Below are 72,089 nucleotides of genomic sequence, written 5' to 3'. Positions count from 1 at the left end.
CTGGAGAGGAGAAGTTCAAATGAAATGAACTGTCACTATGTTATTTAACAAGCAAAGCATATGACACTTGTAGTCACTTAAAAAATGTGTTGACTGAACATATCTGATTATCATCAGCAAAGGTGAACTAGCTGCTGGAATGGAAATGATAGGAACATTTAGGAGAAGCAAACATACCTTAGAATTCCTAATAGGAAAGTGAAATGTCAATAAAAACCATAAACCCCAAATCTTACAAAGGTGGGGGGATAATCTACATACATATGTCAAAGTCATGGAACGTTGTCAGACATTCAACAACAATATTTTATAACAGATAATTTATATACAATTATATAAATATAATAATATAGCATAATATAACAATATAATTGGTTGAAAAATCTTTCTTCCTAATATTAAACCTCTTTTTATCTCCTTGCTGACCTTTTTGGAGTAGATGCTTACTAATGAAATTCCTGGGTTAAAGAGTATAAACAGTATAGTAAGTTTTCTTCCATAATTCTGAATTGTTTTGCTGAAATTAAATTAGTTCACAGTTTAACCACCAGATTTACTATGCTTCATTTCCCCAAAACATAGTCCCAACAACATAGACTCTCAATCTTTGGTCACCTTTGATAATTTATTTTTTGTGATGTAAAATTATGATTATTTTGATTATTATTTCTCTTGTTATTAGTGATATGAAGAATTTTCATGTAGTTTTGATGTTTCAAGTCTTTTGAAAACATTTTGTTCATATATGCTTTGACCACTTATTTATTAAAGAATTAATTATGTGTATTCTTATATGCTTATGTCAATTCTTTATATATCATATATCAGGATTTTATAAAAATATTGATGCAACTATACTTTTTGACTCTAATATTTTTCATCTTATCTCAACTGCAATGACATTTTTGTTTCTTCTGCACTGAATTATTATTCCATAACAATCCATGTCCATGGGATATCAGCAAAAACTATACTGATCTTAAAAAGTTTAGGAAGAAGTTTGGGATCATTAAAAGCTCTAATTTCCAAATAGCAAACCTTTCCCTATCACTTCCATTGTCCTTTCCCAATGTCTGTGATAGTCCAGTTATCTTTGTGATCTGTTCTATAAGATCTACCTATTTCTCACAAAGAAATTAAGGATAGACAATGAAAAAATAAAATCAAAGGAAGCAAAATTGCCACTGGGAAATTGTATGACTCTTAAGTTATGAAACAATACTTCAGACTAAGAAGAACACAGGTGAAGGTTACCAAAAAGGCAATAGAAAATGCTTGTAAACAAAAATAGTTTGCAACATAATACAAACCAAAAATATTGTTCAGAAAGTCTTATAAAATATATTATTAGAAGAAGTATATTATTAGAAAAGGAGATGTGCCCATCAATAACAAGACAACATAGCAAACAGAGAGATATCCAAGAGATACTCTGAACTTAAGAATGCAGAGTATAAATTTGTTGAGGATTATGATTATTTCATTTTTAAAAGTATTCTAAGAATCCAGCACACATTGGAATTTCATAAATAGTGTTGATAATTAATTGTTTGAATATTCCATGGACTCAATGTCAAGAGATGAAGAGAAAGGTCACCAGCAAGCTAGATGTATCCCTGTAGCAAATACATTGGAGGACAATGGTAAGAATTACACAGAATTACACACACACACACACACACACACACACATATATATATATAGATATAGATATAGATATTTCAGTTAAGTATCTCAGTCCTAAGGGAATGGTCCCACTGTAATTTGGCCTGATCAGAATATACATGGAGCCAATTTGTATTATTGGAACATTTCATGATACCAGAGATTATCTAAATGGGAGGTAGGAAAAATTGTGCTACTAGAATAGTGAAACATTTCAAATTTATTTCATGTGAGGATTCATTAAACAAAAACTGGAAATGTTTTACTTAGAGAGGAAAAGATTCAGTAGAGATATAATAATCTTCATGTATTTAAAGGGATCTCATGTAGGAAAGGAATTAGTTTTGCTATGCTTGATCCCAGAGGACAAAAACAGGAATAATGGATAAAGATGAAGAAGAAAGATTTTGGCTTTATGTACAGATAAAGTTTGCAAAAATTAATACTATTACAAAACAAAGTGATTTGCCTTGACAAATCTTGGGCTCAGTCTCTTTGAAAATATTCAACAAAAACTGGATACACATCTTTTAAATAGAGAGTAATTTTTATTAAAGTATATGTTGGATGAAATGGCTGCTGAAATCACTTGGAATGTTGAGGTTCTGTGAGTATAAACGTAAATCTACTTCTACATAACCTCTATTCACTATTCCTATGTTTGTCCTTTGGTGTCAAGGAGAAAAGATCTAAACCCTCTTTTGTACAAAAACTCTTCAAGTACTTGAACACGCTCATTAGAAAACACTAAATCCTTTGTACTCCTGACTAACTACCCCCCATTCCTTCAACTTTTCCACAAATGCTGTGATTTCCAGGCTTTTTATCATATTGATTGTCCTACTTTGCATATGCTCTAACTTTTCTGAAAAGTAGTACCCAGAATTGAACGTAATATTTGAAATGTAGTTTGAGCAGAGATGAGCATATGTCTCTCACCTACCTTGTTCTATATACAATATATCTCTTAATATAGCCTGATTATCTAAGTTATTTGGCTATGTGAAACTGCTAATTTCTATTGGTCCATAGACTAAAACCTCTTTCTTTTTCATGTTTTGTTGGCTACTAATCTTTCTTTCTAGCTAGTACTAGTAAAATTGATTTTTTTAACTCAAGTGTAGTAGTATTTTACTATTTTCTTTATTATTATAGCTTTTTATTTACAAGTTATATACATAGGTAATTTTACAGCATTGATATTTGCCAAATCTTTTGTTCCAATTTTTCCCTCCTTCCTCCCACCCCCTCCCCCAGATGGCAGGTAGACCAATACATGTTAGATATGTTAAAGTAGAATCTTACTATTATTTCTATTAAATTTCATCATTTAAGTTTAACTTATCATTCTAATGTATTGAAATTTTTAAAAAATTGATCCCTTCAAAAACTGTATCTATTCTGTCTTGCCTTACAGAATTGTTTGTGAAAATGACTCATTATACAGATAGTACTCTCTTTACATAACTGGATCCTTATGCAGACCTGTATGTAAAGTAAATTTTATGTAATGTAACTCACAGAATTGGTGGGAGGAGGAAGGAGGCCTATTTGTTGATGGAGGGAAGAGGTTGAAATAAGAACATGTGGGTTGGGGCCAGTCATTTGGGGGTCTAGGTGGAGCCAAAAGGAAGAAGGAGCAGTAAGCATGTGGGGACACAAACAGGAGAGGACAGGCAACATTCAGAATTGGGGATAGACACTGTGTACCTGAGCACAGACAGACAGAACCTAGACACCAAGATGGGATATTCCAGCCCAGTGGATAACTCAAATAGAGCAAAGGTCTCCTCTGTTAGATCAGACATCTCCTCAGACAAGCCCCCAATCTGTTAGCAGTGAAGATGATAGTCTCTCCTTTCTTTCTATTTTTCTATTTTCACATGAAGAATATTTTAAGTTTTTTTTTTTTTTTTTTTGCTGTGGTTGAAGGTTTGGGAGGTCACAGAGCACTGAGAGGCAATAATGGAGATAGAGTACAGTATTGTAAAGTTAGCAAATTGTTTCTTTTTGTTTTTTTAACTACTGATTTCTTTCCTAATTTGCATAATATGAACTTACCTAAATAAATCATATCATCTCATCATCTCATATTATCATATATCTCATCACCCTTCAAAATAGATCTATTTTCATGATCTTGAATTCTAAAATTCCTCTATCTGATCCAAATTTCTTATCCTCCTAATTCTTCATCTTCCTCAAGATTCATAAACCCATTCCTCATTCTCACCCTTACCTCAAATCTATCCACCCTTTTCTTCTTTTTCTAGTCCTTTACCTCTTTCAGCCTCACTTACTCCCCATAGTTGACCAGTTCATCCATACAATGTCCTCTGTCCTTGATTCATTATTCTTCTTACATGATCATACAATTATAGATTTAGAGATAAAAGGGACCTTAGAAATCAATGAGTCCTATTTCTTCATTTTTGCCAATCAGAAAAGTAAGGAACAAAAAGATTAAGTGACTTGCCTAGTGTCAAATTATTATTAAGTGTCTGAGGAAGGATTAGAACCTAGGTCTTCCATATTCTAATTCCACTACTCTATTACTCTCATTGACCATATTTTTTCTGTATCTACTGTAGATTTCTATCTACATTATAACTATCAACATTCTCCATCGCCATGTTTCTAAATGAAGCTTATATCAATGAGGCCATTACTGCTGCAAATTTTTTGTTTGTTTGTTTGTTTCTCCTCTAATTGATTCTCTTTTGTATTCATTGACATGGCTATTCTAAATTTTCTCTTCTTTCCTCAAGCCCTCTTTACTACCTGTCTTCTCTTTCTCAGGAACACTTTGCTTCCTTCTTTATTGTGAAAATTGAAGACATCCATCATAAAATAATTCTTCTCTACCACTCTATACCTCAAAACTTTTATACCTCATTCTTTTCTTTTCTCTGATCTTGGGTCATGAAATGACCCTTCTTTTTGAAAGATGATTTACTTCCTATTACTTTTTTTTCATCTACCTACATTTCTGTCAAAGTGCCCTACCAGCTATTCCCACATTCAGCATTCCATCTCTTGCCATGCCTTTCTACATCCTGTCCCCCATTTGGGGGAAGCATTTCTGCCTCTTATGAAGTATCTTTAACTGTGTTCAGGGTTCAAGTCAGATGGCAACTCCAATACAAAATCTTTCCTGATCCCTCCTATTGGTAGAGTTCTCTTCATCCTATAATTATCTTCAGTGGACAGCAGAATCTCAATGTGAGATAGGATGTGATATCATAAATTAAATTTTTAAAAAAGCTAACAAACAAAACCTACTAGATTTGGAGTTCAAGTCTAAGAGATGAGTTCAAATTCTGGTTCTTTTAATCCTTGTATGATCTTGGGCAAGTCATTTAACCTTTCTAATCTTCATTTTCTTCATTTATTCCAAAGATATATTTCACTTTTCTTTTTATTTTTTCATTCTTTTTGGATAGGTTTTATTGTACTTTAATTTATCATAAAATAATAATTTTTTTAAAAAAACAAAAATTATTTTCACTAACTCTTTATCTTCCTCAGTACTCATACTATCAGGACAATTTTCCTTGATAATTTCTTGAAAGATGAAGTCTAGGCACTTTTTTTGATCATGACTTTTGGCCTCAGAATAGAATAATAATTTTTAAATTATCTCTCCTGGATCTATTTTCCAAGTCAGTTGTTTTTCCAATGAAGTATTTCACATTGTTTTTTTTTTTCATTCTTTTTATTTTATTTTGTTGTTTCTTGATTACTCGTAAAGTCATTAGCTTCCATTTGTTCGATTCTGATTTTTAAGGAATTATTTTCCTTAATGAACTTTTCAACTTCTTTCCCATGTTGTCAGTTTTGCTTTTTAAGACAGACTTCCCCTTGTTAACTTTTTGTATTTCCTTCTGCAGGAGATAGAGCCAAGATGGTGCTTGTTTTGCTCCATAAATTGAATATGAAACAATGGTTTTTTTAAAAACTGGAAATTAAAAAAAATACATTGTCTTTCTTAGTTCCCATATTATACTACTAACACACTAATATTCCTATATCTTATTCAAATAAACTAAGGCCCAGCCTCACTTTCCAAATTATACTTGTAAAGTTTATTTTTGAGCTTACACTTGGATTTCCATTTATCCCAAATACATTTAATCATATTAAATGTAGTTCAGTTGTCTAAAAGAAAAAGACCTTTGCTTGTAGTGAAGAGCACTCAGTACATTTAAGGTAGAGATGGTTTCCTTTTGTCTTCTTAGAGCTCAATTCTTCCTCATAGTAGGTACTATTTGTGGATTTGATACATTTAACTGAATCTGACATGTTATCTCTCCCAGTTCCATATAATTTTAAAAAGCATATTAGCTATTCCTTCATCCATATCATTTCTTTTTTGTTTGTTTGTTTTGTTATTGTTTTTGGTTTTTGCTGAGGCAATTGGGGTTAAGTGACTTGCCCAGAGTCACACAAGAAAGAAGTATTAAGTGTCTGAGGCCAGATTTGAACTCAGTCTTACTGATGTCATGGCTGGTACTTTATCCATTGTGCCATCTAGTTGACCCCATATCATTTCTAAAAGTATTGAAAAACCCAGGGCTGAAGATGGAGCTCTAAGACCAAATTGTATAGGAGACTTATCAAGTTGCAGTTAGTACACTATTGTAGGTATAATCATTAAAGTGTCCCTTTTTGTTGTTATTCAATAGTTTCAGTTGTGTCCAGCTCTTTGTAATCCTATCCTGCAAAGATACTAGAGTGATTTACCATTTCCTCTTCCAGTTCATTTTACAAATGAATAAACTGAGGCAAGCAAAGTTAAATGATTTGGCCACAGTCACACAGCTAGTAAATGTCTGAGATCAAATTTGAATTCTGGGTGCTGAATCTTCCTTACTCCCTGCCCAGAGGTCTGACCACCTTACCACCCAAAACTGGTCTTGAATTCACCCAATTACTATTGCTTAAATATTTTTGCTCATCATGATAATAAATATAATAACAGCTTTAGAATTAAGGCTTCACAATTGAATCTATAATTCATATGGAAGCAATTGATGAAAATAATATCTATAATTATATTGGTCTCCTACAGCAAGATACAATGAGCACAAAGATATCTGAGAGGAGGCTATGGCTAAATAAGTTGAAATTTATTAGCATCTGGAAACCAAAGCTGAATGAGTAGAACACATTTAAAGCAATTTCTATCTCTAAAATGCCTGCCTTAATCTATACCATTGGAGCTATAAAATATAACAGATGTAACAGTTAGAAGCTATCCTAACAAAGGCTCATGTTATTATAGGGCCTATCATCTTAAGGCAGTTATAGAAAGGTTAATATTTCCACACCAAAGAAAAAGGAAGAAAACTGATAGAAATTCTTAGTGAAAAATCTATAGAAACACTTAGGCATAAGCGATATAATATCACTAAGAAATAGTAAAGTACAATCTATCAGATTTGTTCGATATAACTGAAAACAACTTACCTACATATGTAATCAATGAAATTGCTAAGATCCAACATAAAGTCCTCTGTGACATCAAGGAAGTATCAAACAAAAAGTTGAGTCACATGGATCTGTTTGTAGAAACTAAAAGGAGGTGGGGAAAAGGTTGTGACAATTCAAAATCATGTCATTACCAATAGAAATTACAAAAGGGTTATTCTTAAAGAGCCAGGACTTAGTGATTAATATAGATTAAGTGAGGAAATGGTGAAGGAGATGATCCAATACTTCCCTGCAGGATGTAAGTTTAGCACCTATGAAATACATAGCAAAAAAAAAAATGATAAAAAGGCTAGAATTATATTTTAGCTGCTCATTTTAATGGATTGAAAGGCAATATATCCCCATATTGCAGATGCAAACCTTAAAATATCATGGAGACTTTAATCAATAAATTGTATTAGAACTGGACCATCATCAAATAAACTGATGCTCACAATTGCATGGGCATAACATTTATTCATAAAATTTTAAGAACACCTCTTTAAATCTATGCATTAGACACATTAATCTCGGATGCATATAGGCTTCAAGTTACATGGAATGCAAAAATTTCAAAGTATGCAGACCTCACTAATGATCTCAAAATCATATAGAAATAGGATGAGAAACAAAATCTATGCCATCAAGACTAGAAGGGAAGCAAATTTTTACATTCAGGGGTTCTGATAAAGACTTCACTAATACGTTCTTGGTGTAGTTGTGAACTAATTCAACAATTCTGGAGAGAAATTTGGAACTATACCCAAAGGGCTATCAAACTGTGCAGTGTTTCTATTGGGCTTATATCCCAAGAGATCATGAAGGAGGGAAAAGGACCTATGTATAAAAATGTTTGTGTCACCCTTTTTCTAGTGGCTAGAAACTGAAAAATTGAGTGGCTACCCATCAATTGGAGAATGGCTGAATGAACTGTGGTATATGAATGTTATGGAATATTATTGTTCTGTAAGAAATGACCAGAAGGATGAATATAGAGAGGCTTGGAGAGACTTACATGAACTGATGCTAAGTGAAATGAGCAGAACCAGGAGATCATTGTACATGGCAACAGCAAGATTATACAATGGTCAATTCTGATGGACTTGGCTCTTTTCCACAATGAGATGACTCAGGCCAGTTCCAATAAGCTTGTGATGAAGTCTACACCCAGAGAGAGGACTGTGGAAACTGAGTGTGGACCACAACATAGGATTTTCACTCTTTTGTTGTTGTTTGCTTACATTTTATTTTCTTTGTGATTTTTTTTCCTTTTTGATCTGATTTTTCTTGTGCAGCATGCTAATTGTAGAAATATGTATAGAAGATATATGTATACAAATATGTATTTTTGTACATATTTAACATTTATTGGATTATTTGCCATCTAAGAGGGGGGGGAAGAGAAAAAATGTGGAATATGAGGTTTTGTAAGGGTTAGTGTTACAAAATTATCCATGCATAGGTTTTGAAAATAAAAAAGCTTTAATAAAAAAATTTTTAAAGGAAAATAAAAGGAATAGAACGAGATATGTTGTCCTATCTACTACCAGAGTAGTATCAAGGATATTTGCATAGAGCTGACAGACAATGGGTTTATAGCCTAACACTTTTTTTCAATTACACAAAGCAGCTACTTTATCTACCTGTGGAACAATCTATGAAACCATGGAAAAATAAGACATAATGGCAGGCTAGCAGTAACTCCTCCCAGGATCGTTTCTGTCTGTATTTCATTAAAAACGAGGAAGAGGGAAAAGCAGAGGAAAAGGAGAAAAAGAAGGCAACAAAGAAGAAGGAGATGAAAAAGACAAAGAAGATGATGAAGAACAACAACAATAAGGTGAAGGAGGAAACAGAGAAGAAGGAAAAAGAATAGGAGGAGGAGGGTGGAGGAGAAAGAAGAGGAGGAAGAGGAAGAAGAAAGGGAGAAGGAGAAGGAGAAGGAGGAGAAAGAGAAGGTGAAGGATGGAGGAGGAGGAGGAGGAAGAGGAGGAGGAGGAGGAGGGGGAGGAGAAGGAGAGGGAGAAGAAGGAACAGGACAATGAGGAGGACAAGGAGGGCGAGGATGAGGAGGAGATGACAAAGCAGACATGGAATAATGGATCTTACCTTAAAGCCAGAATGACTTGGATTCATTCAAATCTTGCCTCTAATAGACACTAGCTTTGTGTTTTGTTTAATTTTATTTATTTTATTCTGAACTGTTATATAACATAGTAGAAAGGGGGAAAAAAAGATATTTGTACCTGAGTCTGCAATCTTTTTTGTACAACTTGATATTCCTTTTAAATAAATAATAACATTATCATGTAATTTTCTTTTTTCCCCTTTTTTTCTTCTCTCCCCCCAACTGGCTTTGTGACCCTGTAATCATCATTTAATTTTCCTTCCCCTAAACAACTCTGCAAAGTTAGTAACAGTGAAACAATGATCTTTATTGGTAGAGAAAGTTTTCATAAATAGGATTTCCCTATAGCAATGAAATCATGACTAGATATATGTATGTATATGTAAAATATAATTTAAACTATATCATTCACTCAATCAACAAATTAAAAAAAAAACTGTTCCCTCAAGCAATATAAGATAAATATAGTATAGCTGGAAGATAGTCTCAGAGGTGATGGCATTAGGCCAACATTTCATAAAAGAGCTAATTTTGTTGTTCTTAACAAACATTCCCTGTGTTTCTTTCAATCGAATTTTCTCTAAAAAGTATCTAACAGGTAGGTATCTGATCATTGCTTTAATATTTCAACAAAGAAGAAATCATCTCACAAAGGACTTTAATTATTGAACTAGTCTCATTAATATAAATATCTTTAAAAATCAACTTTATCCCTGAATTATACATAAAAGCTATCTAAAGTCCACAAATTTATTCCAACTACTCTGTCTCCCCAAATAGTGTCCAGTTCTCTCCTATTTCTATATTCTCATTGACCAATCCCCTGTCTTTTCTTTTCTGATGCCCAAATCTTCCTCCTTTTGCTCTACCTAACTTCCTCTTATCTCTGTAGTCTAGCCACCATCAGATTACTTAATCAAAATCACCAAGTGCATAAAATAAAAATGAAAGTCATCCAAATTTACCCTCTTAATTATGAGTACAATCTGTCCTCAGTGATTTTTTTTTAAATTAATGATAAAAGTACCAAATTTAATTGGAACAACTATAATTTTTATGTGACAAGATGGATTTGGGGGATTGGTAGTTTTCAACATTTTGGTCTTTACTTATTGTCATAAATTTAAATTTCAAGGCCCAAGGCTAAATTTCAGAAATAATCCACTTACCCTTTCCAAGCTCCTGGAGCACAAGATTGTTCGTTTATATATTCCTATTACCAAGCATAGTACTTTTGTTCATAATAGGAGCATAAAGCATTGCTTTAATTGCATTTTTAAATTTTGCAGTAAAAGTTTGAAAGTGGATCCTATTACCTCTAGAAACAAATATAAAAATATCTTTTTACCTCCTAAAGCTCTTGACAACCAGACCCCATCCTATTTTTCCATCCTTCTTACACCTAAGCCACTCAGTATGTATTCTAGAATCTAGGGATATTAGCCTCTTTGCAGTTTCCCAAACAAGATATTGAACTTTTTCATATACTCCATACCTATAATTCTTTCCCTTCTAACTTCCATCTCCTACTTTCCCTGACTTCTGCAAAAAGTCTTTACCAGTCCTCCTTAATGTTCTCATCTCCTCTCTAACATTATTACAAATTTATTCTATAGATAAATATCTTGTCCATGCTTAGGTGTCTACATGTTATCTATCCATTACATTTTGAACTCCTTGCAGGAAGGGACTGTTTCATCTTTCTCCAACACTTAAAACAATGCCTGGCAGATAGTAGTTACTTAAAGGCTTGTTGACTTGACTATTCCATTTACTAGATGTGTATCATTGAGCCAATCTCAGCCTTTCTGAGATTTCTCAACCACAAGAAAAGAGCAAGAACAAGAAGAATACTTAAACTCCCTACTTAATAGGATTATAGTAAGTGTTAGGAATAATCACAGGATCTACTAGTTTGCTGTTCATGGGAGCCAACAATGGAACCAGAAATGTACTCTGGCTCCTTACTGAAGGACATGTACCTTCTGAGAGGATACAGAGGATCCTTTACTGGAAGTCCAAGTCAGTAGTTTTACACATTATACTTGGACTTCCAGTAAAGGATCAAAATAATACATTTTTCTCTCCTCCCTGTCCCAATAGGGACAAATACTAAAGTAGAAACATATTTTCAGGAGAAAGAAAATGAATCCAAAAGAAAGAGAATCTGTCTTTTCCACAATCTTATAGACTAAAGAAAAGGTGACTCTTCCCAGCAAGAGTTTACTCTCAGTAACCTTACTCTCAGTAACCAATTTAGCTTCAGCATGGCCCTGGTCATCAGGAACCAAACCAAGATGTCCAATTTCCATGTTTCTTGTCAACAAGATGCAAGACCTCTCAGAAGCCAGAAGGTATGTTCCTCAGACCAGCCCATCAAAGGGTTTCTCTGGTCATCCTATTATATGAGGAAAATACTTTATAAAATGCAAAGTACTGTATAAATGTAAACTTTTAATAGCATAAATTCACAAGCACTTGACTCATTCTGTCTTAAAATGTGTTTCCCAGAATATAATTGTGTCTTTTTAGGATTAGTATATATGACCCTATATTTTGTATGAATCTGCTCCTTTCATTATCTTAGGATTGTATATTTATCTCTGTTTGTATGTGTATGTATGTCAGAAATTTAGAAGCAAATTTATGAAACTATTATCCAGATGTAAGAGGGTCTTTGGAGGATCATTTCATGAAACACATTAAATCCCAGGATGCTTTCCTGTGTTGTGCAGTGTATATCTGAGCATTCTCCCTCCCTACTGTCATGTGGAGCATGCTCAAGGAATGCTAACGAATTTTAATTGTAGACTAAGCAAAACCTAATTAGGAAGATAAATCTGCTGTCAGAAAAATCATATTGCCCATCCCAAGGCCAAACATAATGATTTTCACATTATCCACTATTTTGGATGATCTGTACCATTGCTCCCCTCTAACAATTAGAATAATTACAAGTTGTCTGATGTCACATTGGATTTGTTTTAAATTTCAGTAAGTCTATGTGCAGTATGTTATTGCTATAGTCACTACTATTGCATGTATCTAATTATCGCTGCCTTCTGTTTAAAAAAAAAGTTCACTTTAACAAATAACACAATGGAAAGAGAATTGGATTTAGATAAGGTCTGGATTCAAATCTTAACTTGAGAGCTTTAGCACCTCTGGGGCCAAAGGTAAGTTGCCTCAATTACTTCATCTATAGAATAAGGATGACTTTAGCCAGGCAGCCTCAAAATTCCCTTCTAGCTCTAAATTTATGAGCCTAAAGTATAATCCTATGATTATTTTTTATTAAATATGATTATAATTCCCATGAGCAAGAGACAGTGTTAGTTGTTGAGGGTTTAAAATCAGAATAAAGCACAGATTTATATCCCCCAAAGAGTTGAAAAATAATGTTGAATGTAGAAACACAAACACTAAGCTAAAAATAGTGTTAGAAATTTATCCTAAAGTCCCAAGTATCAGGGAAAGCCCTTTTCAAAATGGTTACATAAAGACCTTCTAGTTCTGTCTGTTGTAATGGTCTGTAGTGTTAGCAGTAACAGCAGTATGAATTTCCCAATTCTGCCCACTTATTACCACCAAGGCATACCTAAGGTGTCTCCCTCCCAGAAAGAGAAGTCATTTCATTTTTATACTCAATAATACCTCTCTCAATGCCAGCATATAATGTTAAATTCTGTTAAATGATACCAGATAGTACCAGTTTATCAAATGGGAAGCTGACATGAAACTTTTTCACTTAACTCAAGTTGAACTGCATCTGGGTTCAGGGATGAAAGGTCAGTTCTTTATCTACTAAGTCACCCAGATATTCTGAAATCCCCAGTACATTACAAATTTGAACAGTTTAAGCTCTCTTAAATAAAGAATCTCTTCTCAGGGTAAAGTATACAGTGTATATAGATACAGTGCAGAAAAAACATGTGAAAGGTCACAGCCATGACCTTTTAACATCAATAGTTTTATTTATAGTCAAACGCTCAGTTTATAAGGCTTAAAGTAAAAGCAAGAAAAAAGACAAGGTATCTGATTAGCTATTTAATATCACCTTGGTTACATAAAATTTGCCTTTTTACTCTTGAGCCCAGAAAAAAGCATATACAATTAAAATGACAGCTATTTTAAAATAAAGAATACCATTTTTCAAAATCAGTATTTCAAATTGGATGTCTAATCCAATTCCCTTTTCATATGGCCTGAAAGAATTCAACTGTGTTTAAAAGTATATGGAGAGATTTATCTCTGAACATGTGCGATACATTTTAAAAGGACAGAGTCTCAATATTTTATTTTTATTACTGCTTGCCTCCATGTCACCTATTTGTTGCCTTGCTGTATTTAAAAATATATCCAGGAGAGCTATAGCCTGTAGTTTCCTAAATGCTATTTTATGAGTATTAAGCATATAGCAGTTGAGATAATCTAACAAATAAATGTGATTATACATCATTTTGTTGTTTTAAAAAATTATAGTAAATTAATCCACAACTCACTTAAACACAACATAGGACAGCTTAAATAATACCTTCAGTTAAATATAAAAGATTTTGAATTACTATAACTAGATCTGTGGAATAGTCAGAGGACCTGAGTTCAAATCCTGTCTTCATCAAATGATGACCATTAATTTGTGACCAAAAGAAATCACCTCAGTTCTCTGGTTCTCTATTTTTTCAGCTATAAAATGAGAGGTTTTGGCAAGATACTTTCTGAGGTCCCTCCTGACTATAGTTCTGTGTTAAAAATGATAATGGTTTAAAATGTTGCCCCTTACAAATAACACACTTTCATTTTGACAGGGATTTTCTAAAACTAATGCCTCAACCTAAAGAAATTATTCTAATAGTATACATTTCATCTTCTACAGAAACTGTTAGGAAGGTTATTTGGGACTGGCAAGCTTTTTGAGTACTTGTTAAATTATACCTATCTGTAAGAATAAATTATATGCAAGTTACCAAAGATGATTCTCCAGGACACATTCTTGAACCGAATATTTGATAATGCACTACTTTTTCTAGCTTCTAGACTTCAATAGTAACTCTGACAGAAAATAATAGATGGGTAGATAGATAGATAGATAAAATATTTATTAAGTATTTGCTTTGTGCCAGACACTGTGTTAAATGCTAGGGATAAAAATTAAAAATATAACACCTTAAAACCATTAGCAGTATTATGGTGCCTCAGGTCCTCCTGGTTCCCTCCTCTGTTGCCTTAAGGAGTTAATATTAAATGAAAAGTTAAGAATACCATGACAATTGGCACAAGCCCCTAATAGTAGAAATTCTTAACATTTAGACAAGAGGCTGGCTCTTTGCTTTTTTATCTCTCACTAATCCCTGGCCTCTTTGTGGTTGAGGCAAAATTTAAATAACCAGAAATATTTGGGTCAAGAAATACCAGAGTATATTACAGTATATTTTAATAGACAAGCACCAGAAAAAGCTGGGGGAGGGTAAAGAGGAACAAAACAGGCCTTTTCTTGTAACTTCCTTCTGTTTTTGATGAGGTGGGTACAACTGCTGGCATTAATCCAAGACTTCTGCTTCAAGCTGCCTGTAGGGCTAATGAGCCTCCATACTCTACTTATGATTCCATAGTTCAGTTATACTTTCTCTTTCTACTGTCATTGCTCATGTACTGCCTATTCTATCTGGCTCACTTCTTGATGTCCCCACGTCTTCCAAACCTTAAAAATCTCTCCTTAGTTCCAAATAAGCTTCTTTTATTTTTATACAAAATTCTCAGAAGGTAACTAAAGCCCTCTCTTAAGCAGAGCAGATTTATTCTCAAATCTAATTAAATTGTTTTTCTAGTCAAGGAGATGCTCAGACCTTGTTCACACCCAAAGAACAATTGAGATGTGTTCTCATCTGATAAAAGTATGAGAGTTTAGCAATTTGACTCTTGCTTTAAGTGGTTAGGACCCAAGTCTTATACTGCAGTTTACATCCTACTGGGGAAACTAAACCCTTGAAGTAGCATGGGAAAAAACATGATATGTAGACAGCCCAAAATTAATATCAGTAGCAGAATTTTATTGTTTTGGTCTCTAAATTGTGAAGATCTGGAGCTGCACAAAGCAGGCCTAGGAACAGGGTTTTAGAGATCAGTTTAATGAATCATGTTCAGAGCAAGGAATACAATTTGCAAATTGGAAGTTCTCCTGGACAGGAGACTTCCACTGGTTTCAGGAAAGGTGGAGACTTTATTTACAAATTCTAAGTGGGAAGGGGGCAGGGAGGTGGATTAAGTACAATGGTTTTCCATGACAATCCATGAGTACAGAACAATAGTACAATAGATGCTTGTCCTCCAGTGCTGTGGGAACAATTCCTAAGTGATTGTTTCAAATCACAGGAGTCATTACTTATTGGGGAAGACAGGACCAGAGTTCAGTGACAGGAACAGGTTCTACAATTTTTGATTCCCTTCACTTAACATACACAGGAGAGTGTTTCCAAGAGTTAATTGATCATTTCAAGCTTCATTTTAAAACTGATTTACAAGCCAAAAAAGGTAGCTCAAGAGATCTAAATTATTAATTTATTTATTATACAAATTATCTTGATAATTATAAAAATCATAGTTATAATTTTTCTGTACTGTAGAAGTGTGGTTCTGAACAAAATATGTAAAAAAAAAATTCAATTATCTGATTCAAATTCTTCAGGTACAGAGTGTAGGGTTCTGGTATGTGGGAGACGGTAACAATGGTCAGAGTAGAAGGAGCACAAGGAGGAGAAACCCAGTGATTAGAACTGTGCTTTGCACATAGTACATAAATATTTATTTTTCCATAAGAAATGCTGAGTTCAATAATCTTAGAAAAAAATGGAGAAACTTATATTAAATAATAAAGAATGAAATGAGAACCTAGAGAATGTTATTTACAGTAATAGCAATTTAGTTTTAAGAACTACTTTGATCAAAGAAGTCATTTTACCTATTATAAATATCCAAGTTCACTATAAAGGAAGATCCATACCCAGAGAAAGAACTTATAAATAGAGTGACTATACATATATATATATACACACACACACACACACACACACATATGTATGCATGTATACAGCAGCCACATTTATGAGTAATGATAACCATCTCTAGCGTGGGGAGGGAATAAAAAAGGGAACAAAATAAATTTACACAATAACTATTATATATTTAAATAAAATGGTTAAGTGTACATAATAGATATGCAGTTTCATATACAACCATCTGTTATATTATGTTATGGAAATTATCATTTTATTCCCTAAAGTTAAAACAAAATAAAAAGATAATTTTTAAAAAATAATTTTTTCATTTAATTTTTATACTTTTGGTAAATTAAATTTCTTTTATTCTTATCTTTTTTTATAATTTTTTATTCATGTATATTTTCTTAATATAAAGTAGAAGTTACTAAATAGGTGGTTACCTAAATATTCCGTCTAGTAATACTGAGAAAAATAATACTTATTTGAGGAATAGTTTAAGATTTGAGCGAAAAAAAAATCCATTCTAATATATCAAAGTTTAACAATGAACCTTATTGGATGTTTTTTTAAGTTTAATTGATTTTGTCCCCATTATATGTATTAACAGATTACTTCCACTTTGTGAGAGATGCTTTTGAAACAAGGTAAAACAAATTAAATAAAGCTAGTAATAGTGATCTCATCTGAAAATGTATGCACTTTTGTGTCCATAGCATATGCATGCACACACTGAAAGGGGGTGAGAGAAATCTACCCATATTTCTAATTCTGTACCCTGAAATTTATCATGTCTCTAATAGACAGTATGTTTGGACTTTTCAAATTAAAATTTAGCAAAGATTTGGCAAATATCTATTGCTAAAGCATTATACTGGGCAATGAGATTTATAGTGAAATTAAGGTTCCTGCTCTCCTGGAGTTTACAATCTATCTAGTTGGGTATCATACAAATGTAGATAACTAAATGAGAAACACTTTTTAAAATAATCTTTGTTTAAATGCATTTACTTTTTTTAAGAAGCACAGGAATTTTTATTTTTTATTTAATTCCAAATTCTTTTCCTCTCTAACTTCTCTCACAGTCATTAAGGCAAGAAAAACAATACTCATTACAAATATGTATCTATACATACAAAAAAAATTCTACATTAGCCATATTCAAAAAAAAAGGGAAACTACAAAAAATATATTTAAAAATACATTTCAATCTTCATAAACTTTGAGTCTATCAGTTTTCTATCTGTAGGTGAATAGCATGTTTCATCATGAGTCTTTTGGAATTATGGCAATTCATTGTGTTGATTAGAGTTACTAAATCTTTCAAAGTTGACTATCTTTATAATAGTGTTGTTACTGTGTAAATTGTTCTGATTATGCTCACTTCCCTTTGTACCAGTTCATGCATGTCTTCTCAGGTTTTTATGAAAGATTTATGCTATCTTTTACAGCACAATAGTATTTGATCACATTCACATACCACAACTTGCTCAGTCATTGCCCAATTGATGGGTATCTTCTGAGTTTCCAATTCTTTGCCATCACAAGATGAGCTATTATATATACTTTTTATACATAGCAGGGCAGAGAGGTGCTACACTGCATAGAGTGATGGGCCTGAAGTTAAGGAAGACCTAAGTTGAAAAATCTTGCTGAAAACTTACTAGGTGTGACCCTTGAAAACTGCCTATTCATATCCTTTGACCATTGATGAATTGAGGAATGATTCTTATTCTTCTAAATTTAACTCCATTCCCTATATATTTTAGAAATAAGGCCTTTAAAGAAAAACTGAAAAGATTTCCCCCCACCTTCGTATATATCTTCTAATTTTAACTGCATTTTGTTTGAACAAAATATTTCATTGTATATACTCAAAATTATCCATTTTTTAATCTATGACCCTGTATAATGTTTGTTAATGTACTCTACCCCATCCATAAATCTGTAATTTTCCCTGTTTCATTACTTTACTTATGTTATTACCCTTTATTTAAATTATGTAAATATTCTGAGCTTATTTTGATATATAGGAGATGTTGTTTTATGCTTAGTTTCTGCAGGACTTGCAGTTTTTAATCACATAATTAGTTTTTGTCTTAAGAACTGAGATCTCTGGGTTTATCAAACACTAAGTTACTAAGATCATTTGTTTCTATATTTTGTGTATGTAATCCATCCCATCGGTTAATTTCTCTAGTTTTTTACTCAATACCAAATTATTTTGCTGATTGCAGCTTTCTGGTATAGTTATTAGGTCTACTTTTGTTATGTTCCTTCCTTTAATATTTTTCATGGATTCATTTGATATTCTGGAGCTTTGGTTCTACCAGATACATTTTGTTATTTTTCTAATTCTATAAAATAATTTCTTGAGAGTTCATTGGTATGGAACTGAATAGGTAAAATAATTTAGGTAGTATTATTATATTCATTAAGTCTACTCATGAGTAATTAATATTTCACTAATTATTTAAAACTGTATTTAAATAAAATATTTTATCATTGTATACAGAAAGCTCTGGTGTGTATCTTGACACATTGAGATCAACTATTTGATATAAACTGTAGTCTTTTTAAATGCAATTTGTCTCTTCTGGATAGATTTTATTTTTAATATAAGAAGGACTGATGATTTGTGTGGATTTATTTTGTAATCTGCAAATTTGCTGAAGTTCTTAATTGTTTCAATTAGCTGACTTTAAGATTTTCTAAGTAAATCAACATATCATTTGCAAAAAGTGATAATATATTTCCTCATTGCCTATGCTTATTCCTTCAACTTAGTTTTCTTACCTTAATGCTATAGCTAGTATTTCCAGTTATTGAATAACAATAATGATAGTGGACATCTTTGTCTAATCCCAATCTTATCGGAAAAGTTTCTAGATTATCTATCTCCATTACTCATAATGCTTGTTCTTAGTTTTAGATAGATGCTATTAGAATTTCAAAGAAAGTTCCATTTACTCCAGTACTTTCTAGTATTTTTTAACAAGAATAAGTGCTGTATTTTTAAAAGCTTTTTATTCATCTATAGAAAAAAATCATATATTTGATTTTCTTGTTTATACGGCAAATTTATTGTCATAAGCTATATAGTTTTCATGATGTTAAATAAGCTCATCAGTTCCAGTTCATTCAGTCTCATTGAACTGTATGATCTTTGTGATAAATTACTAATATTTGTTTCCTAGCATTTTATTTAAAATTTTTGCATCAATATTTATTGGTCTATGGTTTTCTTTCTCTGTTTTGATTCTCTCCCATTTAGATATTAAGACCATGTTTAATCATGGGAAGAATTTGGTAGGACTCCTTTAATTTGTCAAAGTTTATACAGTATTATAATTAATTTTCCTTTAAATGTTTGGTAGAACTCATGTATTAATATATCTGGTCATTTTTTTCCGCTCTTAGGCAGTAAATTCATGGTTGGTTCAATTTCTTTTTTTAAGACAGGGTTAGTTAAGTATTCAATTTCCTATTCCATTAGTCTGAGGAATTCATATTTTCGTAAATATTCATCTACTTCATTTAGACTTTCAAGTTTATTGGCATATTTTTGGCAAAGTAGTTTCTAACAATTGCTTTATTTCCTTTCCTTGTCATTAATTCACCTTTTTCATTTTTAATAATGGAAATTTTCATTTAATAATGGAAAGAAAATTTTTTTCTTTTTTTGATTAAAATCAAATTAGCCAATTGTTTGTCTATTTTATTAGTGTTTTCTTTTTCAAAAAAAAAAAACACTTTCTAGTTTTATATATTGGTCCATTTTTTTATTTTATTTTTTTTTCTCTATCCTTTAATTTTTAGGAATTGTATTTTAGCATTTACTAGGGAATTTTTAATTTCTTGGTTTACTACTTGTTGTTTTGGTGATGGTGGTGGTAGTGGTGATGGTACACGCCTAATTCACATGCTCTTTATTTCTTTTTGATGAAAATTTTTCTCCTGAGTTTTATTTTGGCTATATACTAAAAATTCTGACATGTTGTTTTGTTGTTTTCATTATTTTTAATGAATTAAATAAATGTTTCCATAGTTTGTTCTTTAACCCACCCATTTTTTAGCATTAGGTTATTTTTTAAATTGAATGCAATTGTCTTATGTTTAGAAAAAATGCCTTTAATATTTTTCTGTTTGGTTCTGAGCCTTTTATGCCCTACTAAATGATAAATTTTTGTGGAGATATCATGCACTGATGAGAAATAGGTGTACTTCTATTCCCATTAAGTATCCTTCCAAGCTCTATCATCTTGAATTTTTCTGAATTCATCTCCTTATCATCTTTCTTGTTCATTTTATAGTTAGATTTATCTAGGTCTGAGGTAGATAAATTGAGGTCTTTCACTAAAATAGTTTAACTGTCTATTACCTCCTATAATTCATTAACTCTTCCTTTTAGAATTCCGATGAATGTATAATCATTATTGATATTAACACATTATCTATGGTTATGAGTTAATATAAATAATGATTATACATTTTAGCAAAATATAGTTTCCCTATTAATGACTCTCAATTTTTATTTTTGCTTTTGCTTTGTCTAAGATTATGAGCTCCACCCCTGCTTTAAAAAAAAAAAAAAGTCATTTGAAGCTTAATATAATCTGCTACATCTATTCTGCTCTCTTTCATTTTTAAGTACATTGTTGGATTTTGGTTTCTAATCCATTATGCTATCTTCTTATATTTTATGGGTAAGTTCATCCCATTAATGTTCACAGATATGATGACTGTGTATTTCACACCAGTCTTTTCTTACACTTTTTCATTCTTTTTTTATCCTGCCCCCACCAGCAAAAGTCTTTTGCTTCTATCCTTAATTCCTTAATCTACCCTTCTTATTTTATCCCTTTTTCTTAAAGCCTTTCTCTGTTTTCTGACTAAGATGAATTTCTATGCCCAACTATGTGTATATTCATGCTTCCTTCCTTGAATAAATTCAAATCAGAATGGCCTATCTCCTCCACTGCCCCCAAAACTCTGTTAAAATTTGAATTCCTAGCTTCCTGATTCCCAAGTCCAGGATTCTAACCACTGTACCACCTAGCTACTTATGAAGAAAACTTTAAGGAAGAACAAAATTTGCATTTTCCTAATAAGCATTTTAGTAGTTTTTAAAGCAATTTAAAAGCAATTGTTAATGCCATAAATTCCAATTTCTGTCTACTTCTATTGTTTGTTTGCTTTTGAAGCATAAAAGTTAACTTGTTAGCATAACAACTAAGATCTGACTAAATAGCAGAAAGAAAACACTAGTGTATTTAGATAGCAATACAGTATAAAATGTTAACTGCTAAAGAATACAAATTTCAATGGACTAAATTCTGAACATCAACTGACTATAAAGCCTACTGAAGAAGTAATGGAATAGTATTGCCATTATTCTCCAATATGTCAGGTTTCTGCTAGGTTATATTAAGCTAACCCCCAAGGGTAGATGCAGTCTATGCCTGAGTTGCCAAAGCTTCCCTTTTTCTAGCCTCGCCTATTGTCATTCATGTGTGGAGAATCACTGTTCCTTCTCTGGTCCACCCTAGTCCATAGTGTGTGGGCAGATATTTACTTCAAAGCCACAATGGGATGAAACAGTTGCTTTAAAGAGGAATCATTCTAGTACACCTAATCTCCTCAACTTCATCAATTTACCCTTCCTTGCAATTATGCTACCATCATCACCATGTATGTTAATCTTCCTTTTGCAGAGCAGAGAATTAAAAGTGATCAAGAAATGAAAATTTACATTTTTTCGCATGGAAATGACTGTCATAACAGATAGATCAATATTTTGCTCTTTAAGTTTAAAAATGCATTTCACATTTTAATTTAAAAATACTTTCTGTCTCTGCAGCTCTCTGTGTCTGTCCCTGTGTCTATCTGTCTCTGTCTCTGTCTTTCTGTCTCTCTCTATTTTATTCTGTCTCTGTCTCTTTTTCTGTGTGTGTCTCTCTGTTTCCACACTCACAAATGCACATACACACACACACACACACACACACACATACACCTAATTATACTATGTAAATGATGATAATCACATTAAATAGACAAGTATTTTAGCAAAACCCTTGGAATTTTAATATATACATAAGTATTGACATTCCCACAGTCACTCTAAAGACCTCTAAACATACTGGGCAAACAGCCTATAGGTACCTCTTAAATTTGCAATTAGATATTTATTTTTATTGTAGAAATGTTTAGTTCTGAGAAGCCTCTTTTTCTTACTACTTCGTTGAGAATCCTTTTCCATTCATAGTCCCTATTTCATATTCTAGAATTGTATTTGTAGACAAGCTTCATATAACATATAATTAATACTGTGATTTACTACATATTATGTGAAGCATGTCCATTTATTTTCATCATCATCATAGCATTTATATAGCCTTTTAAGATATGGAAAGCGTTTAACATGCGTTATTTCATTTGAGTCATACAACTCTAAAAGGAAAGTCCTAATATTATCCATATTTTAAAGAATCAGAAACTGAGAGTCAAATGGTTTAAGTGATTTGCCCAGGATCACACAGCTAGTAGATTTTTGAGGCAGCATTAGAACTCAAATATTTCTAACTCAAACTAGGCCTGTATTCATAATTGCACCCAGAGCATTGCTCACTACTTTGTACCTACTAATTAATTCACTACCCCACTCAACAAAGCATCTTCCATACACCATTTTATTCCTCTTCAAGCTTTACAGGTACCCTCATCTCCCTTCTCAGATGAAGACCACACACTTAAAAACTTAAGGCTATTTTCTTAACGAGCTTCTCCTTCATGACCCTACCATCAATCATTGTTTTTTCTCTTGGATCTTCATTCATATCATGTTTACTAACTATGCATATCCTCAAGGACTTTCTTTTCTTCTCCCTCTACACTATCTTGCTTGATCATCTCAACTTTCATGTGTTCACTTGTCATCTTTATAATATGATTTTTATAGTTGTATATCCAGCTCTAATCCCTCTTCTGAAATCTTGTCTCACATCACCAACTGTTCTTTAGAAATCATTAGTAGAAGGTCTGTTAGCATGTCAAACTCAATATATCCAAAATAAAATTCATTATCTTTCCCATCAAAACCCTTTTTTTTCTAATTTTGTCAAAAGTTCCACAGTTGTCTCAATCACCCAGGCTCACAATCTTAATGTCATTTTTGATTCTTCATTCACACTTATTCCACATTTCCAAACGTGTTTCTACCTTCATATTTTTTCTCTATATTTGTATAATCTTGCAATAGGCCCTCAAGAACTGTTGTAATAATCTTCTAGTTGTCACCCTGCCTCAAATTTCTTCTCTCTCCAATACATCCTAAAGTCTAGATATGGCCATTTGATTCCCTGCTTAATCTCCCTGTCCCACCTCACCTGAAAGCGATTTTTGTCATATTTTACCCCTTTCCCCAGAATTCTCTAGGACATTTAAACAGGTTGGAGTATCTATCTCTGCCATTGGTTTCAACCCCCCCAATCAATGGTGTTCCTCCAAGTTGTAGGTGGTTTCCGGGAGCCCCAGGTCTATTTGGCCACTCACACTTGGATTAAGTTTTACAAAGAAATATCTACTTCAGAGGTGTAATAGTAAATATGCAAGTAGTTTAGCCTAGTTCCTCCAAAGCATAAATTTAAGCTCCCAGGCCAAAACCCCTTTAGGGTTCAAATATTAGGTATTTAACTTCTCTGGGCTTCCCTACTAGGCTAGCTAGTTACAATAGCCCTCTTGCAATTCTGAATCCAAGACAGTCATTGCTTGAACTCTCAATCCAGTGAGAACTACTAACTACACCTGAAACTGGGGAATAAACCAAAAAGAATAACACAAATTCCCCAGTCCCAAAACCTTTTAAAAGACAAGGAAGAGGGTAGATAGCTACCTCCTGGTTCAGTTCATGGTGTCTGCACTGTAATTAAATTGTTATCTTCATTCTGGAATTATCAGGAAGAAAATATTTAAAGTTCTTCAAAATCTGACCCCCTCTTACCTTTCCAGCTTTCTCATACTTTAATTCCTTCCTCATAATTCCATGATTCAGCTAAACTGCCTTTCCTGCTGTTCCTTGTTCATAATATTACATTTCTAGACTCCATGCCTTTCATTGTCCATTCCTCCCATCTAGAACCCTTTCCCTCTATGTCCTGACTTCACTGGGTTTCACTACCTTCTGTAAGAAGCTTTTTCCAATCTCTCCCCACATCTAATGCCTTCCCTCTGAGATTACACTCCATTAATACTATATTTATCTTATATGTACAAAGTTGTTTGTGTATATTGTTCCCTCCATTACAATTTAGAGCAGGAATAAATTTTTATACCCTCAAACTTAGCATAGTACATAGAAAACACTAAGTAGATAGTGAGTACTTGGTAAACAATAAATGTATGTTGACTGACTGATGGATTGACCAGTTAAACAACTGAGGAAGACATTCTCTGCTCTTAAATTTCTTACTGGGAGCACCCAGATGTGGTAGTAGATATAGCACCGGTCCTGAAGTCAGGAGGACCTGAGTTCAAATGTAATCTTAGACACAATACTTTCAAACTGTGTGACCCTGAGCTAGTCACTTAATCCCAATTGTCTGACAAATAAATTTTTTTTTAAATTTCTAACTAGGTATTTCAATTTTCCAATCTGACATGCTGAACCAATTGTTTCTCTAAACAACTTCTTTTTTATTTCCTTGAGAATTCTACTTTATTAAAAATATTTTCTTTATTACAAAATTGTAATTGAGAATTTATCTTAAAGATGACCACTTATCCAAACTGTGGTATGTATATAAAACTCTGCAAAATGCACCAAAGATATGAAAATAGTTGTAGAAGAAAAAAGATATAGTGAGACTCATTTCAAAATAATTCTACAGACATTAAATACTGAAAGACACCATTTCAAATTGTTATTATATGCTGCTTTCCTCCCATCCTAATTAAAGAAATGCAAATTCTCAGAGTTGATAAGGACCTTATTGACCGTGTAATCCAATAAATAACCCCAAAAATAAACTTTCATTTTAATATACCCAATAAGTAGGCCTCCTAGGACAGATGAAGTTGTATATAATAATATAAAAAGAACTATTATTTTGAACAAATAGATCATTTTTAAGAGTGCCAGCATCAACAGATCTTCTAATTTCCTTCTTCTGTAAGGAAGAAAGCATGCTCTATGAGCACCAGAAGGCTTAGTACATAAGAATAGATTTTTAATGTCATAATCAAATAAAACAACAGAATTAATCTGACACATATTAATGATATCCATAATAGCTACGATGTGCATGGTAATTAGCCATAAATGGTAAGTAGTTCACTTAAGTGACTGTAATTAGTATTACTTTTATACTGGCAACCTGTTCTTTTCTCTGTTAATTCTCCTCTAGCTGCAAACAGGCATCAGTGTTGACACTGAGTACAATTTAATCTTTATCACACACACAACACACACACACACACACACACACGACAAAAGTTCTGGATATGACTCTCAGTGATAAGGTTTCCCTGTGCCCATCCCCATAGGCCATGACTCCAGATCCCTGTCCTTCTTCCCCTTTCAGCCCTCACTGCTTCATGGTCCCCCTCTCCCAGCCACAAGCTCACACCTGGAAGATCGCTGAGCAGCCAGCCTGTGGAACTGTTTCCTTCTGCATGCCTTTAAGCCCAAAGGACTCCCTTCTCATTTCCAAAAAAGCTGGAGGTAGTAAGAAAATGTTGACAATAAAATGTGAGAGCTGGAAACAATTTAAAGATTACCTAGTCCAACTCCCTAATGTTAGAAAAAAGAAAATGAACCTCAAGATACATAGCTTGCCCCAAATTACACAGCCAGCTAGTGGCCAGGACTTGACCCCATCTCCTTTTACTGGACAAGGAAGAAACTTGTCAATTCTGGTTTCCAGATTACTAAAGTGGGATTATTAGGGGTGAAAAATGTGATGATAACTATGCAAGTTCTTGACAACCTTCCCAGTTCACTTAGGCTATTTACCAGCAATTGTCCATATGGGACACAATGAAATAAACAGAAAAGAGTGATGGATTTGGAATCAGGGTCTGAATTAGACCCTTAGCCGTGTCATTTATTATGAATGTGACCTTGAGTAGGTTACAACCTCTCTAGACCTCAGTTTCCTCATTTAACAAAAGAGGAGGTTGAACAAGAAGCACACTGAGTTCCTTATTTTCCAGATCTCTGCTTTTCCTGAAACATAGGCTGGGATGACCATGGAGCCTTCATCTTCCCCAGAGTACTCTGATCTTTCATAGTTCATGTAGCAAAGAGAGTGAATTCCAAGTTAACCTCTGAGACTCATCTATATTGTGAAAAGGAAAGGAAAATATGAATCATCTAGACCAATTCTTACCATTTTTTCAGTTGAAGAAAATCAGGGCCATGGAAGTAAAGTGCCTTGCTTAACTTTTATAAAAATAGACAATGAAGGATAGAATTTGAGCATAGCTTCTGATTCAAAATTAAGACTCTTTCCACTATCTTACTTTTTCATAACCTTGGTGGGTCCAGAAAGGCTCTAGAAACACATTTACCTCAACCCACCTTCCTCCCCCCCACACACATCCCTCTCCATATATACAAGCAAAATAGACCTGAAAGAGCAGCACAGATGGTAAAATAGAAAGAAATAGAACAGCTCAATTCTCCTCAAATACTCTGACAAAGATCTGAAAAGAGCCTCAGTAATTCACAGTTTGAAAATCCAATGAGAAAACTAAATGAGTTATTCCTCTAGCCAACATCAGCATATGGAGATAAGCGAAAATCTATAGGCATTAGAGATCAAGACTAATTAGGAAGCAAAGCCTTCTCTCTCAAGGTTAAAGTTGTATCTACAGCTATAAACTAGTGTAAGAAGTAGCCCTGGATCCAGTAAAGATGACCATGGAGCCTTCATCTTCCCCAGAGTATTCTGATCTCTAATAGTTTATGTAGCAAAGAGAGTGAATTCCAGGTTAACCTCTAAGACTCATCTAGATTGTGAAAAGAAAGTTGATGATTACATGAGACTAGAAGATATCATATATAAAAATAACTGCTCTGGAAAACAGATCAAAGAGAAGTAATTTAAGAATCATTGTATTTTCTGAAATCTAAGACAATAAAAAAGAGAGCCTAGACATCATTTTTCAAGCAATTATGAAATAAAATTTTCCAAATCTATTAAAACTAGGGAAGAGTTAAAATGGGGGGTGGGGAGGAGAATTACTAATCATCTATTAGAAAAAATTACAAAACAAAAACTTCCAGGATCATAATATCCAAAATTAAGAGCCCTTGGGCAAAAAAACAAAATATTAACACCTACCAGAAAGAAAAAAATATACATACCAAGAAGGCACAATCAAGTTCACACAAGATTTAGCTGCTATCAAAATAAAGATATGTAGAGCTTAGAATATAATACTGCAACGTGTTATAGGCTTACAAATAAAAATAACTTATCCAGCAAAAACAAATATAATCTTATAAGTAAAATAATGAACTTTCATGAAATAGAATTCCAAGAATATCTTATAAAAAGAAAAGAGTCTAATAAAAACTGAAATACAAAAATGGAAATTTAAAACTAGTGGTGAAGGTAAACAAATTGAGCAATAACTTTAAAAAATTAGAAACCAACAAATTTTAAATCACATTAAACACTAAAAAAATCTCAAAATCAAAAAAGAATAAAGAAAATTTAAAGCAAAAAATACTAAATTAATAAAACTGGAACTTGGTTTTAAAACAAAATAAATAATTAACGAAAGAGGAAAAACAAAATTGTCAATTATTTCAAAAATTAGATAGGATAATTCTCAATAAACAAAGAACAAATAAAGGAAATAATTAGAACCTGTCTTACCAATTAAAATGAAAGTTTAAATGACAGGGATGGATATTAAGAAAAATATTAAATACCTAGATTAGTAGAAAAAATATATAGAATTGAATTAACTCAAGCTCAGAAACAAAATAAAAAAAAAAATTGAATGTACAAAATTAGTTCCAAAAATAGTTTGGTTCAAATTGACTTATAAATGAATTTATCCAACATTTACAGAGGAATTAATTCCAATATTTCAAAAAGAATTAAGAATAGTAAAATAAAAATCATTCCAAATTTCTTCTACCATGTAAATGTGGTCTTGATAAGTAAAGAAGGACAGGCAGAACAGAAAAAGAGCAAGTTAGAGCAATATCCTTGAGGAGTATTGATGCAAAACATTTGTAGCTTTATTTTTTAAACAATATTTCTAGCTTATATTCTAAAACATTCAAGATGAATCAAAAGAGACAAAGTACAGAAGAAAAAATAATTCTGGTAAATTATAGTAATGTTTATAGATATTAATGTTTTAGTATTTATATATTGAAGGAAAAGAAAGAAATTCCTAATGCACTTCTATCTCCAGTGCATCTGAGATACTGAGCATAATTTGCAGAACCTAAATAAAACCATATGGCAAAGTTCAATGATAACTCAAGAACAAATAGATCAGAGTTTGAAAGTCATTTTGCCCTGAAGTTCACAGGTCACCTGGAGACTGGCCAGCCAAGTAATATCTAAATAATTGAAAATGTTTGATGGGACTGACCTTGGATGTATCTGCTTATACTCTGCTTTCATCTAGAGGAGTAAGGCTTGATAATCTCCATTTCATCAACAAGATGGTCCTGGGAATTTTTTTCTTCCATTCTACTGAACTTACCATCCCCTTGCCCTGACACATCTGGCCAAAAATTATACACTTCCATCAAGCCATTGGTTGGGGGCCAAAGTCCCAAATAATTGATTATTGTTTTGTATTTGGCCCTTCAATGGTCATTGCAAAATTTCCAATTTCTTCGAATTTCTACTCTGTATGAAGTTCATCTTCAAATTATTAATCATAGTAAGATATACAACCTCTTTCTGTTCCTGTTGTATTGCTCTCATATACCATGAAGTCTTTGATAAACCAATAAAATTTGCTGTCATTGAAGTAATTACATCAAATCTACCTTTCAAAGTTCTTTCAGATCTCTGCAGCAGACATTCCATGCAGTTATAGAATAATAATTTGCATGCTATTTATTATCCAAGATGAAACTGGGAGACTACATAGAATCAGAGGATATTATAGAGCTCATGTAGCATATCATCAGATCTCTATTTCTGGCTAAGATTCATTACATAAAAAGAAAAACTTCAGTAAAGCAAAAAGGCTACATAAAAGTATATCACAAATATTTTATGTCCTTATCAGCTTTGTTTTATGTCCAAAATTCAATGTTGGTTCAATATTAGAAAAAATAATCCATAAAATTTTGGAAGAATATTCTTGATTCCTTTTTGATGCAATTGAAAATATTAAGAAATAATATTTCTCTAGTCTAAAAGCTCTCTCTCAGTCCTATTCCCATTTCCACTCTAGTCTCTTTAGTGAGATGAGTTAAAGGTCCAACACCTTTCTTACAGAAATGATTAAAGATATAAACTGAAATTTCAAAAAGCATATATCAAGTCCTGTTAAGATCTTTATTTTCCCCATACCTTGAAGCAATTGTACAATGACCCAACTTTCTCCAGAGTGGATTTTCTATATTGATCAGAGGGAAGAAACTCTTTTTAATTCTTGAGGGGGACTGCTTAAGGAAAAAATGAAGTACTGATTGTTGTTCTGGAATATTAACTAAAAATATTTTGACATAATATGATAATTTTGTTCAAGACTTCTGGAAATGTCACCTTGACTTAGGGTAAAGAGATGCCTGAAGGCATAGATGAATTGTATTAGTTTGGATATTTCTCTTTGTTAAAAATAACTTGAATTTAGAACAATATTTAATTAGATGAGATTTTGTTTCCTGGTGCACTTACTCCTAAAATACAGTATACAATGTTGATTTTCTTTTCTACATAATATATCATATTGATAATAAGAACAACAAAAGTAATATTACATCAAAACATTTGAAAAAAGGCTTTTGACAAGATACATCACCACTTTAATTAGAAAACAGGAAAAATACAGCATTCCTAATAAGATAAATAGTTTCTAGCTAAAACAAAATTCAGAATTAATTAATGATGAGAAATCAGAAGCCTTTCCAATAAGATTGGTAGTAAAGCAAGGATGTCCATCATCATTATTACTATTTGATATAATTTTAGATATGCTATCTATAACAAAAAAATGAGAAAAAAGAAACTAAGCATAGACAAAAAGGAAAAAAATATATTACTTCTTGTGATGTGACAACTTACTTAGAGAATTCTAGAGAGTCCACTATACCCACTTGAAACAAAAACTTGAACAAAGTTTCAGGACATAAAATGAATACATATAAGTTATTACAATTTTCTGTATATTTTACAACAAAACCTAGCAGATCCTTAGAAGGCCCTTATATTTTTAAAATTTCTTATTAAATAATATATATATTATATGTATATATAATTGGTAATATCCTTACCAAGATATACATAGTATGTGCCCAACATTCTTAATTAAAATAAAGCTAGACCTCAATAATTGGAGAAATATATAGTGTTCATTGGGAGGCAAAGCCAATACCATATTTACTAGTCAAACTAAGAAAGGATTACTTTATATAATCAAAAAATAATAATGAAATTCATCTACAAGAATAAAAGGTAAAAAATCTCAAGAGAAATAATGAGGGGAAAAGGGCTAATGAAGGGGGTCTAGCAGTACCACATAGCAAACTATAATGCAAAGCAATAATAATCAAAAAAATTTTAAGAAATAAAATGATCAATCATTGGAACAGAATCACATTCATATAATTCTAAGACTAGCAAGATGTTTTAAATTTACCATCTCATTTGATCACATAACAACACTGTGAGATGGATGCTATTATCTCCATTTTACAAATGAGGATACAAAGACTGAGAAAGTGCCACTGTTCATTCTTTCTTTGAATGATTCCTTCAAGAGGTGAAAGGACCTTCTTCCTAAGCTCAATATCTTTAACTTCCCTATGCGGTCTGTAGCATTAATCACTACTTATGCTATAAGAGAAGGTACTGGTATTACATAAATATAAATTAAGTATGGTTTTCTACCCTTGACCTTTTTGTCTGTATATTTTCCCAAAAGAACAATTCTGGAAAGGAGTTTTCATCTATTTTTTGGTAATATTTCAAATTGATCTAAGAAAAAGGAGATTTTAAATATTCATCCATACTTCCATGTTCAAAAAAAACCTTGTTTCTCATCATTTTATGGTCATTTTAAAATTTCTGTTGAGATAGAAGATTTACTCAAATATCATATTTGATAATTACTGTGTAACCCTAAATTTCACTAAACTACTGTTAGCCTCAGTTTTCCTGTCCATTTAATGGAGTTAACAATTTTAATAATACCCACCTAACAGGATTGTTGGGAGGATCAAATAAAATAACTCATCTAAATTGGTTTCAAACTTAAAGATACTACATAATTTTTTTCCCTTTTTCCTTGTTTTCCTTTGTTTCATTATTTCATACTTCAACTTTTGTTTTTACTTCAACTTCCAGATATATTTGCAGAAGTCATTGGATAACTAATTTACCAAAAAGAATAATTCCAGGTCCTTTAGATAGGTACCAACTCTTCTTATGTTCAAATAATTTCATAACATCTCATCAAATCACTTAAAATATTCAATATTACTTATAAGATAAAAATTATTTGTATGATAGTAAATGGAGGGGCTTAAACAGCTTTTTTTTTTCATTGAGTTGACTAATTCCTCACTGATTTTTTCCCAGTTACTTTGCTTATATGTTTTGATGTAACTATGTGTCTTTTCGTCCCATACACAGATACTTCTTTTTATAGTTTATTATTGGGACAAAGCTTCAGGACAGGACAGAAAATAAAACTGCATAGGATCTCATAAGATCTGAGGTTGAATATCTTTTTTAGATTATACAGCTTCTTTGTGGACCTGAAAAAATTATGGAGGATATTTATATGCGTGTGTTTGTTTATCTCTGAGTATTTGTGAAAACATTTCATGTTCCAAAATTTATTTTATAAAAGCTTTTTACAAATCTGTATGACTATTCTATTCCCCTATTAGCATATCCCACACATATAACTTCCTGATTCATAAAAGGACATTTGATCTTTTCATTCTGAAAATCTACATTTCTAGTAACCTTGGGTCTATCCCCACCTCCCAAATAATTATAGGATGCATTCAATGTTGTTGTTTTCTAAGTGTATTGTTGTTATAATGGTCCAACTTGGTTGCAAACATTATAAAAGCAAATCATTCAAATTTGATGGCTTCTGTAGTTTTTCTAACATCAGATCATCAGAAAGAATAATTTTGGAGTGGTTGAATCTATTATCAGTTGAGGCCACAAGCCAAGGTCCTTGAGAAAATACTAATCAGATAGTGTCATGTTAGTCCTGTTCCCTCTCCTCTGTTATTTTAATCTATCTTATGCTAATGGTAAAATTGTTTGACTCTTTTGATGATAACAGACCAAGACTACTTGAGTCATTACATCTGGCAGCAGCTTTTCCCCCTCCATTCTAGTTGCCAGGGCCTCTTCTGATTTATAAAACTGGAGAGCTGATTATTGTCTCTTTTTGCTTCTTTTAGTTTTTTGTCCTACAGACATTTTGTCTGCCTGGAAGGAAGGAAGGGAGGGAGGGGGGAGGAAGGAAGGAGGGAAGGAGGGAAGAAGAAAGAAAGGAAGGGAGGATGGAAGGGAAGGAGGAAGGAAGAAAAAAACATTTTCTTTAGGAATCTGCCCTTTCCCTGTTTTTTTCCCCACCTCTTTTATGTAATGAATGTATAGACCATGAGGTCTAATATAGCATTCACTTTCATTAATTCCCTTGAAATTCTTGACCTTTTGTCCTTCCAGATGAATTTTGCTATTATTTTTTTCCAGCTCTATAAAGGAATTTCTTGGCAGTTTGATTGGTACAGCACTGAATAAGAAGATTAATTTAGGTAGAATTGTCATTTTTATTATATTAGCTCAGCTTACCCATGAGCACTTGATATTCTTCCAATTGTTTAGTTCTAACTTTATTTGTATGAAAGTGTTTTGTAATTGTGTCCATATAGTTCCTAGATTTGTCTTGGCAGGTAGATTCATAGCATTCACTTTCAGTCCTTCAAATCCTCTATAGTTTATGCTGTTGGGTTTTTCTTCTTTTTGTTTTGTTTTGTTTTCAAGAATGGCCTTAGTTCTATAAGGCTTTATCTCTCCTTTTGCCTTGTGCAAAGGATTCTGGCACTTGCCCTTGAGAGAGTATATCTCATTACTTAACATACTTCCTTTTTCTATACTTCTTAAAATTCGAGTCTTACATTTAATCCACAATTCTAGAGAAAATGTCATGTTACAAAAATGACCATTGATTATGTTTTCTATTTAGCTTCTCACTGTCTTCATTAATATATCCCATAAAGGAAGTACTTAACTTTCCATATATATAAGAAAGCATGAAACATGTATAATTTAAACATTTCTTTCATTGAAATTCCTACTCTCTGCCCTTACCCTGCTTCCCACATTCACCTCTCCTTCTTTATAACATGCTATAGTAGGAAGAACATGAGACTTGAAACAGGAACACATGAGTTCAAATTCTGATCCAACTATGCATTACATGTATAGATTCTAAGCAAGAATGTTAAACTCTTTTGGCTTTAGCTTTCATATCAGTAAAAATAGTGATTTCAGATTAGATTATTTTCACTTATAATAAAAAGTTCTGTAATGTCCCTTATAACTCCAAATCTCATGATCCCATCAGATCCATAGCTTGAGCTAGCTCTCTTGGATTTTCAGATCCTATGGCTCCAAGTGTGCATTTTTGCAAATCAGTCTGAATAATTAATTTTGTAATTTTATGAGCATGATGATCACCAGTTAGAAAGGAATAAAACAAATTATTCAATACAGTTACTACCTTTTTATTCTAAATTTAGCCTATTCAAAAATATTTCTCCTTGAAAATGATATATCAGAACCAAAGTTATACTTTCTATAAGAAATGTTTCCAAATCCTTCTAAATTCTAATGCTTCTTTTGATTTTTTCTATTTATCCAGAATATAGCTTGTTTATACAAGTTTGTTTTCATGTCATCTCACTTTAGATTGTGAACTCATTGAGGGCAAAGATTTCTTTCATCTTTCTTTGGATCCCCATTGCTTAGGACAGTGTCTGGCACATAGCAGATGCTAATAAATACTTAGTGACTCACAGAGCAATTGTATTCACTTTCTTCACAGCTGTTCATCTAAACTATTAATATTGGTGGACCTTGGAACTCATTATTTCCCCACACTACTAACAAATATCACTGATAAAAGTGCTTGTCATCAGTGCTGCCTAAACAACTCCATTTTCTTGAGTTGTTCTGGTTCACCATTAAATCAGAATTAACCAGTTTCTTTTTGCTTTGTGTGTGTGTGTGTGTGTGTGTGTGTGTGTGTGTGTGTGTGAAGCAATTGGGGTTAAATTGATTATTTGCAAGTAAGTATTAAGGGTCTGAAGCCAGATTTGAACTCCTGACTTCAGGGCAAGTACTCTATCCAGTGTGTCATCTAGCTGCCTCTGTGTTAACCAGTTTCTGTTTTACACAGAAAAAAGGAAAATGTTCAACCAAAAGATACCTCGGGACAGAAACTGACCAAGACATCAAATAAGCAATGATAAATAAAATGAATAATAAAAGTGAATGATCTCCCACAATAATACTGAATAATGAAATATATCTGAAAGAGTATGAAAAATTGAGGCTAAGGGAGATTAAGTGATTTGCTTAATTTCACATATTTAGTTAAAAAAAATCCAGATCAGAATTTATCTTCTTTTCCTCCCACTATTCCACAGTAAGTGTTGTTTAAAAAACAAACAAAAAACCCAGTCTTTAGTTTCATGGAGATAACAAGTTCCCAAGCTGACATTTGTAAACTTATATGCATGCATGCATGTATATGAAAAGAGAGACACAAAGAGACAGTCAGAGAAAAGTAAACAGAGAAAAACACAGATAAAGAGAAGAGAAGAGAGAGAGAGAGAGAGAGAGAGAGAGAGAGAGAGAGAGAGAGAGAGAGAGGGAGAGAGAGAGAGAGGGAGAGAGAGAGAGAGAGAGAGAGAGAGAGAGAGAGAGAGAGAGAGAGATGGAGAGGGAGAGAGAGGGGAACAGACAGAGAGAAACAGAAAGCAAAGAGTAAGAAGAAAGAGAAGACAGAGATAGAAAGAGGGAAAGAGATAGACAGAGAAAAAGAAGTGAGAAAGAAGAGAGAGAAGACAGAAACAAACAGAAAGAGGGAGAGAGACAGAGACAGAGAAGACAGAGAGATGTAATGGAGCTAATAATATGTCTTGGTCACCTAACATCATGGAAGCCTCTCTAAGAAGGTTTATCTGTGATTGCTCAGGCCTCCCAAAATGGAAGGTCTCTTTGTCCTCTCCCACGGGTGGGGTAAGTGAAGCCTTTTTTCATTGTCTGCATAAAAGGAAAAAAGCTGAATCTTTAAAACTGGTGATAATGAGACTATAATACCCATTCTTTTCTTATGTTCAATTGCTAGCTCATGCTTTTCCTGGTGTATCCAGTTCTTCCAAAGTGCAAGCAATTTAAATTGAATTGGTAGAAAGGAAAGACTTTCTACCCCTGTTCTGTCTGTTTTACTCAAGCTTCAAGAAACAGCCTGGGATGGGGGTGGGGGAGTGTCGGGGGTGTTTTTTAGGTTCTGTGTTGTTTATCCTCAGTTTCTAAGTACACTTGCCAGCCCCCATTGAATGAGGAGTTCAAGCCATGGCAACATCGGAACCAGGAAGCCAGTCAGCCCAGCTGTTAAACCTTGTCTGAAGAAACCAGACTGCACCAGACTCAAATCCAAAGAGGATTTTGGACTTGGAACTGGGAATGGGCTCTATAGGAATTGAACTGAATTATGAACCTAATCCTCTTCCCTTCCTCAGAGACTGAGATAGTATAATGATGGGAGGAGGGGTGAGGAGAAGAATGTTTCCCACATATTCACGCAGTAAATTCATATATTGTAATTAAAATTTTGAGTAAATAACTACTTATAAAACCTAATCTGAATGTTAGTGAATTAACTGAAGTAAAGCCAGGGGACTCCCCTAAATCTGAGGTAAAATTATTGATAGGTGATAAAGCTATTTGCAGAATCTAGACACCCTAAGGTCTTTAAGAGTACTAAAGAATCCAGGGATTGGAGTAAAATCTAATTTATCTAACCTTCTATATGGTGAAGACCAGGGTAAGCTGTATTATACAGATATAGCAAGAGGGGAGGGGGGAGGAAAGGAGGGAGAGGGATGAGAGGGAAGAAAAGGAAGAGGGAGAGAAAGGAAAAAGGAGAAGGAGAGGAATAAGGACAGGAAGATGGAAATGGACAGGGACAGACATGGATCAATAGTTAGATAACTATTTTACATTATAATTAGTTTCCTTTGTACTCTCATATCTTTTTTATACATTTAAAAACATTATTCTGAGATAAGGTTAATGGGCTTCAGTACACTGACAGAGGGGTCTATGACACAAAAAGGGTTAAGAATCTCTGAATCTAGAAAAACTCCCAAACACTAAGAAAATCACTTTAGAACTGAATTAGTTGTTAGAAGAAAAAAATAAGCCTTTAATGTTTGTCTATAATATCACTTAAATATGTCTTAATAGGGAAAGTCCTGGGCAGAGTTTAAATTGTTAATTCTAGAGGTGATGTCTGGGGACAAGAAACCAAGGAGTCATATTACTGAGTCTGTGGAATCCATTTAGGAAGCAAATATAAGACTATGCTTAAAAGCCACTGTTTGTAATGATAATAGACTAATTATATATGTATTGCCATTATCTATTCTTTTAATTGGGAAATGGCATACTCACTGATATACTCCTGCATTTTGTATGGAGATATTTCATAGCCCCTAAGTGTTCCTTGTTTTTTTTTTTTGTTGTTGTTTGTTTTGTTTTTTTTGCATGGCTTAAAGATGCCATATTTACATTTTACAGTCATCATTTCAGAGAGAAAATGAAAGGAAAACTATGACTTCAGTTTTTCTGGAAATTTTAAATTGAACTTCATGTGCTTAAGACTGGTGAAATATTGGATTACCTATAATGATTTCAGAGTTAAAAATTATGAGGGAAAATTAATTATTTAAGGCAGTCTAAAGAGATACAATTGAATAAAGGAGGGTTTAAGTTAAATATCAGGTTTAATTTTCTGAGCAAGTATAACTCATATCAAGAATATTCTTACATAGAGTTATAGAAGTTCCTTCAGATGAGTCATTAAAAATGAGACTTATCTTCCCCAGTTTAATTTAAAATGGGGGAAATTATATTATAAGTACAAGGAGTAAATGATCTACTAGTGTTTTTAAAGTGTTGATATTTATGAAATCAAAATCAGAAAGTTCAAAAGCTTCTCCTCCTCTTCCCCCTCCACTGTCCCCTCCATAATCAAAGTTCTTATTTTACAGAAAATGATATTTGACCTTTTGCAGGATTCAAAGAAGAGTTAGCTGTAACATCCTGAACGAAAAGATATAGCTGGGACATAAATTGAAATAAAAAGGATAGTCTTCCAAACATAGGGCTAGCTGGAGGTCTGAAGCAATCAGGAAGACCTGGCTTCACATCCATTGTCTGGCCTTTCTGTGTGGCCAGAAACAAATCACTAATTTTTCTGAGCCTAATTCTCTCATCTGTATAATGGGAATAAAACCTGTAGTATTTATGGTACAGGATTGTTGTAAGACTCAAATGAGAAAGTATGCATAAAATGCCACATATATACTCATTTTTATTACATAAATTTTATGTTAATTTTTACATACAAGTTGATACTTTTCTGCAAATAAATGATTAGAATCATCTTTTTAAATTGCAATATCAAGCTATTATTGTGATTTACTCAGTATATAAAGATCAAACAACTAATACTTCATTACTTAAACATAAACTTGTTATTCATGGGGGGTTTTATTGTTGTTTCAGTCATTGTAATCTATTATATAAAACAAAAAAAGAAAAAACATAGTCATTGAATTCAGTCATTGAATATATTAACAAGTATTTATTAAGCTCCTATGTCAATCACTCTTCTGGTAATACAAAGGAAAAAGTGAAATCATCTCTGCTCCCAAAGATTTTTTAATTTTTATTGCATACTCAAATATATGATTAGTGAGCAATTATTATGAGAAAACATCACCTAGGACTTAGTGCATCAAAAAAAAAATTAGAATTTAAGTATTTATTGGAATGTCTAAATCGATCAAGTTAAGCATAGCTTCATTCCCTAATGGAGTATTCTTGGAGCTTTGTTTTATGTTAAAATTTACATCTTTGTTACAGACATTTTAAAGTGTGATCTTTGATTATCTGAAAGAAACTTAAAACAATAAGCAACTGAAAAAAGAACACTGTGGATTGTACGATACAATGATACTTCTCATTTCTGATCTTTGATATGTAATTATTTAGGAAAGAGAGAAAATGAATTTTATGTACTAGTGAAAGTAATACTTAGTTCACAGTCAAGTCTTGATTATCCATAGACAAGTTGATTATGTACATTGTTTACAAATTACTTTACTTACGGTCACATTATCTTGTTAAAATAAACAGAATCTGGTTTAAAAGGAGGGGTAGCCTTTTAGACTAAAATGTCTAAGGTAAGAATCAGAAATACAGGAGAAAAATAAGGTTTGCTGTAGTCTAGTGTTTTGCCTCAAGGTAAAATCCTGCTGCCCATTTCTATCATCTAATAGGGAGATGGAAGAACAAGTGAAATGAATGGGGGATGGGGGATTAAAAAAAGTTTTCTCATTTAAGTCCAAATTTCATAATCCATTTTTAAATTTTTATTTTAATAATGTCTGGAGCATTGAAGAGTGGCTTTGATGGCATCTGCATACATTAGACTTAGTTATTAAGTTGTTTTGGATCAAATAATGTTTACAACAAGAATAGAAGGTGGAATAAAAACAGATGTTTCTGGAAATAAGTAATAAACTGGTGCCATAGAGAGAACACTGGATTAGGAATTTAAAATCTGGATTGTAATCCTGGTTGTGCCATGTAGTACCTTGGTGAGCCTTGATAAATCATTTAAAATATTTGAGTCTCAGTTTCTTCATCTGTAAAATCAAGAAAGTTGAATAAGATGACCCCTAAAGGTCCCTTCTAACTCTAAATCTATGACCTTGTTTAATTCTAGACAATTAATAGCACAAATAAATAAACCTCTGTGTGTATGTGTGTGTGTGTGTGTGTGTGTGTGTGTGTGTGTCCATATTAAATTTGGAGAATATGACCATCTCTTTCCCAGGTCCAGGTAGCTTACCTTTACCTTTCAGTATTCCAGGGTACCTTGAGGAGTTTACTGTGATCTCTTTAAGCTGCTATAAACTCAAGCTATAAACACTGAAGTATTCTTTCCATTGCTAGAGGAATCTTAACAATTCCAGTTAACCACTTAGCATCAATTAGTTTTTATTACAGGATATTTATTTTGGTGATATAGGGTGAACAAATAAAGAGTGGACCAAAAACCACTTCTCCAAAAATCATGGGAACATATTCTCTTTCTCTCTGATACTACCTAGGTCCCATAGAGTGGGATGAGAATGGAAGAAAAGTCTACTCAACATATAACTATAAATATACATATTATATATTATATAATATATACATATATATCCTTAATTTTTAGTTTAATGTATAATAGTGTCTGGTGAATGGCAGAGTGACTCTGATGTCCTCTGTAAACACTCAAACCTAGTTATAAAGCTGTTTCACATTCACTACAGTGATCAAGTAATGCTATCATAATGATATGATACACATTTATAAGTATATATACATATATGTGTATGTATATGTGCATATACACATATACAATTTAAATTTCAATAAAACCATTGACTTCCTTAAGTTCATGTCCAGTTATGGCACAACTGCCAGATGAGTCTTCGTCTCACATTCCATTGGCCAGTGTCCAGAAGATAAATCACCAAAGGTGAATCCTTGCTCCTGGGGCATCAATGTTCAGTGACTCTGAAACCCACATTCTAGAAGTCTCCTCAAGCTCCCAAGTCTAGAAACTCCATTCTCTTCACCTAAAATGGAAAAGAACAAGTGCAAAGGAAAGGGACCAAAGTCTATTTCTTTCAGCCACAAGGCCTTTCTTTTACAAAATTATTTCTGACATAATATCATATGAGCGAAGAATTTAAACCACCAAAGCAATTGCAGAGAGAATGCTCAGAAACCTAGTCCAAAGTTGACTCATCCATTTTAACACTCTCCTATTCTTACTATTTACTCAACTGAAAAAGATTCCTGCTATCTATATGTTTAGCAGACAAGAGTCATACTTGTCTCTACATGCTGAAAAATCATTCCTTTATATGTCATATAACTCTCCAAAAAGTAAACTTCTCAGGTGCTCTACATAGGGAAATTGCATCAGCTAAATAAGTTTATGGAGTCTGTACATGCACCAGAGAAAAGTTATACAGAAGTTCAAGTTTTTTGTACACTCTATCCATCATTTCTAATTATCCATGTAACTGCTTCTCTACAGAGAGCACTGTACAAATTGTTAAAGTAAGTTAGGAACCCCTCTAATCACATGAAAGTTGTAATCTCTCTGAACCTGTTTCCACTTCTGAAAAATGAAGTGATTGGGCTAAATAATCTTAACATCTCCATGTGCTTTTGCCATACTTATTTATTCCCTTGGTTTCTAAAGTTTTATCTCCCAATGACTTCATTCTCCTCATACTTGAGTAACAGAGAGACTCAGATATAAAGTCTCTTATTATGAATAAGAAGAAAATTAATTCATTCAATTGGATTCTGTATTTTGTTTTGTTTTGTTTTGGATTCTGTATTTATTGAGCACAAACTATGTGACTAATACAGGAATCAACATAAACTAGCTTAGTTTTAGTAATAGCAGAATGGTTACATCTGAGTCCACTTATCACTGTAGAATTTTTCCTCCAACAAAAATCTAACCAACTTTTGGCAGATCTCATGCATAGTTTTGTTATCTATTTCAAAGCCTACTTTAGAAGCAATACAATAAGAAAATATGCTAAAGTCAAATTTTTAAGTTTGGCAGCTGTGTCTTTGTGGAACTGGGTATAATCTTGGTTGTAAACTATTTTACACCAGAACAGTTTTTACCTTTTATTCATATAGCACTCACTAGAATCCTATGTGTATGTGGATTCTCCACAAATGAAAACTCTGGTAATTATCAAAGGACCATAGATTAAGCACTGAGACTTTTGAAACATCCTATATATTATCTTCTCTGATCCTCACAACAACTCTATTTTACCAAGTTAGAAACTGAGGTTCAATCTGTGGCTCATGGTTACATATCAAGTAAATATTTAAGAGAGGACTTAAACCCTAATCTTTCTGATTTCAACTACAGTGTATTAGCCATTACCCTATTTGGCCTGATTGAATTAGATATAATAATATATTCAACTTGGGGAGGGGGCTTAGGAGCGAGGAAGGGAAGAATGAAAATTTATAATATAAATTATTTTTTAATCTTTCCAAGAATTTCAAGCAAAAAGAATTCATGGCACTATGAACTGGGGTATCTCTGGCATCACATAAAATTATACAACAGTAAAAAGAAAGACAAGTTGTGAGAACTGTCTAAATCCCATAGAGAAAAGCACGAAAAAAATCAATGTTGAAATGGATAATTGAATGATGCCAGTAGGGCTGAGTAGGTCATCATTACGTATGACATGATTGTAACAAAATGCCTAGGGTCATTCAACCTGATGAACGGGATATCACGTAAGATTAGAAATTACATTTTTCTACCTACATTTACATAGTGCTTTGGAGGATCAGAATGTAGTCATCATGGTGAAGAAGAGTCATAATCAAAAATTAAATTGTACAATTGATATATTGGGGGGAGAGAGGTTGACAGTATGTAATTGTAAGAGATTCCTTCTCTTGTAGAAATTGGAGGAATTTTCTATATGATCATATCATAGGAAGTGAATCAGAAAATGACCCCCGATTCAGTCATACAAAGAATCTCCAGTCACATAAAGGAATAGTTTCTATAACATACTTAAAATAAAAATTGCAGTCCCCTAAATTATATATTCATTGATACATCCTTGCAGATGAATGCCTTTTTTGGTATAAAATCTTTTATTTAATAAATAAAGTAGTGCTTTTACTACCATGGCAACTAATTAACAATGAATGGTTGCATTTTTCCTCCTTTCTTAAATAATATTGCTATATGTTGTTAATATACAACAAAAAAGAAGCATATTTAGTAGAATTCCAAAACTTAGTGGCACATTAGTATATTATGTTACTTTTAATTTTGGTGCCATAGAATCTTGAAATATCAGATAAAATGATTCCATTGAAATACAGGTGCATCTTTATTCATTGAATTTTTCATTATCTGATAATGTTGCAACAAAACATGGCATGAGGTTATAGCATTGCCATGGGTTTTCTTGTACAGAATTCACTTGCTCTGTGACCTGTTGGCAAAAATTCAATATTTTTTTTCTAAATAGACATAAAGTGAAACCTGTTTGGAAATTGGCACATGGAATATCCAGTTTGGCGACAGTGAGAGTCTCATGGAGATGACTTGTTTCAAGTACATAATGAGTCCTGAAAAACTAGAACTAACCCTTGAGATATGGACCTGAAGCAGCATAGGTCTCGGATAAATTATTCTAAAAAAGAGAAGACTTTAAGAAAAATGGAAATCATGTCTCCAGGTATTAATCTTGTACTACTTTAATGTTCTGTTTTCAGGTGAGTACTCAATAGAATTTCAGCAATCGAATATTAAAAATTCTGCTATCTGATAAATGTACATATATGCATATACATAAATAGGCAGAATTGATTATTAAATGAGTTTGAACAATTTATGTGATAAAACTGAACTTAGGATAACATCAGCATCTTTTTCTTTAAAAGTTACTTATGAATATTGATTCTTGAAACTGATTGTATCAATTACCATCACCCCCCATCCAGAAACTAAGATTATGTTTCTATCACAAATTTTGTTTTGTACTGTATCTTTAAAAAATCACCTCTTCAAATTCACTTACCTCATTTCTGATATGATTATATTTACTCTGATTTATTTGACAAAGATTTGATAATTCATGGAGTCAGAGGGGGAGAATAATACAAAAAGCTTAAAAAAGAAATGAAGTGTTAGAAAATATTTATTTTGATGTTCTCATTTATCATTTTATCTATCTTAACTGCATCCAATTTTTAGAAAAGTAAAAATATTGGGATTTTACATTTTCTAAAATAGAATTCATGCCAAAAATGTAGGATAAATTAAACTTTAAAACAATAAAAAATGTAGCTTATAAAGTGATATTATATATATATGTATAATATATTTGTATACATACACACAGGTATGTGTTTAACTACTACAGTAAAATCATCACAGAAAAAAATCTAGCTATATGAACTCAATTTTTTCAAGGTGCTCAAGCAACCACGAAATGAATTTCATATCAAGATCATAATGAGTAATAAATTATAATATAGTGTTCTTATCTCTCCAATTGGATATGATAGAATAGAGAAGGTAAAGCATCTCCCCCTCAAAATTTTTTTTGACCAATGGGACAAATTTCTCATTATCTTTATGTTAGGAAGCAATTAAACAGTAAGTTTCACAGTCATTTTTGATATGTTTAGATAATGGTCATTTTGTCTAGAGGCTATTTTTTTCTATTTGCAAAAGAGAGAAGAATGTGGAGATTCCTTTGTCAGGCAACAATAGAATACTCCTCCAATTCCTACTCCTCCTAGAAAGAAATATGGGCTTTAAAATATTTCTGTGTATTTCCATTATGGATGGGAAGAATTTATCATCATTGTGGACCTTCTAGTTGGTCCTTCGTCAAACTATTCTTTCCCAAACCCCATGAATATTCATCTATTCCATGCAGTCTTACTTTCCATAAATTTGACAAGCACCAGAGTTAGAAGCTATTTAGAACAATGGAAAGAACATTGGATCTAAATTTAAATCTTGCCTTTGATGTTATATGTGTGATATTGATAAAGTCAATGGATCAGTTTTTTTGTTTCTAAAATGAAGCGATAAGCTTAGATGGCTGCTAAAGTCCCTTCTAGTTCTAGATCAATGATCTTCTTCTCTTCTTTATTTTATAGAGAGAAAATCAAATCTCAAAGATATGATATGACTTTTTCAAAGAAATATAGTTAGTGAGTATAGACAAAATTTCAAGTCTCAATTCCCAGTACAACATTCTTTCTACATTGCCTCGTCCATTACATAATTCTTACTCCATTATACTATGACATACCTTAACTCTCCCATGACTCACTCTATCCTAATGTTATCCCTTACATACACTGGATTCTCCCAATATGTACATAAGAATATGCAGGAAGGACAGGAGGTCCATCTATGACTTAGCATCTAAGTCCTAGAGAGTTACCTGAGTCAAGTATAATATTTCCCAAAAATTTTACTGTGGCTTCAACTTTTATCGCTATAATAGATTAAATGTATAGTTAAATTGTTTAGTTAATTTGTTAACCTTTATAAAGGTAGTAATTATTTGATCCCAGATCTTCTTGATTTCAAGTCCAACATTCCATCTACTATGACATGATTTAATATTAATGCTAATACTTTAATTCAACAAATAATAATAACTAATGATATTTATATAGCATCTACCACGTATCAGATATCTTCAAAGAAGATTACAGAATCACAGAATTTTAGACTTTGTAGGTCATCTAATCTCTTCAATGCCCTCTTCTTTTGCTACTGAGCTTAAATTTGCTTCTTTGCAATTCTCCACTGCTTCTGGTTCTGCCCTCCACCACTGGATATAGCATCTAATAACAGTTACAATAATAACTGTTTACAATAATAACATTTATTTTCCACCTTAAAGTTTGCAAAGCACTTTACAAATATTATCCTATTTTGATCCTCACAACTACCTCAGAAGTTGTGATCCACATTTTACCGATGAAGAAACTGAACAAACAAAAGTTAAATGTCTTGTCATATAGCTAGTAAGTGTCCGAGGCAGGATTTGGATTTGTCTTGTGACATCAAGCTCAGTGCTTCATCCACTGTACCACCTAGCTGCTTTTTTTGCTTTGTAATTATTTGAAAACAAGGCTATTTTCTTCATAATTGCATGGGTCTTAGAGCTAGAAAACACTTTATATATCATCAAGTATAGTCTCTCATTTTATAGTTGAGGAAACTGAAGCTTAACGAGGTATAATGACTTAAAGGGTGTTTTTCATGATACTGTGATATTTTTAGTTCCTTTATAAGACTTCGAAGATTAGGGCTTTTTTGTGTTTTTCATAGCATTAAATATAGCAGTAGGGTCAGTTTCATTCAAATTGAACTTCAAGACCCCAGGAAAATCATGCTCTGAAGACCACCAACATCACAGACTCAAATATATGTTATACCTGACAAATCAGGTTAAAAAGAATACCAGGAAAATATTAAAAGGGAAAAGATCCAAAAAATGCAATGTGAAATTTATAGATGCTCATGTAGCAATAGCTATTAGAGTCCAAAATAGCACTCCCTGCTCCCCCAAAATACAATTCTTTCTAGGCAAAGACAAACTCAACAAATTAGTTTTGGTCAAAATATAAAAAATGTGAACAATATCTACACTTACTAAAGGGAAGTGTAGGGAAGAAAAATCTTTGTTGATGAAAGTGTCTGTTTTCTAAGTCTTCTTCTTGCTATCCATCTTAATCCATTTCTTTCACCATTTGGATTGCTCATTTGAATTAAGGCCTGGTATAATAATAATGTCAGATTTCCATTGTTGTTTGTACTTCGTTCTTTAAAGAGAACATAATATCAGAAAGGGAATGCCAAGACATACCAGTAAACTGAATTTGTGAGAGAGGGCTGTGCAAAGTCACGAGCCTGATTTTCTCCTCCAGAGCCATCTAGATCCAGTGCCAAAATATAGATCAGGGTGACTGGAGATGGCCTGGATACAATGGGAAATCCTGGCCTTTTTTTTTTTTAGGTAAGGTCTTAAATAGGTCTCAGATTTCCGTTAAGTAAAACTGGAAAGCAAATCCAGCTTTCTCCCAGAATTCCCTAAGCACAAAATCATCAATAGGAGGGTAGGGTTTTTCCACCTTAGTAAGACCATTCCCTGAACCCACTGGGGGCTTAAGTGGCAAGAAAAACTAGACCCTCCTTAGGGGAATTACAAGCTTGGCATTATTGAGAAAGCTGGGTAAAATCCCTTGGTGGACACATTTTCTCTGAGTCAAATGAAAAAAACTCACAAAGTGGAAGTCTAACATAAAGAAGTAATCTTCAATCTCAGGACTGGAGAGGGATATACATAATTAGTATATTAAAGCAGAGAAAATTGAAATTCCCTATAATTACCATTATATCTCTTGATATATCCAAAAAGTATCTTAAAACATTAATTTTGGTTGTAAAATGTAGTTAATTCCCTGTCATATATCATCTCTATGCCTGATTTTCAGTCTATGTATTTATGGAGAACTTTGTAAGAGAAAGAATCCTCATTTTATTGTAGAACACTCTTCATTAAATTTTTTCATTAAATATAGTTGGTTCAAAGATGGTATGTTAGTGCAAGTAAAATGAGAACAAAGCATTGGATACTTTTTTTTTTCCAGACCCCTATAGGAGAGAAAATAAGAAACCCAGCTACAATAGCAGACCTATATTTTATTTAAAATTAAAAAAAAATAGAATCACAAATAAATTAGGCCCAGGTTCAAACTGAATAGTCAGCTTGGTATCTAGATTTATAGATATGAGTTCTTATATAGTTTCCCGTAGACTTTATTGCCAATTAGCTTTATGCCAATTCTTCCATCTTTCACTCCCATTGACTTCAATGGCTATTTTATGCCTTGATGGGCTGGGTCCTAATCAGGAGAGACCGGTCTGAAGAGAAGATAACACTCCTTTATTTTGCACTAACCACATTGTAATTGAAGATGAGGTGCTGAAGTGAGAGAGTGAGCTTTCTAAAGGTGTTTTTGCCCTAAGAGCTGTTATTAGACACAATGCCACGCTAGAATGAAGATTTCAGAGTGAATGCCTCATGCTAACACTGCTTTTGACCATTTCATTAATTTCCCATAAGAGAGACACACTGACCCTTAAACACTGTATCTTGCAGGCTCTTTCAAACTAATACATTTAAGGGTTTCATCTTTTCTTTTCTCTCTCTCTCTTTTTTTTAAAGTAAGGAAGCTGACTAGCTGACTAATAAGTGTAACTCTCAGACAGTACTAGAGCACAGATCTCACATCTAGCAAAATAAAAATGTTGTCCTCTGCCTGTATGCCTCATTATGCCTACTTGTTTTTTAAAAAGATCATCCTTCACCCAGAACTCACCTTTTCAAAGCAGATGGCATAAGCCAAAGGTAGCAATGAAGTCAGTATGAGTCACCATACAGAGAACACATCTGCCTGATTCACGTCTCACTTTAGTTAAATGACCCTGGGTTTGCTTGGCTAAAGGAAAACATGGTCTCTCCTAAACCATAGAGAAATGTCCAGTTCTACTGCATTTCTTTGATGATTCATTAAAAAAAATAGACAATTGATAGGTAAATGATGTCTGTTTACAAAACAGCACTTCTGTAGTATATTAAAGTTTCTAAACTTATGGAATTAACTGGTTTGTTATTCACAAACTAAAACTGTTTTTCTAGGAGATACAACCCTACTCCTGATCATTTAAAAGGGAAATGGAAGAAAAATCAGGTATAAAGATGGTATATGACAGGGAATTAACTACATTTTACAACCAAAAATTAATATTTTTAAGATTATTTTAGTTAAGATTTAATTAAAATATTTTAATACTGAAAAATATTCAGTATTAAAAAGGGAAAAATATTAACATGAATTGCTGAAGCTGCTTGAAGAACTTAGTTTTGATTTCACAGAGGAGTAAATAAATAGTCACATAAAGCCTTCATTAGTGACTGGAGCACAAATTAGACCTTCCCCCTGAGCAATCCTCTCTAAAGCACTGATCTTTATTAGTGGAATTTTTAATTGAGTGCTTTTCTTTTTCTTTTTTTTTTTTAAAGAATAAGTCATTTTACTGATGGTTTTCCTTTTTACTCAGAGCTATTGTGCCGAATAAATACATTTGTTTGTGCATACTCAAAGGCCAAAGCATTATATCTGAGGTCAAAATTCTGAAATTATTATTACCTACTTGAAAGTCTTTCATTTTTATGTATTTTTCTTGCACTCTGTCCACTGATGTCTTACTGTGATATCTCAGGATGATGTGGATGTCACCATAGGTTCTTAACAGGTATTCCAACCCAATACAAGGGTATTGTCCTATTGTGTTAGAAGCATGAGCCTTTATAACAGATTGTTTGACATGTGAAGACTAAGCTAGGTAAGCTTATCACCAGAAGGTTGACTAAGAGTATATCTGCTCCCAGATGCTTCTGAAAATATCTTCTACCAAGGCTTGAAAATTTGCTCTCTATATAACAGCGAAGCAAGCAACATCTTTCAAGAAATTGCGGATTTTTTTAAGTACCAAAAATGTTGATTTTAGTCTTCAAATTCATCTTGATTAGATTCACATTTTGTTTTCTTCTTTAGTGTTGGAGTTGTAAAGGAAAAAAAGAGGGGGTAGAGACTGGAAAAAAGAAAACCATGACATTCACCTTAAGTTGGAGCAAACATTTTAATCTTCACTCAACAAGCATTCCATAAGCCTTTTATGTTCAGGAACTCAGCTGGGTTCTCGGGCTAGATCCAAACCATGACAAGTCCATTCTTGCCCTCAAGGAGTAGTCATTTTGCTGAAAAGAAATAACATGTACACAGAGAAGCAAATGCACACATATAAAATAAATACAAAATAACTTTTTTCCATTTCATATTATTCATATTATTCATTTCATATTTCATATTTCAATTGTCATTTTAGAGTTGAGAAAACTGAGGAACGGAGATTAAGTAACTTGCCTTCAGTCACAGCAAATTCTGAGGCAATATTTGGAGTTTGTGAAATGAAATTTCTCGAGGCCGTGACTAAGGTGAAAGTTAAGGTGAAATTTCTTGAGGCCCAGTTTGCTTCAGGGCAGAGCTACCCTGGGTTTGCAGTTTGTTGATTCAGAGGAGTCAGCCTGGAATTGTCTCTACCTCACTCAGCCCCTGGAAGTTCTGTCTTTTCTGAAGTCTTCTCCACTTTCCTTAGAAAGACAACTGATTTACCCCTTTATTTTTGCTGCACTACATTCATTTTATGACAATTTTCTGTCTGTTTGTGAAAGAAATCTGGAGGACCTAGAAATTTCTGACCCATTCCACCATCTTCCCAGAATGTGCTTTGAACTCAAGTCTTCCCGATTCCAGGTCCAGCACTCTTCACCACTGCACCCTAACTGCACCAACTATACAGAAAAACTTTTATATATATAGACAAAATAGGAGTTTTATTAGTAATTCCATATTGTACTATCTACTCCCAAAATAAATGCACAAATATGTAGCATTCTAAAAGACATTAAAATAGTATTCTATACAATAACTTTCTCTAGAATATATTTTTTCATATAGAATGCAGTTTCCTTGAAAATAGAAATTACTTAATTCTTTGTACTTGTATGTCCAGTGCCTAGCCCAGTGTATGGCTATCATAGGTGCTTCATAAATGTTTGTTGATTGATTGATTTCAAGTAGAACAAAGAGCAAGCATGTTTGCATGAAATTATTAGTTATACACAGTTCTGGCTTTGCTATACCCTGGAGCATGTCTTGAAGGGGCTTCTTGGGTCATTTGATAGCATGTCTCTTTGTTTCATGTGTTGCCAAGGCCAAAGAATTCATCACCTAGTGGCCCAACTAAGCATGAGGAACTTATCCATACTCATCAACATTGATTCTTAAGAACAGGCTCTCTCTGTCCCCAGGTTCATATTCAAAGTGTTTTTAACTTGGTAAGAAAAGTCACAAATGAGATCCTACTAGCATAGTCTCCAAAAATGCAAAGAACATTTTATGTGTAAAGAAATTCTCTGTAATTAAAAAGTAAGACTTCTGTATAATGGTATTCTTTGTAAATCCTCAAAACAAAACTAATTTTAAATCACTTCTTTTAAAAAAAAATGCCTAACTTTATGTTCACAGGAAAACGACTATTTAACTGCTCAAAATGTATCATGTTACAGTTAGGTTTAAAATTGTTCAAAAGAAAATAAAAAAGGTTCTGGCTTTTATAAAGTAACCCCAACAGCAAGAAAACTCAGGCTGAGATCATGCCGAAGCTGCAGGAGCAAGGTGCCTATTGTATTCTAAGTCTAATAACCCTAACTGCATCCAAGGTGCCCAGGGAAGAAGGGGGAGCCCACACTCCAGGCAGGCAATAGAGCACAATGGCTACAAGAGAAAATAATAAAAGAAAAATGTACTAGAAGCATGATCAATCATCCCTGATTAGGAGATACAGTCTCAGGAAGCACTGGCTACAAAACTGGTATCTTCTTTTCTGTTAGAGTTCTCCTTTTAGTTTTAGAAGAACCCACAGGGAACAGAACAGAGATCTCCAGAGGCCTCTGCTCCTCCTTCTGAAGAGTCAATAGTCACACACAGGGACAGAAAGCCCAGGCACAACAATTTAGAGTGAGCAAAGACCACTCCTATACACTCCTACTAACACCTAGTTCAGATACATACAGCGTTCAATGGTGACCTCACAGAACTGACAAGACATTGCAAAATCCTGTACCACTGAGTTGAGGAGACTGATGTAAAATGGTTGCAAGCATTATGGAGAGTCACAAGGAAGTGAAATCTTAAAATGGGAATACATCCCATCCTTGATTAAGTTAAATAACTTATTTGAGGTGTGATCTTGAGGTTAAAAGATAAAGAGGGAGGCAGGAGCAATGAAAAGGGAATAGGATTTTCAAAAGCTAGCAGGGTTCTGATTTTTAAAACTCCTTCCAAAAGGAGTTATCCTTTTAATATAATGATTGTCCAGTATAAAATTTTCAAGATAGAAGAATTAAAAATGAGGAAAATAAAAGAATTCCAACCTGATTCATTTCAACATATTGTTGAAGTTGAAAAATGGCATATGTTTAGAAGAAAAGATAGAAAATGCTTAGAATAATTTTCGGTAGATGTTTAACTGAAATCTTTCAATTGTCCTAATGGGAAGAATAAAACAACCTAAAAATACCCTGATCTGGAATCACTTGAATTACTTGCCAAGTGAGGAGATATGGCAACTAAGAAAATGGAGGGATAATAGAAGGTCATGATCAGTCTTCTTTTAGAAAAATAGAAGTTGCAGAAGGAAAAATCAGCTTTAAAAAATAAGTTGAAGAGATATCCAACCAAGTACAGGGATTATAAGTGCATTTTAAGGATGAATTTGGGAGAACAAAGAAAAGAAAAATGAAAATGATTTGGAAAGATATTTGTTATAAACTTTAAACTATCAAGGACAATGGAACCCCACTTCACAATTTTGGATGTACTTATAGAGTAGGTAGAGATAAATAAAGAGATCAAGGATGGGGATGCATCAAGATCAAGCCATGGAGATCCATTCTGGATTCAAGACAATTGTGAGCCTGTTGAAGTATCACCTCACCAAAAAAACAAAAAAAAAAAATCTAAAGGAAGAGAAATTAACATAGATATGGAAAATATTTCTGAACTTAACTACTCTGAATCACAGAGTTCATTGGTATAGAACGCACTCCTCACTACATGAAGAGCAGATTAGGGTTGGGGAAGAGCTGGAGAAAAGAGAAAAACAGGGTCTTTGAGGTCTCTTCAATTCTTCTGGCATCTAACTTTAAGATAAAAGAATCTGTCAAGCTGGCCTCTCACAGTTGCAGGACATTGAATAATCAATGTCCACCAACAGAATATGAGGAACATTATCTGATATGTGATGCCCCAATCCCCCTGAGTAATCAATCTCCACCAATGAGGGGAGTTTCTCACAATTGCCTTTCTAAGCAAAGATTATACTACCATTGAAAATCATTGAAAATGAGAGATCATTAATAACTACTAAGATATTTACTTTCCTAACTACATAATATTTAATAAGAATAATATGCATTCAACAAGAATGTTCTTGAAGTTATTAGTGGGAAACAAGTGGACTTTCAACAGCAAAATTTAACAGTTCATTATATCTTTCTAATCAGACAATTAATTGAAAGATCTACATGGTACATCATCCTACATTGCTTGGTTGTTTTGTTTTAATTGGTTTTTGGTGTTTTATTTATTTGGGAGGAGGCATTATTTGTTGAAAAAAATAGTTTATTAAAATAAAACATCAACTTAAAGATTAACTTGCAGCATGGCATTTCTCCCTTCCATACATCGAAATTATGCAAGATTCATTGAAAGATATAACTACTGAAATAACTTTGTTTGAGTCTTAAAATCATATGAGATATAAAGCAGGAAGGTGCATGCATGTTCACCAAAGGTGTTCACCAATGACAATTGCCTTTCCCAATCCTTCTTAATTCTGCTTTTCTTATTTTTATCATTTCCTATTTATCTTGTATTTAGCTTATTTGGACATATATTTTTGCTTCTTTTCTCTCTTATTAGACTGTGATCTCCTTGAGGGCAGGGGTTGTCTTTTACCTTCTTTTGTATCCCTAACCCATAGCACAGTACCAGCCACATAGTCAGCACTTAATAAATGATTGATTGATTGATTGACAGGAAAGAGCCTAGTATAAAAAACTTTCTGATCATAGTCAAGAACACAATAAGCCCTAATTTAATGCCCACTGTGTGCTAGACATTATGGAATACAAAGACAAAGACAAAAACAATCCTTATCGCCATAGAGCTTATGCTCTACTTGACCTGCTATGCATAGAAGAATCATGGATTTCAAGAGACTTTAAAAGTAATCAAATTTCTTTTATAGATAAGGAAACTGAGCTTAGAAAAGCTAAGTAACTTATACATGATCACACAGCTGACAAATTTCACAGGCAGAATTCAAACTTACTTGTTCTAGACTTCAAGCCCAATAATGTCTTTCACTAACTATACCAGTTCAAAGACAAAGACAAAAGATATAGCTTATGAATGGCATTTTCAAAACCATTCACTCAAACACACAAGATCCCAAAATAAATTTTAAAAGAGCAAGGAGAAGTTAGGCTTTTTCATCAGATTAAAACACTAGCTTCATTTTATAGGAAATTCTGGCAAACAGAGGTCTGTGAAAAAGGTAGCTATATCAGAATGTGTTGCATTTAAACTTTCTCTAGGAATTCCAGTGCCTGGAATCTTATACCAAATTGAATTCCAAACTGAGTCTTTGGGGAAGAATTTATGTTAAATTCCTTTGCTATATTTATTTATTTTAATTGTTCATTGTCCTTTTAGAATATTTTGTATAAACTACCCCCCCCAGAAATAACTATTGATTTTAATGGGGGGAGGGATGAATGGCAGATATTCTGTCATTTTTATACCTTCCTTTTAATTTTGCTTTTATATTTTATTATTTTAACTTCTTTCTCCAAGTAATGATATGTCAGGGAAGAAGTATTTAAAGGAATAAATGAGATTAATATTTCAGCTAGAATGTTATAAGCAAATGACACCTGGAAAATATATAATAATCATGAATTCATGACTAAAATCCTTATGGTATTTTTCATATTCACATATTACTCAAAAAAGTTTTAAGTTAAATTTTTTAAATTAAAATTACATATATATGTGTATCTATAGATGATTCTATAAAATTAAATTGTTTAAAGCTTCTTTTGAAAGTTACTGTACTAATTTTTACCTTTTTATCTGTTTAATTAAAACCTTAACTCGGCTTTGAATGTCATTCTAAAATAACATTTTATTAATAATTTATTAATAAGTATTCACTTAAAGCAGTCATTAAAAATACAATTTTAAGCAGCTGGTATGAAATTGTTTTATTTCTGGAATTAGTTGTGGTTAGCGAAGTTATTTTTCATAGAGCTTGAGGGGAAATCTCAGAAAATCAAGCTGTTTTATCATTATGATGAAAATATGATTCATATTTGCAACACCAATTAAGTCCTCTGTGACTCCTATGCTCCTATAATAATAGAGCTTCTATGAAGAAAAGATCCCTCTTCAAATCTTTGTATAAAGTGGAGTAGGTGCATATGTGATGATGAAATGATATATCAATAGAAAAGTCTTAATTAAGAGAAAGTAAAAATTAGGTACAAACTTTAATACTGCAGGGTACATTTTTAGTGCCCTTTAGGGAGATTTAGTCACACGACTTCCATTAACTTTAATGGGACTTGTATGGGAAAATCTGTATGCTGAAATTCCTGGGGAGTTAATGTCAGTAGAGTTTACTAGTTCCAATTTTGCTCTCTGAACTTTTTCTTTCTGACTACCTTTACCTCAGTAAGGGTCCGGAGGGAAGAGGGAACAATAAAATGTGATTAAAATAAATGTTTTCTAAGTTTTATAAGCTTACACTTTCTCTGCATTTGCCTAAAGGTGAGAAATATGCAAACAATAAGTTTATGTCATTTGGGATTCGATTAGCAAGTAAATTCAGCTGAATAAAGGGCACAATTTGAAACATGGAATATTGTAGTGTGGTTTGCTTCATGTGTCCCATGTTTATTCCTTTTGAGGTGCATGTTTAATGATTACATAAAGCAAAAAAGAGAAATAACTTAACAATATTCTAAAGTCAATAAATGCTAAAAGTCCAGATTCAATGTCTACTATCAACTCAAGAATTTGCTCCTCTTTATACATAGTTCTGTATTCAGTATTTATTTGATTATTGTTCATTTTTCATTCTAAAAGTGAACCAATAACATCACAAGAGGATGTCTTCACTTTCACAAAAGTTGAATTTAAGTGAGTCAGAGCATAAATAATATTTCCCCCAAAAAAAATAATCAACAAGTATTTATTAAGCACTTACTATTTGCCAGGAACTATGCTAGGTAATGAGAATATATAAACATGAGGAATAAAAGAATCCTTACTCATGATGAGCTTACATCCTAATGATGCAAACATGTGCTTATAAAAATATATACATTGATATAAAATGAAATTGAATTTAATCATTAGATCAAATGATGATCGACTAGATGATGTTAAAAGGGTGACATTTCCAGCATTTATGATGTAAATAACAAAAGCAGGCATGAAAAATGCTGAGTCTATTTTAGATGCACATGGTACCAATAAACTCAGATGCATTTATGTACAAATATCTCAAAAGAATTTCCAGTTCAATTTGATTCAACAAACATTTATGAAGCCATTCTCTCTTTTTCCTACCACATCAATCCCACATCTGTTGATTTTTCAAGAGTTTTCTTTTTCAGAAAATTAACAGCACAATCAACAAGGTCTTGCCTTTTTTTTTTTTTTTTTTTTACTGAATCTAACACCAAGTCAAACAATTAAATATTTTTAATTCAAGCAAAGAGATCTCAAGGATTATGTAATAAAATACCTTATTGTATAGGTGTGGAAATTAAAACCCAGAGATGTTAATATATTTGTTCAAGGATGCACAGCTAGTAGCAGAATGAGTATGATATTGTCCATGTCTACTGATTACCAATTAAGTATTCTTTCCAAAATACTTCATTGACTCTCATCTTGAGTAAAATAACATTATTTCCCTTCAGTCTCTTAAAACCCTTGATTTCCTTAAAGCTGATCAGGTGCAATATTTTCCAGCATTCTATCCTCAAAAAGATTTTCCTGATTTGCAATCACCATACTTGCCAGTTTTTTTTAAAGCTGCAATCACTGCAATTAATTTGTATTTCCTTTGCATATATTTTGTATTTATCTGTTCACATACAAGCCATCACCACCCATCACCAACACCACATACCCCTAAATCTTTAAGGCCAAGGGCTGTTAATTTTTTTTTTTAATTTGAATTCCCAATGCCTTGCATACAGTTGGGTCTTTCCCCTCAATCTTCATTATTTTTCACTATCAGCACTTTAATATTGCTGGTCATCCTCTCAGTGAATACTCAATAAACTTTTATTAGGTACTTACCATGTGCTAGGCACTATACTAAGTTTTGAAATGAAAATAGTAAAAAAAAAAAAAAAAAAAAAAAAGTAAAATTAACATAGTTTCTGCCCTTGAGTAGTTTACAATCTAATGAGGGAGATAATATATAAAAGGAAGCTAGGAGAGAGGGGAGAGAGAGAGGAAAAGGTACCCAATGAGAGAGTAATCGGAGAAGTCCCAAAGTAGTGCAGCCAGGTGAAAAATGAGGACATGTATGAGCTGAGTTTTCTCCGTTAATAGAGATTTGGCATTTATAGTGACTACCTCCAATCAGAAAGATAAAGTAAGATGATGAAGTGGAATCCCAAGGTTGTTTAGATCACACATGATGTTGAAATTATCCCCATAATGACCCTTCTGGGGCATGGTGAAGAATTCCTTCTAAATACTCTCTCTTCTCTAAGTTTTTTTTTTTTTTTTTTTTTTTTTGTGATGTTACTGTCTCTTCATATGGTTTTCCCCATATTCATCTGACTACTGACCTTCTGAATTCTGACATGTGACTTTCTCAGTCTTCTTTGCTGATTCTACATCCATTAACTTTGGTAACTATCTAAGTCTCTATCCTTTTCTCTTCTCCCTTCATAGTGTGCTATTTGGTGATCCTTTCAGTTCCCACGAGTTCAATTATTATTTAGATTCAGGTCAGTCCCAGATCTATATATCTAATCCTAATCTTTCTTCTGAGCTCATCTCATATTACCTTCTGTCTTTTGTACTTCTCAAACTGGATATGTTGTAGACATTTCAGATTCAAATGTTTGAAACAGAATTCAATTCCTCCCCCCCAAAAAACAACCTCTTTTCTCTTCCCAGTTTTGCAATTATTGTTGAGGATACCACCATTCTTCCAGTCATCCAAGCTTATATCCTTGGGGTCATCCTCAACACCTCACTTGCATTCAGCTCATATACCTAACCACCTGTCATTTCTGCCTCCATAACAAAAATGGTTACATCTCCCATTCTTTGCACTTTATACTATTACTCTGTTTCAGTTCTTCTTGATCTCATCCCTCGATTATTGCAATAGTCTGATAGATAGCCTTCCAACTTCAAGGCTCTTTAAATTTAAACCCATTTTCCACTCAGTGTTTAAAGTGATTCTCCTAAAATTCTCATACATACCTCTACACTAAATAAATTCCAAAATTCCCCTATTGTTTCCAGAAAAAAATATAAAATATCCTGTTTGGTATTTAAAGTCTTCATAATATGGCCTCTTTCAATATTTCCAGTCTACATATACTTATTGCCACATACTCCCTATCATAATAATGGCTTTCTTGCTATTCCCCCACTCCATCTCCAACTTTTCATTCCTATCTTTTCACTGGCTCTCTGCCATACCTAGAATGAGCTTCTTTTCCATCTCAACCTCCTTGGATGCCCTAGCCCCCTTAAAGCCTCATCTCAGGAGGCAGAGCCAAGATGGCAAAGAAAAAGAAAAGATTCACCTGAGTTCTCCCCAAAACCTCTCTGAATATCTTTAGGTAATGCTATAAAGCAATTCCTGGAGCAACACGTATAAAAGGACAGGGTGAAATCATTTTCCAGCCAAAGACAACTTAGAAAGTCATCAGTAAAGATCTGTTATGCTGGGATGAGAGTGGAGCACAGTCCAGCACAGGGTACACTAACACGCTACCAAACTAAGAACAAGTCTTGGTAGTCATTGAATTTGCAGTAGTAGCAACATTTTCCATAGTTTGCAGTCCACAAATGGTAAGGGGGTTGAACGACTGATCAGAAGAAGATTTTAGAGGTCTTTTTGCTGGCACTAGGGGCAGGATTTTTGTTGCTTTGTCCATTCTCAGATCTGGATCACAGTCCTGGGTGGCAGTCAGTCCTAGGGAAAAGAGGAGTATTAACACACCAGAGCTTGTAGCTACAGTAGAGCAGGGTCCCTTGTCACAGTTCCAGGGCAGAGATGAGTGCTTGTAGTGGCTCATAAACTAGAGCACAGGAAAGGCTAGGAAAGTAGTAAATGTTTTTACTTAGATCACACCTTGGGAGAACTGAAAACACACAGGTCCCTAAATCACAAAAACACTGAAGTTTTTGACAGTACACTCTCCATCCTGAAGAAAGTCCTATTTTAACAAAGAATTAAAAGTCAAGATATAAACTATGAAAATAGACGAACAACAACAACAAAAAAATTTTGACCATAGAAAGTGACTATGATGACAAGAAAAGTCAAAACACATATTTAGAAAAAGATAACAAAGGCAAAGCTGCTACATCCAAAGCCTCCAAGAAAAATATAAATTAGTCTCAGACAATGAAAGAACTAAAAAAAGATTTTGAAAATCAAGTAAGAGAGGTAGGAGTAAAATTGGGGAAATAAATGAGAGCGATGAAAGAAAAGTATGGAAAATGACTAAAGAAGACAAAAAAATATACTGAATAAAATAAGAGTTTAAAAAACAGGCAAAGCCAAAAGATAAAAGAGGTACAAAAAACACATTGAAAAGTAGAATTGGCCAAATGGAAAAGGAAGTACAAAAGCCCACCAAAGAATATAATATCTTAAAGTTGCAATTAAGCAAATGAAAGCTAATGACTTCATGAAAAATTCAGAAACAATAAAATAAAACTAAAGAATGAGAAAATAGAAGGCAATGTGAAACATCTCATTGGAAAAAATAAGTGATCTGGAAAGATCATTTTAAAAATCATTAAATTATTTAAAAGTCATGATCAAACAAAGAACCTAGACATCTTCAAATTATCGAGAAAACTATCTTGATATTCAAAAATCAGAGGATAAAATAGAAATTTAAAAATTCCACCATTTATTTCCCAAAAGAGATCCCCAAAAGAAAACTCCCAAGAATATTATAACCAAATTACAGAGATCCCAGGTCAAGGAGAAAATATCACAAGCAGCCAGAAAGAAATAATAACCCAAGATTTAACAGCTTCTACATTAAAGGATCAGAGGACTTGGAATATGATATTCCAAACAGCAAAGGAGCTAGGATTATTACCAAGAATTACCTCTCCAGCAAAACTGAATTTAATACTTCAGGGAGAAAAATTCAATAGAATAGAGGAGTTTCAAGTATTCTTGATTTTAAAAAAAGGCCAGAGCTGAATAGAAAATTTTAACTTTCAAATACAAGTCTAGAGAGAAAAAGCTAAACAGGAAAGAGAAATCAGTAAGGACTTAATAAGGTTAAACTATTTGTAGTCTTACATTGAAAGATGATATTTATAACTCATAAGAACTTTCTCATTATTAGGGCAGTAAGGAGTATATACAGATAGAGAGCACAGGTACAAGTTGAATAAAGGGATGATATCTGAAAAAAATAAAGTTAAGAGATAAGAGAGGAATGCACTGGAAAAAAGGGAAAGGAAAAAGTGGAATGGGGCAAATTATCTGACATAATAGAGGCAAGAAAAAGCTTTACAGTGAAAGGAAAGAGGGAAGGTGAGAGGGAGTGAGTGACCCATATTCTTATCAAAATTAGTCCAAAGAGGGAATAACATACATATTGAATTGGATATAGAAATCTATCTTACCTTTCAGGAAAATAAGAGGGAAAGAGGATAAGAGAAGAGGATGAGAATGATAGACGGGAGGACAAAAAGAATGGTGGTAGTTAGAAGCAAAACACTTTTGTTTTGTAAGGAGTAAAGGGAGTAAAAGGAAAGAAAGAGAATAAAATAAATAGGGGAACAAGATGGAGAGCAATAAAATTAAGAAAAATAATTGTGAAAAAGATTTTAAAGCAAGTTACTCTGATAAAGGCCTCATTTCACAAACATAAAGAACTGAGTCAAATCTATAAAAAAAAAAGTCATTTCTCAATTGATAAATGATCAAAAGATATGAACAGTTTTCAAATGAAGTAATCAAACTAGCTATAGCCATATTTTTAAAATTCTCTAACTCACTATTGATTATGAAACAAAAACAAATAAACAACAACAAAGACAATTCACTTCCCACCTTCTAAGAGACATTTCCCAATCCTCTACCATATCCCAAACTCTGTTAGTGTCTTCTCCCTGATAGGACCTTACATACATTTTTATGTGTATATATGGACATGTATATACACATGCATGAATATATACATAGAGATATGTGTGTGTGTATATATACACACACACACATATTATATGGGAGGTAAATATAGGGGACAGCTAGGTGGCACAGTGGATAGAGTGCAGGACTTGAAGTCCTTAAGTCATTAAAATCATAGGTCCACCTTCACTATCCTGCTGCTTTTAAAAATTAAGTCATATACTTCCTTCTTGCTAACCTAATCCCAACAATGCCTGCTTTGAAATCTCAGCATTTGCTGTACCATATAATCAGTGAGGGGGAATGGGGAGTCAGAAAGACTCATCTTCCTGAATTTTAATCTGGCTACTAGTTGTATGATTCTGCAACCATGTTTGCTTCAGTGTCCTCTTCTGTAAAATGAACTGGAGAGGAAATTCCAAATCATTGAAGTATCTTTGCCGAGAAAATCCCAAATGATTGAACAACAAAAACCAACAAAATGTATTAATAAAGTATATATATATACCAAGCTTTGTAAACATTTTTAAATGTTTTATTTTTCCCATTACTTGTTAAGTCAATTTTTAAAATTTGCTTTTTAAATTTTGAGTTCCAAATTCTCTTCCTCTCTCCTGCTCTCCTCCTCCCTGAGATTGTAAGCAATTTGATAAAAATAATATATGTGCAGTTATTCAAAACATATTTCCAGACTGTGAAAGAAAACAAACCAAGAAAAAAAAATATAAAAACATAAAGTGAAAAAAATCATGCTTTGCAAACATCAAATCACTCTTCCAATATATTTATGTATTAAGTTTGTATGTACATAGTTATTTTCATGTTGTCTTCCCCACTAGAATGTAAACTCTTTGTGAATGTGTCTTTGCCATACTTTATATATAATTCACTTACCACTGTTTCTGGCACATCACATAGACAGCTGTTGCTTGGTTGATTTAATAAAAATTTGTTCCATTGAATCTGTATGCCTTAAATCTTATATGAACAACCTTAATATGGCAAGAATTTGCCCTCAAATCTATTCATATGCAGGTAAATAAGCTTTATTTATTTTCTTATAAAGTTCCAAAGATCTGAAGAGCCTGTGTGTTTTCTATAAGACAGCAGACAATAGGCTTCATTCATCTTAATGCCATAAATTTGTAACTGATTAATAATACCTAAAGTTATTCTATTTGACCATTTGGGGAATTATATTTGACCCAATTCAGAGAAGAAGAAAGGGAGGAATCAGCCTTTAGGAATTTGTTCATGTGACAATCTTTCTAGCAATCTTCTTCTGTGTGTTTTTAAGTGTGATGCTAACACTATTTTTTCTACAACTTTGGGATAAATTGTGTAATCAGTTCCAAGCTTTAGCTCTTTGACTGTTCATCTTCATGTTAAAGCTCATTAAAAGGACTGCTTCAGACCACATTGTCTATTTGAAGAACTCTAAATCACACTTGAATAGACATTTTGTATACATACATTACTTTACTCAGTCTCAGCATCATCCAGACAGTTTATAATGCAGAGTTTAAAAGTCTTCAAAAACCAGCTAACTATAGAAAACAGATGTGTAGATTTGAGTACTTCAAGAAAATGCCAGCACTATTTTAAAGGATGAGACTATCCACAATATCAAGATATAATGGAACCACTCCTTCAGCTCCAATTTGTTATATGTTGCAACTAACAGCACAAGAATGGATGGACCAAATCAAATACTGTAGACATTTTATGGAACATGCAAAAAGAGTCACTTCATATAAAATATTCTTTTATTTTAAACCCAAGAGCAATTTAACAGAAGATTTAATTTCTAAGCATGTGTCATTTTCCACAGAACTAATAACACAGATCACATCAATATAAGCAAAAAAAGCGAAAATTCGAATTTTTAAAGATCATCTAGTCTCATTCCTGTGTTTTTATAAATGAGCATACTGAGATATAAAAATGTTATAAAACTAGTAGCAAAATCTGTAAGAGCCTAGAAATCAGGGCCTTTCACTCCTTCTGTGATGTTTCTACACCTCACTGCCTATAATTCCTTGTGTTTTTATTGAAAAATTAAATCAACTAAAATAAAAGATGCAATATTATCAACCTTACCTGGTACTGAAGTAGGGAAGGAACAACATCTGTTAAGTGCCCACTATGTGCCAGACACTGCATTAAGCCCTTAATAAATATTATCTCATTTAATTCTCACAACAGCCTTGGGAAATAGACACTGCAATTATCCTACCAGTTGAAAGGACTGAAACAATCTTAGCTTAAGTACCTTGTCTGGGGCCACATAGGTAATAGGTTCCTCAGGCTGAATTTGAACTCAAGCCTTCTTGACTCCAGGCTTAGTCTTCATCTACTACATCACCTCGTCAGCCACCTGAGAGAGTAACTGGTTGAAGTAGTTCTGTTGTTGTATTCTGTAAATAGTGGAAAACCAATGAGTAAAGGCTGCAGAGGTAAATATAAGCTTTTTAGCAAATAGAACTCCTCCAAATGGAATGAGATTTCTCACCAGATAATGGAATCTGCTTCATTGAAGATCTTCAAAGGCTAAATGATTATTCATCTAAAATCTTCTAGTGGGGATTTTTAAATGTCATTTGTACTTCTGAGATTCATTCCAGCTCTGAGACTTTATGATTCTGTACTCTCAATGGAAAAAAAAATGTTTTGGAAGTAACATTTTATTATCTATCCATTCACATAACTGATAAATAGTAGAAATGATATCTAATTATTTATCTATTTACATAAATAAATGGTAAATCAAACAATAGGTCACATAAAACTCCTAAACAGATTTTTTAAAATAAAAGCAATGGTGGAAACATTTTACAGTATTTAATATAGCTATATATTTATCTTAAAATACGCCAACAGAAACAGGAAATAAGGTCCAAAGTAGTCAGACATAATGATATTTGGAGGTAAATAAATTTCAAAATCAAGTTTAACTTAAATCACACCAAAGATAAGAAAGTATGTTTTGAAGTTATACATCAATGATTTTTTTTTAATTTGTCACTTTTCAGTGTAATTTTTTACTCTGACAAATTGGTAAAACCATAACATAAAGATAAAAAAATATATAAATTATCAATTTTTGCCATCATCATCTTAAAATGAAATATTAAGTTTAACTTTTTTCATGTATCATGATAATTACTTGACTGTTCTACAAATAATTTACTTTGTATATTTAAATAATTTAGGGTCTTTAACTGACCTATAAGCAATGACTAATTGAAGACAGATAGCTAGCACAATATTAGAATTAGAATCTGGAAGACTGAGTTCATCCTCTGCCTTAATCTGCTATGTAACACTAGGCAAAGTATTTAATTTTTCTATGCCTCAGTTTCCTCATGTGTAAAATGAGAGCATTAGACTTAATCACTCTCAAGATTCTTTCTGGAGCTAAATTTTAGATCCTATGATCCCAAGTAATAGGATCTTAAAGAACACACACACACACACACACACACACACACACACACATATATATATATATATATATATATATATATATACACACATACATGTGGCACAGACATATGAGTATGAGTATGGTGAATGCATGTATATATGTATACAAAATTAACTTTAACCTGTACTCCAGGGAGGTTGACAGAAAGACTGCTTATGTATCAAAATTTCCATAGTATGCTTTTTTATATAAGCAAAGAACTGGAAATAAGATAGGCATCTATAAATTGTGAAATGACTAAACATTTTAATACCAAAATGAAATGAAATGCTAACATAGCAAGAAAAAGTATAAATTAAGATAAAGAATTCAGAGAATCATGAGAAAATATGAACTGATACAGAATCTAGAGAATCAGAAATCATGTGTCTATGTGAATATATATATATATATATATATATATATATATATATATATACTACCATAATATAGATAGGATAAAAATAATAAAATTAAAATGAACACTGTATCATTATAATGCCAAATGAACCAACCCAATGAAGTGTTGAGAAAATTAATCTTCCTCATTTCACTAAAGTGGGAGATGATGTAGAATCAGTCTATGTGTTGGTTTTGTGACATTGTTAATTGTTGACTTTCTTAATCTTTATTATAAAGGATGGTTTGTTGAGCTAGGTTGGGTCAGGAAGGGATCTAATCAGAAATTAATGTGATGTAAAATTTTAAAAAATCAATTTTTAAAAAGCTTTCAAAGATGGACTTCTCATTATCAATTTGAGTCTTTGGGGTTTTTTTTAACTAGTACAAAGGATTCTAAAGTTAGAATTTATCTATTCCTTTCTCCTTTATCTTTCCTGATTCCCAAATCATAGTAGAAACATACCATTCTACTCAATGTTATTATTATGTTGTAATATATATAACATATACTATGCATTTTACATATTTTATATAATATTAGTATATATGTTATACTCTGTAGTGCATACATATGCTATATATATACTATACTACAATTATTTATATGTACTACATATATATATCCTATGTACTATATACATATGCTATATGTGTGTGTATAATATATGTATGCATGCCATATATACTATTTGAATGCTATATAAACTATATATTATATATGTGCTCTATATATCACATGTGATTTATGCTATGATACTATATATTGTAGATATTATAAAATGGTAATAGCATTGAGTACAATGATATATTTCCACAATAATTTGCGAATCAAGGAAGATAAAAGGGAAAGTTCAGAGGGAAAAAAATTTGGAATTCCTTATACTAGTTTTAAAAAACCAAAGACATAATTTACTAATGAGAATTCCATTTTTGAAATATTTTAAAAATTAATCTTTTCATTATATGTTAACATTCATTTTTAATAATTTATTTCCTGTCCCAATCCAATAAGCTACCCTTGTAATAAAGATTAAGAAAGCCCCTCCCCAAAAGAAAATAGATATATGTAATATATTTATATGTGTGTGTGTGTGTGTAATACATATATACATGTATAATGGTTTTTCTTACTTCAGTAATGCATTTTTGAGTGTTTTTATCATTTGAAACCAGAAAAATGGAAAGAATGGATAGAAGGATAAGTATAGAATTGGATTTAGGATTTCATTCATATTGTGAGCATCAACTGAGGAACTTTTTCTAACAAAACAAGTCAGCATTTGCTATGCAACTCAAAGTCTTAAAAGGTTGCTAAGAGCAATGAGATATTAAGTGACTGATACACATATTGTACAATGTGCCAAAAGTAAAATTTGAACCTAGGTCTCTCTTTCAAAGCCAAGTATCTACTTTACCAATAATCAAAGAGAATTGATACATCTAGTACTACTGGGAAAGTTCAAAATAAGTAGAACAATATCTTACAAAGACTTCTCCAAAAGCAAATCTTCTGAAATAACCATTAGAAGCTTGTAGTTCTGGGTGAACTAAAAAAAGAAAAGAATTATTTAATTGGATGATACTTAATAGTTATTACTTACTTTTCTTATGTAGAGTTGTGAACTCTGGGAGCCTGTGTAGAATTGCAGTCTTTACATTCAGTATGCCTGTGCATGCATATATGGGTAGAGATAATTGCTGTGCCTGGTTCTGAGGATATGAGCTGTGTAAAATTACTTTAGGAAGTTGTAAATGATGTATGAAATGAGAAATCTTTGCCCAGTGGCAGTACATAGATAGAACAGAGATAGTGACGTGCAATCTTTATTCTGTCATTTGTCACAGGATTCATCTTAGAAAAAGCAGAACATATCAATAAACCTGAGTGTCAAATATGCATAAACATGTTAATTCAATAAAAAAGCATGTTTGTTTAATAACAAACAACTATTTCACTTCTCTTTTAGCTCACACCTCTTCCCTGAAAATCAGTTTGCTGAAACCTTTGTGTAAAAAAGACAGAAAGAAATCCTATGTGTCATACTCATTATCAATAAAATCATCAAAGTTCTTTAAAAATCGAAGATATAACTTAAAAGTCACTCAGGTCTGAGTGTCCCTCTGCTTGGTAAATACTGGGTTGTTTTAGATTCACTATAGGAAAATCTGTTTATCATGGCAACATTATGTCTATCATATTATCTATTCAGGTACTGAAAAATATACATATTTGATTGTATATTTGTCCATTTTCAACCAAATGTTTGAACTACTTTGAAGAGATTCCCCACTACCAACAGTGACCATATAAAAACAGATGTTTTGAGGTTTTTTCCCCCCAAGTCAGACAAGCCATACATGCCCTTTCCAAATGTTTGAGTACATTTATATTTTTCTACATTAACCCAATCCAAAATCAAATCAAAGGTGAAAAAGATAATTATACTTGTTAAAGTTGGTCAACATGTATATGTTAAGTACCTATTATTTTTCAGGCTGTTATAATTTTTTGTAAAGCAATTTAGTAGTTAATAAAATAATACAAAGTCACTATGAAACAGGAAAAAAAAGATGGAAATATCTTGAATTTACTTATTTTTAAGTTCTTGAATTCAAGCTTTGAAATAGCAATAAACATATGTATTCAAATTAATTATTTGCCCAAACTTAGAATCTATTTGGATTATTTTATAGACTACATTAATCATATCAGTCCAAAAAATTACAAAACAAATTTGTTCAGAAAAACATGGGCCTAATTTTAATCAATTAATCATTTCTTTAAAAATGTATGTATCAAACAAAATCAATGCACAGAAGAATTTAATGTAACAAGATGAGATATGATACATCTACACCTAGTGTTTTTTTTCTGTGCCTAGAGTGAGGAAAATTTATATATTTTCAAAATGTCAATTTATTATGTATTCTCAAAAGAAGCACTGCAAACTGTAAACAACCATAGAACAGATTCCTCCAGATCTCTATCAATAGGAAAAAAATTCAAAATAACTTTGAGATGTCACTTCATACTCTGCAAATTGTCAAAATTAACAAAAGATGATAATAGTCAATGTTGGATGTACTGTGGAAATTTAAGCATATCAACACACTCATAGTGTCAATTGGATCAATTGCTCTGGAAAGCAATTTGAAATTATGCTTAGAATGTACTAAAAGACCCATATCTTTGACCCAGGGAATTTCAAAGATAGAACAGAAAATCCTATATATCCCAAAATATTCATGGTTCTGCTTTTTACAAATATTAATTCACAAATGTAAAATGTAAATAGTAATATTACTATGTCATAAGAAACTATGAATATAAAAGCTGTAGAGGAATACAAAAAGCTATATTATACAAAATGAAACAAACAGAACAGAGATGAAAATATACACAAGGATTACAATAAAGTAAATGGAAAGAGAGGAAATGAAATTCAATAGTATTTAATTATAATGGTCATCTGGATTTTCCTTTCTTTTCAGAGATAGTGAATTTTAAATATAGTGCTTTGCATATACTATAGATTCAATTGAAGTGTTGGCAATTTTTGCTGAACTGATTTTGTTCCCTCTCTCTTTTCTTCCTTCCTTTCTTTTTTCCTTTCTTTCCTTCTTTTCTTCCTTTCTTTCTTTCCTCTTTCCTTCCCTTCTTTCTCTCTTCCTGCCTCCCTCTATCCTTCTCCTTCTCCCTTTTTTTTCCTCTCTGTCACTCTTTTGTTCTGTAATTCTTTCTCTTATTATTTTTTATTATGGTTCTTGAAGGGGAATAGTTAGCTATTTAGAAATTAAGATAATATAAATCAACAATTTAAAAAAAAACATGATTTGTATCTATACCATTTGTTAATTCTCTCTGATATTTTAAAAATGAAATATCACCTTACCACTTTAATTAATTTACCTTAGTAACTGTACCATTTTCTTACTGCTCTGTTGCTAATTATTGGTAAATAGTAAAAAGCAGAAATGAAAAATAGTGCTTTTATTCAATTTATTTTCAAAGTAACAAATATATAGTTGTATTCATACACAAATATATATGTAGAAACACACACAGATACAAAATACAAATACTTATTTATGTGTATACATATATATATACATATATTCATATATGTATATATATATATATATATATATAAAAGGGAAACCTAAAAAATTATAAGATCATAGACAGAGAACTGGCAGAGACCTCAGAATTTATCTAGTATAATTGGTTCCACACCTTTTTATTATAATAAAATTATAATTTATTCTATAAACCCATTTATATAACAATAATAAGATGCTTTGAATTCTCAGATAATTTAACAAATTATTCATAATGGTATTGGATATATTTATTGAGAATTTACAATAACTAGTGATAATTTTGCACCAAAAAAGCTCCAAATGAAAAAAAAATTTATTCTACCTAAAGTTATGAAAATCTAATGTAAAATTATAAAACTAATAATAAAATTATTACTTACATTTTATGTAAGACATTGTATAGAAAACAAAAAAAAAATTCAACAAGATTTCATTTGCTTATTATTATCTACAAGACTTCATATTAAATTTATTTTACCAATTTGGTTAAATGCAAATGACATTTTAATAATAGCTTTTTATTTGCAAAACATATGTAAAGATAGTTTTCGACATTCACCCTTGCAAAACTTTGTGTTCCAAATTTTTTCTCCCTTCCTTCCCCCCACCCTCGCCCCTAGACATTGAGTAATCCAATATACACTAAACATATTCACTTTTTCTATACATATGTCCACAATTAGAATGCTGCACAAGAAAAATCAGATCACAAAGGAGAAAATGAGAAAGAAAACAAAAAACAGGCAACAACAAAAAAGGTGAAAATACTATGTTGTGATCAACATTCAGGTTCCATAGACCTCTTTCTAGATGCAGATGACTCTCTTCATCACAAATTTATTGGAATTGACCTGAATCACTTCATTGCTGAAAAGAACCATATTATTCAGAATTGATCATTGCATATTTTTGTTGTTGCTATGTACAATGTTCTCTGGGTTCTACTCACTTCACTTAACATCAGCTCATGCAAGTCTCTCCAGACCTTTTTTAAATCATCTTGCTGATTGTTTCTTACAGAACAATAATATTTCATAACATTCATATATTATAACTTATTTAGCCTTTCTCTAACTGATGGACATCCATTTAGTTTCCATGTCCTAACCACTACAAAAAGGGCTGCTACAAATATTTTGCAAATAACATTTTGATGTTGGAATATGTTTAATTTATTATAGCAATCACATATAAACCTAATATCAGATGACACGTTTTTATTTGAACAAAAGTTTGCAAAATTTGTCTCAGTACCTGACAAGATTGATTACATATTGAATTTATTTCTCTTTGTTGTTTGTATTGTTGTTTTTAATTTACAAGAATAAAATAAAAATGATTGCTCACATGAAAATAGGTGGAAAATAGTGAAAGAATCTTTACAAGCTCTCCTGTTGGGAGATGGAAATTTTCTACTGACAAATGACAATACTTGTATTAAATGATGAATGTAGTTAAAGTTCAATTGTATTCATAGCTTCATTTTCAATAATGTTAATATATAAAGTAACCTTTGAAAGGAAAGACTCTCTTCAGACATACCTTTCTTTTCTTACCACTGATGCATCAGTTATACTCTCACATAAGCTCTATTGAATGACCAGGAAGTATTGCCAATTAGTTTTTCTCAGATGAATAGAAAGAAAAATGGCAACAAAAGTAGGGAATAAACTCAAACTAGGAAAATGGCAGTGATAATTTGATGAGGCATTTTAAAATTTGTTTCCATAGAACATTTGTGATGTTCTCTGATGGTTTCAATGGTTTGCCCAGCAATCATAATTTTTAAATACTTTGACATTTGTGCTGCAAGAATGAAAACTTTTTTTTTAACATGCTGATCATGTGCTTGCACAGATGATAGATAGATGATCACAGAGTTAAAAAACAAAACAAACAAGAAACCACTCTAGTACAATGTACAGAATGTAAATGTACTTATATCTGACCATCCACTGCTAAAAAGCTTATGAACAAAAATTGTATCTTTGTAATGATTTGGAAACAATTTGGTAACAGGGTGAGGAACTACAAAAACAGATTGCATCAAGTCAGAAGTGTTCTAGGTTTGATGTAATTCATTAAATCAAATGTAATTCATTAACCCAAAAGTTGTTGTATAAATGATCATGACAGATTTGAATAGCTGCAAGAAAATAAACTATAGTGTTTCAAATGTTCAGATTATTTTGTAGTCACAGAGGATTATTGGATTTGCAATTCAGAAATTATTTATAATTATCTAATTATAAGGTACCATTAAAGTACTAATACAAACTTCAATCATGGGGAAAGGAGAGTGAAAAGTAGTTTGTGAACCATTGAATAGGAACCACTTTTCTAGGTCAATTTGGGATGATTAAAGGCAGACAGCTTGGTGTAATGAGAAAGAGTAGTAGACTTGGAGACAAATCCTTTTTCAGATGCACAGGTCATAACTGTATGACCCCCTAAGCATTTCATTTAATATCTCTAAATATCAGTTTCTTCATCTATAAAATGAGGACAATCAAAAATACTCACCTTGTTGTGAGAATCAAATAAAATAATGGATTTTCAAAGCTTTGCAAACTCAAAATATTATGCAAAAAGAGGGAGCAGATGTGGCCAGGTTGGCCTAAGGTCATTACAATTTTGAAGGTTTCATAAGAGATATTTACGATATAGAGAAGTATATTTTCAAATTAAAAATGGAGGAAAAGTATGAAGTACAACCTGTATTAAAATCATGTACCATTAAATGGGATTACTCTTCTATTCTAATTCCCTTCTTTACATAAGAAAATAAGACCTAAAGCAGTGGAGTGACTTTTGCAAAATCATACAGGTCATAAAGAGCAGAGCTAACCTAGATTCTGCCTCCTAATCTTAGGCTTCAAATCAGAGAATCTTGGTATTTTAGAGGGAAGTAATGATTTACATTTAATTAACATAGTTCAAACTGACATAACTCTTTAATAATTATAAAGCACAATACTGTGAGTTAAGGTTCAATGCATTTAAGTGAATTGCCCACCATCATACTTCACTACACAACCTATATAAGAGACTGGTCCTTAGAGATTATCTATGTTAGATCACTCATTTAAAGTACAATGTATTTATAGTTTATCTTTTTAAAGTATTTAGCTTAAATTAAATTAGATGGGAGTCCTATTCTAATTCAGCATTATATTCATAACCACAAAGGCAAATTCAAGAATAAAGTATTATTTGATCCTCTTATTTTTCCCTCTCATTTCATTTGACTTCTTTTATTTCATTTGGTGATGTTTTCCCTAATATATATTATCATTTACCTGATTCCTTGCTCTTTCTCTGCTCTAGTTCTTTTTAAATTCAATTTCCAAATAAATACCAGGTTAGTCTTCCTGAAAGATGAGTATTAACATGTCATTCCACTGCTCAATAACCTTTCACAGTTTTTACAAAATAAGATACAATGGTTTATTATCAGATGAGATAATATTCATAAAGTGCTTAGTACAGTGTCTGGCGCAGAGTAAATAATTAATAAAAACTTGTCCCCTTCCATCCTCCTGCTCCTTCATTTGCCTACCAAATAATATGTAACCTCCTTAATCTAATATTAAAAGGTTACCACAAAATT

At 32.4% G+C, this 72,089-nt stretch overlaps 1 long non-coding RNA gene across 1 annotated transcript; it reads right to left on the bottom strand.

The window, feature by feature from the left end:
• Positions 1-39,586: 39,586 nt before the first annotated feature.
• LOC116420562 lies at positions 39,587-66,788 on the bottom strand. Its single transcript, XR_004230919.1, has 5 exons — positions 65,864-66,788; positions 63,023-63,152; positions 62,783-62,927; positions 49,073-49,210; positions 39,587-40,417 (listed from the first exon to the last, which is right to left on the bottom strand). It is a non-coding gene; the product is annotated as an uncharacterized LOC116420562 (long non-coding RNA).
• Positions 66,789-72,089: the final 5,301 nt, after the last annotated feature.

Source organism: Sarcophilus harrisii, chromosome 1 (assembly GCF_902635505.1).
Source record: "Sarcophilus harrisii chromosome 1, mSarHar1.11, whole genome shotgun sequence".
Lineage (NCBI taxonomy): Eukaryota > Metazoa > Chordata > Mammalia > Dasyuromorphia > Dasyuridae > Sarcophilus > Sarcophilus harrisii.
The sequence above is the reverse complement of the archived record's forward strand: the minus strand, read 5'-3'. Positions and strand labels throughout refer to the sequence as shown.